This window comes from Aegilops tauschii, chromosome 4, assembly GCF_002575655.3.
Source record: "Aegilops tauschii subsp. strangulata cultivar AL8/78 chromosome 4, Aet v6.0, whole genome shotgun sequence".
In the NCBI taxonomy this organism is placed as follows: domain Eukaryota; kingdom Viridiplantae; phylum Streptophyta; class Magnoliopsida; order Poales; family Poaceae; genus Aegilops; species Aegilops tauschii.
The window spans coordinates 326836915-326909003 of record NC_053038.3 but is presented as its reverse complement, the minus strand read 5'-3'; the positions used below and the strand labels follow the sequence as shown (position 1 = coordinate 326909003).

General features: G+C 42.0%; 1 protein-coding gene and 1 long non-coding RNA gene across 4 annotated transcripts; one reads left to right on the top strand and one right to left on the bottom strand.

Annotated features, from left to right (window-relative positions):
* Positions 1–34321: 34321 nt before the first annotated feature.
* On the top strand, positions 34322–42451 carry LOC109770216 (phytochrome B). Of its 2 annotated transcripts, XR_012182082.1 has the most exons (5): positions 34322–36696; positions 37022–37829; positions 37925–38034; positions 38835–39128; positions 41770–42451. XR_012182082.1 is itself a non-coding variant. In XM_020328926.4 (4 exons), exons 1-4 carry the CDS (start codon positions 34527–34529, stop codon positions 41990–41992), a joined length of 3495 nt encoding a protein of 1164 aa, XP_020184515.1. In that variant the 5' UTR covers positions 34325–34526; the 3' UTR covers positions 41993–42451. The 2 variants fall into 2 exon arrangements, 1 of the variants encoding a protein (XP_020184515.1); XM_020328926.4 differs by lacking the exon at positions 37925–38034 and having other exon boundaries at positions 34325–36696.
* Positions 42452–42830: 379 nt separating this feature from the next.
* LOC109770218 (uncharacterized) lies at positions 42831–49593 on the bottom strand. Of its 2 annotated transcripts, none has more exons than XR_002234511.3 (9): positions 49176–49593; positions 48977–49074; positions 48826–48892; positions 47351–47505; positions 47113–47192; positions 45271–45411; positions 45103–45158; positions 44483–44741; positions 42831–42993 (listed from the first exon to the last, which is right to left on the bottom strand). It is a non-coding gene; the product is annotated as an uncharacterized lncRNA (long non-coding RNA). The 2 variants fall into 2 exon arrangements; XR_012182083.1 differs by having other exon boundaries at positions 49058–49074; positions 49176–49298.
* Positions 49594–72089: the final 22496 nt, after the last annotated feature.

Below are 72089 nucleotides of genomic sequence, written 5' to 3'. Positions count from 1 at the left end.
ATTTGAGTCCTACTCGGCACATGCCGGGATACATACTTGATCCTTCTTCCTTCTGGGGTGGTGAGCAAAATCGACTTATTGGCGCAATCGATGTTTCCTCCATACATCGATAGCCAATCCATACTCAGAATCACATCCAAACCTTGCGACTCCAAAATTATTAGATATGAGGGGAAAACATGCCTACATATGGTCAATGGCATCTGAAAACATCCTTGGCTTGCCATATACTCTACTCCTGGCGAGCTCACTAACATCGGTGTACTAAGAACTTTGGTGGGCAGTTTATACTTATCCACAAATCCCCTTTATATGTATGAATGAGATGCACCAGTATCGAAAAGTACGAATGCAGTAAATGACTTAACCAAAAACTTACCTATTACTGCATCTGGCTGGGCTTCAACCTCCTCCACGTTAACGTGGTTCACTTGTCCCCTGTTGAAAGGGTTGGGCTTCTTCCCAGAGCTTCCATTGCCGTTTCCATTCTTAGCTTCAGGACATTCATTGGCATAGTGTCCAGTCTTCTGGCACTTGTAGAAAGTAACGTGGCTTAGATCTTTCTTGGCAGGCGTTGCCGAGTTGGAACGGTTCTGTCCGTTGCTTCCTCCATTACCATTCCCGTTCTTGGAGCCACTATGGTTGTGCGAACTCCCTCCAGTGTGATTGTGACCTCCATGGTTATGCTGAAGGGGTCCTCCCGAGTTTGGGGTAAAACGGGGTCTCTGCTGAGCTCCAGAATTATACTTCCCTTGTCCATACTTCCTCTTGCGATTGTCAATCTGCTGCTGCTTCCCTTCAATCAAGTGAGCTCTATCTACCAACTCCTGGTAGTTACTGAAATTTGCCACCATCAACTGCATGCTCAGCTCATCATTCAGTCCTTCTAGAAACTTCTCCTGCTTAGCTGCATCTGTAGCGACGTCATCTGGGGCATAACGTGCTAGCTTACTAAAATCATCAACATACTGGCCAACTGTGCGTCCTCCTTGGCGTAAGTTGCAAAACTCGCGCTTCTTCATGGCCATAGCTCCTGTTGATACATGGGCAGTACGAAAAGTCTGCTGGAACTGGTCCCATGTAACAGTGTCGATGGGGTAAGTGACTGTGAAATTCTCCCACCATGATGCTGCGGGTCCATCAAGCTGATGTGCGAAAAAACGCACTCTCTCCACATCTGTGCATCCTGCAGTGGTCAACTCCCTTCCAATCTTGCGGAGCCAATCATCTGCAACTATCGGCTCGGTGCTACTGGAGAACACCGGCGGATTCAGCCTTAGAAAATGGGCTAAGTGATCAACAGGTGGTGGTGGTGGCGGGTTGTTGTTGTTGTTGTTCCCCTGATTCTGGTTCTGGACTAGTATCTGCATCAATGCATTCTGCTGCTGGATCAACTGAGTGAGCTCCGGTGGGAAAGCAAATCCATTATCGCGTCTCGGAGGCATCTGCTGGGTTTAGAAAAGGTGAGAAAACAGAGTAGAATGAGGTCTAGGGGAAAACACTACCCATATGCACATGATACAAACACAAACATATCACTCAATTAATCAAGCAAGGGCATACAATCGGTTTAGAACTATCGTTACAAAAGTGCTCGGACTATACTATATACATGGTGGAATACTACTACTGTTATGGTGGTCGACTAGAAAAATTGATCGGTCGAAGACTCCATGATATCTGCTCCAGCTTCATCAACATAGCCATCATCACTATCATCGGGGTCCGAGTCGGTGTCGTCGATGATGATGTAGTTCTCCAGGAAAGTGGAATCGTCATCTTCTCCTCCTGGCGCGGGGTCTCCCATGAATACTCCGATCTTCTTTATTAGGTCGTCATTCTTCTCCACTAGTATGATGATTTCCTCCTCATAATCTTCTCGAGTAGCCTTGATTTCTTCCTACAGCTCCGCGATCCTTGTCATCGCCTTCTTCAAATCTGTCATGCCTGCGCACATCTGGTTCTCCTGGCGTCGAATGTGCTGGTTTAACTCTTGGATGAAAGCTGCAATCGATCTATCCTTCCTGGTGTTGATCATCTCCCATTGCTCATCTCGGCGCCCACAAATCTGGTAGATAGTATCCTTGAGATCATTGTGGTAAACTTCTCCGATGCGTCCCATGGTAATGTGGGCTGCCATACTCTTTCCTAGACTCCAGGTTGGTGCATCAAAAGAAAACTCTATGGGTTCAGTGACTGGCGTAAATGTCCTTCCTGGAACTTGAACTTGAATCATCCAGCGCTCCTCTTCTGGTAAAGTGGCGTTGTAAGTCCCGGTGAAGCTTGGTATTCCGATGTTCGGGTATCTAGTGACTTCCTTCAAGTGTCGTGCAAAGGGGGTGTCTTCATCCGGTTGTGCAAACTTGTTCCTTGCATCCTCCATCCTAAAGAGTAGAAAAATGGAGAGGAGTCGGAAATGAGAAGAGAGTAGTGATCTAGGTCTTTAGCTTAGTGGTCGTGTCCTACAGTCAGCATGTGCTCTGATACCATCTTGTAGTGACCAGACCTCAAACAGTCTGATCTCTGTGCATCAGTGTCATCCCTGGATCGGTAATGCTGACATGCACAGTACTTGAAGGATTTATAACAGAGTAGCAATCACACACTTATTACATCGAATGTCTCAAAAGAGAACTTATTACAATAAATATGGCTTAAGGCCATCTAATACGATAACAGCGGAAGGCTTGGAACATAAAGTGAGTCCATCAACTCCAACGACATCACTGAGTGAAAGACCACGACCTAAAGCTCCTTACTTGTCATCTGAAAAGTCTGCAACATGATACGTTGTAGCCCGAATACGGGTCAGCACATGGAATATGCTGGCAAAGCAACACAAAAGAGTAATGCACAGAATAAAGTTATCACTACATGCATATATGGCTGGTGGAGGCTGTATGGTTAATATGTTTTGCGGAAAGCCAAATTTTCCCTACTGCAGAGGAATATATTTTATTTAACTACAAAGTTTGTTCAACAACATTGAGAATGGTAAACCCCATCTCAATCCCAATTAAAAGTAATTAATAACCCAACCAACATTATATTAAGAGTGATGAGATCCACATGATAATCCAAGAACTAGATACTGAAGATGTCCATAACCGGGGACACGGCTAACCATGATTAGTTTGTATACTCTGCAGAGGTTTGTGCACTTTTCCCCACAAGACCCGATCTTCTCCGTTGGATTTCTTGCACTACATAATGTTTGAGAAACGGATGAGCGAGACACAGTCTTTCCGAAGAGGTCCCCTTAACCGATAGATAGGCCTGTACACCTACAATCCCCTACATCTGCTAGCCCATCATGGAAAGGTTTCCCACAACTTACTCAACTATGCCAGAGCCCATAATGGCATGTGGCTGCACACGGAAGTTTCTAGCATGAATAATCTTATGATCCCTTTGAGCCTGGGTGGCAGTCCATAGGAGAATCGCACAGAACCCTGGGATTTCCAAAAAAATACAGGCAACACTGGGTTCCCCAGGTGCCTTAATCCACCCAGATGTGTATTAAAGTTGCCACCTTAAGTTAACCATTAAATATCAATTCTCACATCTGTCATGGATACACTCACCCAATCCACGTCTACAAACATAGCATAGCAATATAAGCAACGTAGAAGTAACTCCCATAGGTTTGATAATAAGCAGGTGAATAGGTACTACCTCATCTACTTCCCAAACCCACAACTTAATCTGATTCTAACCATGCAATTGTTTGAGCATTGATCTAATGCAATAAAATTGGGTAGTAAAGAGGTATGATCAAAGTGTTACTTGCCTTGCTGATGATCCGCGAAACCTAGAGACTCGTAGTAGCACGCTTCGCACTCCGGGTACTCTATCGCAAACAAACAAGCATACAATAAGCAATCAAGCAAGATGCATGGGTAAAACTCAAATAAGAAGACCTAACCAGAAAGTTCAACTTGAGAACTCCGGTTTGCAAAAAGAATCAATTCAAACGAAGCAACGAAACTCAAACTGCGAAAGAAACAAGCTTCGTTTACTAATCTGGACTAAAGTCAATTTTTACAGTAGCAAAAACTTGTTTAAGTTGATTAAACAGAAAGAGGGCTTCGAGACGAAACTCTAGGCGCTTGAATCGCCTGATTCCGATAAACGAGTAAAAAGTTAAACTAAAACGAAAATCGGATCAGAAATCGCGATCGAAAATAATCGCGAAAAATCCGAGAAAAAGAAAAATTGATGAACAGACTAACGAACGAACGTTCGCCATCTGCGGTTAACGGGCAAAAACCATTCGTTAAAACGAACATACGGATGAACGTCCGCTATATAACTAAACCGAAAAAACCGATCTAATAAAAAAACGCATCTAGGTTTTTACCGAAAAACCGAACCGGTCAAAGAAAACCGGCGGCGGCGGTGAACTCCGGCGGCTCCGGCGAACTCCGGCGACGGCGGCGGGGTGGCGAGGCAGCGGCGCGGCTCCGGTGGGTCGGCGGCGGGGCGGCGTCGGCGGCGCGCGGCGGGCTGGCGCGGCTAGGGTTTCGGCGGGCCGGCGGCCTCGGCGGTTTATAAAGCCCCCCCCCCCGGCGGAGTCCCGGGCGGGTACGACCCAAAGTTGGTTTCTTTTAAAAAAAATATTCTGACGTGCAAAAAAAGAAATAAAAGAAATACTAAACGGACTCCAAAAATCCCGAAATAAATTTTTCCCGTCCTCTAAAAATATGCCGGACAAGGTGAACATTTATTTGGGCCTCTAATGCAATTTTGAAAAAGGAATATTTTTCCTAATTCAAATAAAATAGCGATAAAAATCCGAATAAAACTCTTATTTGATTTTAACATTAAATCTCCAATATTACTTTATTTTGAGGAAGTCATTTTATCCTCTCTCTCTCTTAATTTTATAAAAGAAATATTCGAAGAGAAAATAATTAAAATCAAACGATCCTCTTTTCAAAATTCGAGAAAAACTCAAATATGAAAATAACGAAATTCCCAACTCTCTCTGTGGGTCCTTGAGTTGCGTAGAATCTCTAGGATCAAACCAAAATGCAATAAAATATGATATGCAATGATGATCTAATGTATAACATTTCAAATTGAAAATTTGGGATGTTACACGCTAGCACCTATATCACATAAAAACCATTATAACAGTGATCTCCTATTTTAACTGAGACAATAGGCATGCCAACAACGGGTCTATGTTTATCCTCTTTATCAGGTTTAGCAACTCTAGTAGCTTCATTATAGAACTAAATAACATGCCCATCTATCTTCTTCCAAGAGATCTTTAACCATAGCAACGCTAGGTTCTACTTTAATTTGTTCATCAGGTTTAGTTGTTCTAATATAGCTTTTGTTAACCACAGTTGAAACTTTAGCATGTTCAAGATCAAAGGGGTATTAAATAGCATATTGGATTTGAACATATAATCTTCCACCAAGTAAACCATATAGTAATCAACTACAAGATGTAATCAACACTACTAGTCACCCACAAGCACCAATCTATAGTTCCGGCAATAAGATTGAACACAATAGATGAACTAGGGTTTGAGATGACATGGTGCTGTTCAAGATGTTGATAGAGATTGACCTCCCCAAGATGGGAGAGTTGTTGGTGATGATGATGACGACGATTTCCCCCTCCGAGAGGGAAGTTCCCCTGGCGGAATCGCTCCGCCGGAGGGCAAAAGTGCTCCTGCCCAAGTTCCGCCTCGAGATGGTGATGTCTACTACACAACCTTCTTCTTGTAGACGTTGTTGGGACTCCAAGTGCAGAGGTTTGTAGGACAGTAGCAAATTTCCCTGACGTGGATGACCTAAGGTTTATCAATCCGTGGGAGGCGTAGGATAAAGATGGTCTCTCTCAAACAACCCTGCAACCAAATAACAAAGAGTCTCTTGTGTCCCCAACACACCCAATACAATGGTAAATTGTACAGTTGCAGTAGTACGGCGAAGAGATGGTGATACAAGTGCAATATGGATGGTAGATATAGGTTTTTGTAATCTGAAATTATAAAAACAGCAAGGTAACAAGCGATAAAAGTGAGCGTAAACGGTATTGCAATGCTAGGAAACAAGGCCTAGGGTTCATACTTTCACTATTGCAAGTTCTTTTAACAAGAATAACATAATTGGATCATATAAATATCCCTCAACATGCAACAAAGATTCACTCCAAAGTCACTAATAGCAGAGAACAAACGAAGAGATTATGGTAGGGTACGAAACCACCTCAAAGTTATCCTTTCTGATCGATCTATTCAAGAGTCCATAGTAAAATAACACGAAGCTATTCTTTCCGTTCGATCTATCATAGAGTTCGTACTAGAATAACACCTTAAGACACAAATCAACCAAAACCCTAATGTCACCTAGATACTCCAATGTCACCTCAAGTATCCGTGGGTATGATTATACGATATGCATCACACATTCTCAGATTCATCTATTCAACCAACACAAAGTACTTCAAAGAGTTCCCCAAAGTTTCTACCGGAGAGTCAAGACGAAAATGTGTGCCAACCCCTATGCATAAGTTCACAAGGTCACTGAACCCGCAAGTTGATCACCAAAACATACATCAAGTGAATCAATAGAATACCCCATTGTCACCACGGGTATCCCATGCAAGACATACATCAAGTGTTCTCAAATCCTTAAAGACTCAATCCGATAAGATAACTTCAAAGGGAAAACTCAACCCATTACAAAAGAGTAGAGGGGGAGAAACATCATAAGATCTAACTATAATAGCAAAGCTCACGATACATCAAGATCGTGCCAAATCAAGAACACGAGAGAGAGAGAGAGAGAGATCAAACACATAGCTACTGGTACATACCCTCAGCCCCGAGGGTGAACTACTCCCTTCTCGTCATGGAGAGCGCTGGGATGATGAAGATGGCCACCGGTGAGGGATCCCCCCTCCGACAGGGTGCCGGAACAGGGTCCCGATTGGTTTTTGGTGGCTACAGAGGCTTGCAGTGGCGGAACTCCCGATCTAGGTTTCTTTCTGGAAGTTTGGGTATATATAAGAGGTGTTGGAGTTGGGAACAAGTCAGGGGGGTCTCCGAGGTGGCCACGAGGTAGGGGGCGCGCCCAGGGGGTAGGGCGCGCCCCCACCCTCATGGGTGCCTCGGGACTCTTCTGGCCCATCTCTGATACTCCATGGGCTTCTTCTGGTCCAAAAATAATCTCCATCAATTTTCAGGTCAATTGGACTCCGTTTGGTTTTCCTTTTCTGCGATACTCAAAAACAAGGAAAAAATAGAAACTGGCACTGGGCTCTAGGTTAATAGGTTAGTCCCAAAAATCATGTAAAATAGCATATAAATGCATATAAAACATCCTAGATGGATAATATAATAGCATGGAACAATAAAAAATTATAGATACGTTGGAGACGTATCAAGCATCCCAAGCTTAATTCATGCCCATCCTCGAGTAGGTAAATGATAAAAACAGAATTTTTGATGTGGAATGGTACCTAACATATTTATCAATGTAATCTTCTTTATTGTGTCAAGAATATTCAGATCCATAAGATTCAAAACAAAAGTTTAATATTGACATGAAAACAATAATACTTCAAGCATACTAACAAAGCAATCATGTCTTCTCAAAATAACATGGCCAAAGCAAGCTATCCCTACAAAATCATATAGTCTGGCTATGCTCCATCTTCATCACACAAAATATTTAAATCATGCACTACCCCGATGACAAGCCAAGCAATTGTTTCATACTTTTGATGTTCTCAAACTTTTTCAATCTTCGCGCAATACATGAGCGTGAGCCATGGACATAGCACTATAGGTGGAATAGAATGGTGGTTGTGGAGAAGACAAAAAGGAGAAGATAGTCTCACATCAACTAGGCGTATCAATGGGCTATGAAGTTGCCCATCAATAGATATCAATGTGAGTGAGTAGGGATTGCCATGCAACGGATGCACTAGAGCTATAAGTGTATGAAAGCTCAAAAAGAAACTAAGTGGGTGTGCATCCAACTCGCTTGCTCACGAAGACCTAGGGCATTTTGAGGAAGCCCATCATTGGAATATACAAGCCAAGTTCTATAATGAAAGATTCCCACTAGTATATGAAAGTGGCAACATAGGAGACTCTCTATCATGAAGATCATGGTGCTACTTTGAAGCACAAGTGTGGTAAAAGGATAGTAGCATTGCCCCTTCTCTCTTTTTCTCTCATTTTTTTGTTTTTTGGGCCTTCTCTTTTTTATGGCCTCTTTTTTTCCTCCCTTTTTATTATTTTTTGTCCGGAGTCTCTTCTCGACTTATGGGGGAATCATAGTCTCCATCATCCTTTCCTCACTGGGACAATGCTCTAATAATGATGATCATCACACTTTTATTTACTTACAACTCAATACTTAGAACAAAATATGACTCTATGTGAATGCCTCCGGCGGTGTACCGGGAGGTGCAATGAATCAAGAGTGACATGTATGAAAGAATTATGAAGGTGGCTTTGCCACAAATACGATGTCAACTACATGATCATGCAAAGCAATATGACAACGATGGAGCGTGTCATAATAAACGGACGGTGGAAAGTTGCATGGCAATATATCTTGGAATGGCTATGGAAATGCCATAATAGGTAGGTATGGTGGCTTTTTTTAGGAAGGTATATGGTAGGTGTATGATACCAGTGAAAGGTGCGCGGTATTAGAGAGGCTAGCAATGGTGGAAGGGTGAGAGTGTGTATAATCCATGGACTCAACATTAGTCATAAAGAACTCACATACTTATTGCAAAAATCTATTAGTTATTGAAACGAAGTACTACGCGCATGCTCCTAGGGGGATATATTGGTAGGAAAAGACCATCGCTCGTCCCCGACCGCCACTCGTAAGGAAGACAATCAAAAAATAAATCATGCTCCGACTTCATCACATAACGGCTCACCATACGTGCATGCTACGGGAATCACAAACTTTAACACAAGTATCTCTCAAATTCGCAACTACTCCACTAGCATGACTCTAATACCACCATCTTCATATCTCAAAACAATCATAAAGAATCAAACTTCTCATAGTATTCAATGCACTTTATATGAAAGTTTTTATTATATCCCTCTTGGATGTCTATCATATTAGGACTAAATTTATAACCAAAGCAAATTACCATGCTGTTCTAAAAGACTCTCAAAATAATATAAGTTAAGCATGAGAGTTCATTAATTTCTTCAAAATAAAACCACCGCCGTGCTCTAAAAGGATATAAGTGAAGCACTAGAGCAAATGACAAACTACTCCGAAAGATATAAGTGAAGATCAATGAGTAGTCGAATAATTATGCAACTATGTGAAGACTCTCTAACATTAATAATTTCAGATCTTGGGATTTTATTCAAACAGCAAGCAAAACAAAAGAAAATAAAATGACGCTCCAAGCAAAACACATATCATGTGGTGAGTAAAAATATAGCTCCAAGTAAAGTTACCGATGAACGAAGACGAAAGAGAGGATGCCATCCGGGGCATCCCCAAGCTTAGGCTCTTGGTTGTCCCTGAATATTACCTTGGGGTGCCTTGGGCATCCCCAAGCTTAGGCTCTTGCCACTCCTTATTCCATAGTCCATCGAATCTTTACCCAAAACTTGAAAACTTCACAACACAAAACTTAACAGAAAACTCATAAGCTCCGTTAGTATAAGAAAATAAATCACCACTTAGGTACTGTTGTGAACTCATTCTAAATTTATAGGTGTAATATCTACTGTATTCCAACTTCTCTATGGTTAATACCCTCCGATACTACTCATAGATTCATGAAAATAAGCAAACAACACAATGAAAACAGAATCTGTCAAAAACAGAACAGTCTGTAGTAATCTGTATCATTAGAATAATTATGTAACTCCAAAAATTCTGAAATAAATTGGTGGACCTGAGGAATTTGTCTATTAATAATCTTCAAAAAGAATCAACCTAAAAGCACTCTCCAGTAAAAAATGGCAGCTAATCTTGTGAGCGTAGAAGTTTCTGTTTTTTTACAGCAAGATCGCATAGAATTCGCCCAAGTCTTCCCAAAGGTTCTACATGGCACAAACAGTAATTAAAACATAAAACCATATCTAAATAGAGGCTAGATGAATTATTTATTACTAAACAGGAGCAAAAACAAAGAACAAAAATAAAATTGGGTTGCCTCCCAACAAGCGCTAACGTTTAACGCCCCTAGCTAGGCATGATGATTTCAATGATGCTCACATAAAAGATAAGAATTGAAACATAAAGAGAGTATCATGAAGAATATGACTAGCACATTTAAGTATAACCCACTTACTATGAATAGGGATTTTGTGGGCAAACAACTTATGGGAACAATTAGCAACTAGCATAGGAAGGCAAAACAAGCATAACTTTAAAACTTTAAGCACATAGAGAGGGAACTTGATATTATTGCAATTCCTACAAGCATATGTTCCTCCCTCATAATAATTTTCAGTAGCATCATGAATGAATTCAACAATAGAACCATCACATGAAGCATTCTTTTCATGATCTACAAGCATAGAATTTTTATTACTCTCCACATAAGCAAAATTCTTCTCATTCGGAATAGTGGGAGTATCATAAGAAACTCGAATACTATAAATTGTTTCCACATTAAAAGAGTAATGTTTAGAAAAGGGGTAATAATAATCATGACAATTTTTGATATAATCATCACTACTTTTTATAGCATAAGTGTCATCACAATAATCATCATAAGTAGCAACTTTGTTCTCATCATAATCAATTGAAACCTCTTCCAAGATAGTGGAATCATTACTAAATAAAGTCATGACCTCTCCAAATCCACTTTCATAATTGTCACGATAAGATTCAACACCCTCAAAAATAGTGGGATCATTACTTCCTAAAGTTGACACTCTTCCAAACCCACTTTCATCAATATAACCATCATAATAGGAGGCATGCTATCATCATAATAAATTTGCATATCAAAACTTGGGAGGTTAAACATATCATCTTCATAAAACATAGCATCGCCAAGCTTGGGACAATCATTAATTGCAGCAAATAAATTCTCAAACTTGTCATTCTCATCAAACATGGCATCCCCAAGCTTGGGCCTTTTCATATCATAAGCATAATCACTCTCATCATTAATAGTATGGATAGCACCAATAGTATAGCAATTATCATCATCACAATGTGTAGCGACCAGACCTCAAATGGTCTGTGCTGCTGTGCACCAGTGTCATCCCTGGATCAGTAATGCTGACACGCACAGTACAAATGGAGGATTTATAACAGAGTAGCAATCACACACTTATTACATCGAATATCTCCAAAGAGAATAAGCATGATAAACATGGCTTAAGGCCATCTAAAAACGATAACAGCGGAAGACTTGGAAGATAAGTGAGTCCATCAACTCCAGCGGCATCACTGAGTATAAGACCACGACCTAAGGCACCTTACTCGTCGTCTGAAAAGTCTGCAACATGAAACGTTGCAGCCCGAAAACGGGTCAGCACATGGAATATGCTGGCAAAGTAGCACATAGAGAATATTGAACAATAATAATACTATGCTACATGCATATATGGCTGGTGGAAAGCTCTATGGTTACAGTTTTTGCGAAAAGCCAATTTTTCCCTACTGCAAAGGAATAAATTTATTTAACTATCATGGTGGTTGTTAAACATTGAGATGGTTGACATCATCTCAATCCCAATTAAGTGTCATCAATAACCCAACAAAATTAATTAAAAGTAACATGGTGATGAGATTCACATGATAATCCAAGTACTAGATACTCAAGTTGTCCATAACCGGGGACACGGCTAACCATGATTAGTTTGTACACTCTGCAGAGGTTTGTGCACTTTTCCCCACAAGACTCGATCGCCTCCGCTTGATTCTCGCACTACATGATGTTTGAGAAACGGATGACCGAGACACAGTCTTTCAGAAGTGTTTGCACCTTACGTATGGGTAGACAGTTACATCTACTTTCCCCTACATCTGCTAGTCTACCACTGTAAGAGTTCACACAACTTAGTCAACTATGCTAGAGCCCATAATAGCTTGCGGCTGCACACGGAAGTTTCTAGCATGAATAATCTCATGATCCCTTTGAGCCTGGGTGGCGGTCCAAAAGAAAAACAGGCAATCCTGGAATACCCAGGTACCTCAATCCACCCAGATGTGAGTTTTAGTTGCCACCTTAAGTAAACCATTATTAACAATCTCACATCTGTCATGAATATCACTCAAACCCAATCCACGTCTACGAGCATAGCATGGCAATATAATAGCAACGTAGAAGTAACTCCCAAGGTTTGAATGCAGGGCAATAGGTTCCTACCTCATCAACTACTTCCCAATACCCACATGTTATCAATCCTACTCATGCAATGTTTGAGGATTGAAATCTAATGCATAAAAACTGGGTATAAAAGGGATATGATCAAAGTGTTACTTGCCTTGCTGATGATCCGCGAAACCTAGCGATTCGAAGTAACAAGCGACACACTCCGGGTACTCTATCGCAAACAAACAAGCAAACAATAAGTACTCATCTAATGCACAGGTAAAACTCGAATGAAAGATCTAACCAGAAAGTTCAACTTAAGAACTCCGGTTTGCAAAAAGAATCAACTCGAACGAAGCAACGAAAGTCAAACTGCGAAAGAAACAAGCTTCGTTTACTAATCTAGATCTAGGTCAAATTTTACAGTAGCAAAAACTTGTTTGAGTAGGTTAAACGGAAAGAGAATTTCGAGACGAAACTCTAGGCGCTTGAATCGCCTGATTTCGATAAACGAGCGAAAAGTTAAACAGAAACGAAGATTCGATCAGAAATCGAATCTGAGATAATCGCGGAAAAATCCGACGAAAAAGAAAAAACGGACGAATGGTTAAAGAACGGACGTTCGTTAACAGAGAAAAACCGACGAACGCGTTCGTTAAAACGAACGAGTCGGTGAACGCTCACAAAATAACAAAACCGAAAAAAAACCGATCTAGGTTTTTTTTAAACGAACGGTTTTTTTAAACAAAAACCGGCAACGAACGGCGGCGAGGTACCTCGTCGGGGGCGGGGCTCCGGCGGGCTCCGGCTGCTCCGGCGAGGGCGGCGGGGTGCGGCGGGGGTGCGGGGTGCTCGGGGGTGGCGAGGGGGCGGCGTGCGGCGACGAACGGCGGCGGCCTTCGGGCGTCGGGGCTCCGGCTCCGGCGGCTCGGGGCGGGGCAAGTGCGGGCGGCGGCGGGGTGAGAAGAGGGGGGGGCGGCGGTATATATATGGGAGGGGGCGGTGGCTTGGAGGAGGGGCAGAGGCGGCGGGGTCCCGTGCGGGTGCCGGACTCGGCGTGGCGGCGGCGTCGTGCTGGGGAAGGAGACGGGGCGCGGTGTGGGCCGGCGCTCGGCTGGGCCTCGGCCCGGTCGGGCGGCGCGCAGTTTTTTTTAAATACGTTCCGCGAAAAAAATCGCAGAAAAATAAATAAAAGTCCAAAAAAGATAAAATAAATTTTCCCCGTCTAGTTAGAAAATCTAGAATAGGGTGAACATTTTTTTTGACTCAAAAATAATTTTTTGAAAACATGCAATATTTTTAATGCAATTAAAATTGCAAATAAATTCCAAATAAATTCCAATAAATGATTTTAGCAATTTTCCTCCAATATTTCAATTGTTTTGGAGAAGTCACATTTTCTCCTCTCGTTTATTTTTAAAATGAAATATTTTTCCGAAGAGAAAATAATTAAAACCAAAATCCTCGTTTTATTATTTGATGGAAATCAAATATGAAAATTCAAGAAAATCCCCAACTCTCTCCGAGGGTCCTTGAGTTGCTTAGGATTTATCGAGGATTTGACAAAATGCAATAAAATATGATATGCAATGATGATCTATGTATAACATACCAAATTGAAAATTTGGGATGTTACACAATGAGTAATAGGAGCAACATCATTTGGGAGGGATACCTTTTTACCTTTGCTTCTCCGTCTTTTCTTTTTCTTCTTCACATCATGTGTGGGTTTAATCCTCTTTTTGGAGTTCCTTATTAATGAGATTGGTTGAATAGAAGGCTCCTCCTCGTTACCTGATTCATCATAAGAAAGAATAGGAGGATATTGGGAAATCTCTTCCCTTTCATTAGTATTCTCTTCATCTTCTATTTGTTTTCTTGTCTTTATGTAATTGGCAATATCAGGATTTTCAATGCAATTCACCGCACAATACATATAAATTTCCTCTAGATCAAAATCAAGAACTTTATCAAGGACAAATTCTGGCATATCCTTATTTATACGTTTCATTTCTTCATAACCCACAAGCAAACTAAGTTAATTATGATGCGCAAGGGAAATGAAGTCATCACAATTTTTGGACACGATACGATCATGAAACAATTTGCATTGGATATTTAAATGACCACGTTCATTGCAAAGTTCACAAGGATGACTAAGAAAATTTAAATTTTCAACACAAACATCTAGCCTTTCTTGCAACCATTTGGTTTCTAAATACTTATGCCTCTTGCAAAATCTATCTTCCCTATTTGGTGTGTACTTGCAAACTCTATGCACTCCACAAAAATTGACATGCTTATAAGAGACATTTTCATCATGGCTAGTGAAATCATCATTAGTACTATGGATATTCAAACAGTTCGTACTAACAACATTGCAATCATGCTCATCATTCAAAGATTTAGTGCCAAACATTTTAATGCATTCTTCTTCTAATATTTTGGCACAATTATCGGAATCCTTATTTTCACGAAACATATTAAAAAGATGAAGCATATGAGGCACCCTCAATTCCATTTTTTTGTAGTTTTCTTTTATAGAGTAAACTAGTGATAAAACAAGAAACAAAAAGATTTGATTGCAAGATCTGAAGATATACCTTCAAGAACTCACCTCCCAGCAACGGCGCCAGAAACTGCTTGATGTCTACTACACAACCTTCTTCTTATAGACGTTGTTGGGCCTCCAAGTGCAGAGGTTTGTAGGACAGTAGCAAATTTCCCTCAAGTGGATGACCTAAGGTTTATCATTCCGTGGGAGGCGTAGGATGAAGATGGTCTCTCTCAAACAACCCTGCAACCAAATAACAAAGAGTCTCTTGTGTCCGCAACACACCCAATACAATGGTAAATTGTATAGGTGCACTAGTTCGGCGAAGAGATGGTGATACAAGTGCAATATGGTGGTAGATATAGGTTTTTGTAATCTGAAATTATAAAAACAGCAAGGTAACAAGCGATAAAAGTGAGCGTAAACGGTATTGCAATGCTAGGAAACAAGGCCTAGGGTTCATACTTTCACTAGTGCAAGTTCTCTCAGCAATAATAACATAATTGGATCATATAAATATCCCTCAACATGCAACAAAGATTCACTCCAAAGTCAGTAATAGCAGAGAACAAACGAAGAGATTATGGTAGGGTATGAAACCACCTCAAAGTTATCCTTTCTGATCGATCTATTCAAGAGTCCGTAGTAAAATAACACGAAGCTATTCTTTCCGTTCGATCTATCATAGAGTTCGTACTAGAATAACACCTTAAGACACAAATCAACCAAAACCCTAATGTCACCTAGATACTCCAATGTCACCTCAAGTATCCGTGGGTATGATTATACGATATGCATCACACATTCTCAGATTCATCTATTCAACCAACACAAAGTACTTCAAAGAGTTCCCCAAAGTTTCTACCGAAGAGTCAAGACGAAAATGTGTGTCAACCCCTATGCATAAGTTCACAAGGTCAATGAACCCGCAAGTTGATCACCAAAACATACATCAAGTGAATCAATAGAATACCCCATTGTCACCATGGGTATCCCACGCAAGACATACATCAAGTGTTCTCAAATCCTTAAAGACTCAATCCGATAAGATAACTTCAAGGGGAAAACTCAATCCATTACAAGAGAGTAGAGGGGGAGAAAAATCATAAGATCCAACTATAATAGAAAAGCTCGCGATACATCAAGATCGTGCCAAATCAAGAACACGAGAGAGAGAGATCAAACACATAGCTACTGGTACATACCCTCAGCCCCGAGGGTGAACTACTCCCTCCTCGTCATGGAGAGCGCCGGGATGATGAAGATGGCCACCGGTGAGGGATCCTCCCTCCGGCAGGGTGCCAGAACAGGGTCCCGATTGGTTTTTGGTGGCTACAGAGGCTTGCGGCGGCGGAACTCCCGATCTAGGTTTCTTTCTAGAAGTTTGGGTATATATAAAAGGTGTTGGAGTCGGGAACAAGTCAGGGGGGTCTCCGAGGCGGCCACGAGGTAGGGGGCGCGCCTAGGGGGGTAGGGCGCGCCCCCACCCTCGTGGGTGCCTCGGGACTCTTCTGGCCCATCATCGATACTCCGTGTGCTTCTTCTGGTCCAAAAATAATCTCCGTCAATTTTCAGGTCAATTGGACTCCGTTTGGTTTTCCTTTTCTGCGATACTCATAAACAAGGAAAAAACAGAAACTGGCAGTGGGCTCTAGGTTAATAGATTAGTCCCAAATCATATAAAATAGCATATAAATGCATATAAAACATCCTAGATGGATAGTATAATAGCATGGAACAATAAAAAATTATAGATACGTTGGAGACGTATCAGACGGCGGCGCTCCGTCCCGAAAGTCCTCTCCTTATTTTTCTAGGTCAAAATGACCTATATACCAGAAGATGGGCACCGGAGGTGGGCCTGGGTGAGCACAACCCACCAGGGCGCGCCTGGGCTCCCTGGCTCGCCCAAGTGGGTTGTGCCCACCTGGTGGGCCCCCTCTGGTACTTATTTGCTCCAATATTCACCATATATTCCATAAAAATTCTCTGTGAAGTTTCAGCTTGTTTGGAGTTGTGTAGAATAGGTAGCCTGATGTAGCTTTTTCACGTCCATATTTCCAGGTGCCGGAATTCTCCCTCTTTGTGTGTACCTTGCATATTATGAGAGAAAAGGCATTAGAATTACTCCAAAAAGCATTATTATGGATAAAAACATCATAAATAATAGTGGGAAAACATGATGCAAAATGGACGTATCAGCGGTTCCCAAACAGAAAATAAAGTTTATTCCTTTTCCCACTAAAATTTCACTTTCCATGGCTAACCGTATCCACGGGTGCCTTCCATACCAACACTTTCTGAGGAATTTATTATTTGACAACATAAAGTAAATTCATTTTTCATTTCAGGACTGGGCATCCCTAATACCTTTGTCTTACTCTCGTGCAATGACAAGTGAATAAACACTCATCGTGAGAATAACACATCTAGCATGGAAAATATCGGCCACCCCTCACCTCCTCATGAGAGGTACGAGCACACAAAAGAGAAATTTATTTTGAAAATTAGAGATGGCACATACAAATTTGCTTAGAACGGCAAAAGAATACCGCATATAGGCAGATATAGTGGACTCATGTGGCAAAACTGGTTTAAAGGTTTTTGGATGCACAAGTAGTGATCATACTTAGTGCAAAATGAAGGCTAGCAAAAGATTGAGAAGCGACCAACCAAGAAACGTATAGTCTCATAAGCGAGCATTAAGCATAATTAACATCGAATAATGCACCGCAAGTAGGATATAATTTCATTGCATGACTATTGACTTTCATGCTTGCATAGGGAATCACAAACCTTAACACCAATATTCTTACTAAAGCATAATTACTCATCAACATGACTGACATATCACATCATCATATCTCAAAACTATTACAATGAATCAAGTTTATTTTGTCCAATGATCTTCATGGAAGTTTTTATTATATCCTTCTTGGATATCTATCACTTTGGAACTAATTTTCATATGTTGCTTTTGATAAGCTCAAACTAATATAAGTGAAGATCATGAGCATAATATTTCTTTCCCTCAGATTTATTTAAGTGAAGCAAGAGAGAATTTCTTGAAAATTTTACTAACTCTCAAACAAATCTAAGTGAAGCAAGAGAGCATTTCTTCAAAAATACTAAAGCACACCGTGCTCAAAAAATATAAGTGAAGCACTAGAGCAATTCCATAGCTCATAAAAATTTAAGTGAAGCGTAGAGAGCAATTCTAACAAGTAATGGCATAATTTTGGCTCTCTCAAATAGGTGTGTCCAGCAATAATTCAAGACTTAAAATGAAAAGCAAAACAAGCAAAGACTCATATCATACAAGACGCTCCAAGCAAAACTCATGATATGTAACGAATAAAAATATAGCTCCAAGTAAAATAGCGATGGTCATTAGAAGAAAGAGGGGATGCCACTCGGGGCATCCCCAAGCTTAGTGATAACCCACAAGTATAGGGGATCAATTGTAGCCTCTTTCGATAAGTAAGAGTGTCAAACCCAACGAGGAGCTAAAGGTAGAACAAATATTCCCTCAAGTTCTATCGACCACCGATACAACTCTACGCACGCTTAACGTTCGCTTTACCTAGAACAAGTATGAAACTAGAAGTACTTTGTAGGTGTTTTTGGATAGGTTTGCAAGAATATAAAGAGTACATAAATAAAAACTAGGGGCTGTTTAGATAAATACACAATAAAGTTAGTATAGCGAGTGAAAAGTGATGGTAGGCGTTGCGAAATTGTCCCTAAGCAATTGACTACTTTACTAGACCGACAGCAAGTTTTATGTGGGAGAGGCCACTGCTAGCATGTCATCCCTGGCTTGGAAGTCTATGCACTTATGATTGGAACTATTAGCAAGCATCTGCAACTACTAACGTTCATTAAGGTAAAACCCAACCATAGCATTAAGATATATTGGTCCCCCTTCAATCCCGTATGCATCAATTTCTATGCTAGGTTGAAGCTTCTGTCACTCTTGCCCTCCAATACATAGTCCTATCAACATACAACTAACCCTATGGTGTGATCCACGCGCGCGCTCATATGATGGGCACCAAAGGACAACAACATAACCACAAGCAAATTAAACCAATCATAGCAATTCACCAATTACCGATAGGACAACGAAAATCTACTCAAACATCATAGGATGGAAACACATCATTGGATAATAATATGAAGCATAAAGCACCATGTTCAAGTAGAGGGTACAGCGGGTTGCGGGAGAGTGGACCGCTGTAGATAGATGGGGGAAGGTGATGAAGATGTTGGTGAAGATGATGGAGGTGTTGCTGTAGATTGCGGTGATGATGATGGCCCCGGCGGCGTTCCGGCGCCACCGGAAGCGAGGGGGAGAGAGCCCCCCTCCTTCTTCTTCTTCCTTGGCCTTCTCCCTAGGTGGGAGAAGGGTTTCCCCTCTGGTCCATGGTCTCCATGGCGTGAGCCCCTCCGAGATTGGATCTGTCTCTCTGTCTCTCTCTGTTTTTGTGCTCTGGATTCTACCCTTTCACCATTTCTTTTATAATCGGAGATCCGTACTCCGATTGGGCTGAATTTTGGACACGATCTCTATCCGGAAATTAGCTTCCTTGCGGCGAAAGAAGGGCTCCAACCGCCTTACGGGGTGGCCACGAGAGTCCAGGGCGCGCCCCCTGCCTCGTGGCCCCCTCGGGCATCGTATCGCGTTGATTCTTCTTCCCAAAAATCACAAATATTCCAAAAAAAATCTCCGTCAGTTTTTATTCCGTTTGGACTCCGTTTGATATGAGTTTTCTGCGAAACAAAAAACATGCAACAAACAGGAACTGGCACTGGGCACTGGATCAATATGTTAGTCCCAAAAGTAGTATAAAAAGTTGCCAAAAGTATGTAAAAGTTGTAGAATATTGGCATGGAACAATAAAAAATTATAGATACGACGGAGACGTATCACTTAGTTGCTTGCTTCTCCTTGGATAATAGCTTGGTATGCCATGGGCATCCCCAAGCTTAGGCTCTTCTTACTCCTTATTCCTTCATCCATCATAACATCACCCAAAACTTGAAAACTTCAATCACACAAAACTCAACAAAACCTTCGTGAGATCCGTTAGTATAAGAAAGCAAATCACTACTATAAGTACTTTAGCAAACCAATTCATATTTTATTCTTGCATTATATCTACTGTATTCCAACTTTTCTATGGCAAAAACTCATCAAAGAAAACCATAGAATCATCAAAACAAGCACACAACGCAAAGAACGCAGAATCTGTCAAAAACAGAACAGTCTATAGCAATCTGAATATTTCGAATAGTTCTGTAGCTCCAAAAATTCTGAAACATTAGGAAATCCTGAGAAATTTGTATATCAATTTACTGTAAACAAATCAGAATTTTTCATTGCTTCTGTGATTTTTAACAATTGTAACTCTGGACGCAAAAGTTTCTGTTTTTCAGCAAGATCAAACAACTATCACCCAAGAAGATCCTAAAGGCTTTACTTGGAATAAACACTAATTAAAACACAAACAACACAATCATAATAGTAGCTTAATTGTGCAAACACTTAAGAACAGAAATCAAAAGGCAAAAAAAAATTTATTCATTGGGTTGCCTCCCAACAAGCGCTATCGTTTTATGCCCCTAGCTAGGCATAAGATTTCAATGATGCTCACATGAAAGATAGTAATTGAAACACGAAGAGAGCATCATGTAGCATGTGAAAACACATTTAAGTCTAACATACTTACTATGCATAGGCATTTTATAAGAAAACAAGTTATCAAAACAAGCAAAGACTAGCATATGCAAGGAAGAAGAATAACACATAGACAATCTCAACATGAAGAGAGGTAATTTAGTAGCATGAAAATATCTACAACCGTATTTCCCTCTCTCATAATAATTATATGTGTGATCATATTCAAATTCAACCATATAGCTATCACATAACATATTCTCTATATGATCCACATGCATGCAACGTTGACACTCTTCCAAAATAGTGGGATTATCATCAAATAAAGTCATGACCTCTCCAAGTCCACTTTCATAAAAATATTCATAAGATTGAACACTCTCCAAATATGTGGGATTATTTTTACCTAAATTTGACTCTCTTCCAAACCCACTTTTAATATTATCGCAAGCATATTCATCATAAGGTTTAAATAAATTTTTAAGATCATAAGAATCATTATCACCCCAATCATGATCATTGCAATAAGTAGCGGACATAGCAATATTAGCACCCCAAGCTTGGGGTTTTGCATATTATTAGCACAACTGTATTAATGGAATTTGTAATAACATCATTGCAATCATGCTTTTCATCTAAGGAGCTATCATGAATCACTTTATAAATTCCTTCTTTTAACACTTCATCACAATTTTCAGATTCATGAATCTCAAGCAAAACTTCATAAAGATAATCTAGTGAACTCAATTCACTTGCAATGGGTTCATCACAATTGGATCTCTTAACAAGATTAGCAAGTGGATGCGGATCCATATCAATTGATTTTTAGCAAGCGAAGATGCAAGCAAATAGAACACACATAGCAACACAAGCAAACATGAGATCTGACAAGAAAATGGCGAAAGAATAGGAGGGCGAATAAAACGGCAATTTTTTGTGAAGTGGGGGAGATGAAAACGAGAGGCAAATGGCAAATCATGTAAATTGCAAGGGTAGATTTTGGTGATGTCTTCCCAGCAACGGCGCCAGAAATTCCTTTTGATGTTGGCTTGAACTACGTCGGCATTTCCCCAAAGAGGAAGGGATGATGCAGCACAACAACGGTAGGTATTTCCCTCAGTGATGAGACCAAGGTTATCAAACCAGTAGGAGAATCACGGAACACTACATGAACAACACCTGCACACAAATAACAAATACTCGCAACCCGATGTGTTAAAGGGGTTGTCAATCCCTTTCGGGGAACGGCACCAGTAATTGGCAAACGGACGTGAGAGAGTTGTAAATATTGATAGATCGAACGCCAAATAAAATAAAGTGCAGCAAGGTATTTTTGTATTTTTGGTTTAATAGATATGAAAATAAAAGCAAAGGAAAATAGATCGCAAAGGCAAATATAATAAAGAAGAGACCCGGGGGCCGTAGATTTCACTAGTGGCTTCTCTCGAGAAAAATAGCAAACGGTGGGCGAACAAATTACTGTTGAGCAATTGATAGAACTTCAAATAATCATGATGATATCCAAGCAATGATCATTATATAGGCATCACGTCCAAGATTAGTAGACCGACTCCTGCCTGCATCTACTACTATTACTCCACACATCGACCGCTATCCAACATGCATCTAGTGTATTAAGTTCATGGAGAAACGCAGTAATGCAATGAGAACGATGACATGATGTAGACAAGATCTATTTATGTAGAAATAGACCCCATCTTGTTACCCCTAATAGCAATGATACATACGTGTCGGTTCCCCTTCTGTCACTGGGATCAAGCACCGTAAGATCGAACCCATCACAAAGCACCTCTTCCCATTGCAAGATAAATAGATCAAGTTGGCCAAACAAAACCCAAATATCGGAGAAGAAATATGAGGCTATAAGCAATCATGCATATAAGAGATCAAAGAAGATTCAAATAACTTTCATGGTTAAAAAGATAGATCTGATCATAAACTCAAAGTTCATCGGATCCCAACAAACACACCGCAAAAATATTTACATCATATGGATCTCTAAGAGACCGTTGCATTGAGAATAAAATGAGAGAGAGGAAGCCATCTAGCTACTAACTACGGACCCGTATGTCTACAAAGAACTACTCACGCATCATCGAAGAGGCACCAATGGACATGATGCACCCCTCCGTGATGGTGTCTAGATTGGATCTGGTGTTTCTGGAACTTGCGGCGCCTGGAATTGATTTTTCGTCGACTCCCCTAGGGTTTCTAGAATATTAGGGTATTTATAGAGCAAAGAGGCGGTTCAGGGGGCACCCGAGGTGGGCACAACCCACCATTGCGCGCCTGGCCCACTAGATGTCTTCTGGTCAAAAAAATCCACAAACAGTTTCGTTGCGTTTGGACTCCGTTTGGTATTGACTTCCTACGATGTAAAAACATGCAAAAAATAGCAACTGGCACTCGGCACTATGTCAATAGGTTAGTACCAAAAAATGATATAAAATGATTATAAAACATTCAAGAATGATAATATAACAGCATGGAACAATAAAAAATTATAGATACGCTGGAGACATATCACTTTTCGCTCCAGTATTTTTTGTATTTTCCAACAATATTCTCCGTAAATTTTCAACCCATTCTGAGAACTTCTATTTCTGCACAAAAAATGACACCACAGTAGTTCTGCTGAAAACAGCGTCAGTCCGAGTTAGTTCTAATCAAATCATACCAAAACCATATAAAATTGTTATAAACATGGCATGAACACTCCATAAATTGTAGATACGTCGGAGACGTATCACACATCGACCGCTATCCAGCATGCATCTAGTTTCATGGAGAAACGGAGTAATGCAATAAGAACGATGACATGATGTAGACAAGATCTATTTATGTAGAAATAGACCTCATCTTGTTTTCCTTAATAGCAATGATACATACATGTCGGTTCCGCTTCTGTCACTGGGATCAAGCACCATAAGATCGAACCCATCACAAAGCACCTCTTCCAACGACAAGAAAAACCGATCTAGTTGGCCTAACTAAACCAAAGATTCGAAGAAGAAATACGAGGCTATAAGTAATCATGAATATAAGAGATCAAAAGACTCATATAACTTTCATGGATAAAAACATAGATCTGATCATAAACTCAAAGTTCATCGGATCCCAACAAACACACCGCAAAAAGAGTTACATCAAATAGATCTCCAAGGGACCATTGTATTGAGAATCAAAAGAGAGAGAGGAAGCCATCAAGCTACTAACTACGGACCCGTAGGTCTACAATGAACTACTCACGCATCATCGAAGAGGCACCAATGAGGATGATGAGCCCTCCGTGATGGTGTCTAGATTGGATCTGGTGGTTCTGGAACTTGCGGCGGCTGGAATTGATTTTCGTCGACTCCCCTAGGGTTTCTGGAATATTGGGTATTTATAGAGCAAAGAGGCGGTGCGGGGGACCACCGAGGTGGGCACAACCCACCAGGGCGTGCCTGGGCCGCCAGGCGCGCCCAGGTGGGTTGTGCCCCCTCGGGGCACCCCTCTGGTACTTCTTCGGCCCATCTTGTGTCTTCTGGTCTAGAAAAATTCTCCAAAAAGTTTCACTGCGTTTGGACTCCATTTGGTATTGATTTTCTGCGAAGTAAAAAACAAGCAAAAAGAACAACTGGCAGTGGGCACTATGTCAATATGTTAGTCCCAAAAAATGATATAAAGTTGCTATAAAATGATTGTAAAACATCCAAGAATGATAACATACAGCATGGAACAATAAAAAATTATAGATATGTTGGAGACATATCAGCAACCCCAAGCTTAATTCATGCTCGTCCTCGAGTAGGTAAATGATAAAAACAGAATTTTTGATGTGGAATGCTGCCTAACATGTTCATCACATATTCTTTTCTTTGTAGCATGGACATTTGACTTTTATATGATTCAAAGCAATAGTCTAGTTTTGACATGAAGATTTCAATACTCAGGCATATCAACAAGCAACAAAGTCTTTCAAAATATCAATACTAAAGCAAGTTATCCCTAGCCCATTATGCTCAATCATTGATCCATTCATGAAACACACTCGCGTATTAGCTACACCCAATGCTCAAGTACGATCATAGTGCCCCTTAGTTGGTGATTTATAAGAGAAGATGGATACTTAAAATAAAAACTGCATAAAGTAAATAGAAAGGCCCTTGGCGGAGGGAAGTAGGGATTTGTAGAGGTGCCAGAGCCCAAAGCGAAAAAGGTAGAGATAAAAACATTTTGGGTGGCATGCTCTTCCTGTCAAGGAAAACGATCGATTAGTTCCCAATACTTTCCATGCTAGATACATCATAGGCGTTTCCCAAACAGAAAATAAAGTTTATTCCTTTTTCAACCATACTTTCACTTTCCATGCTAGCCGTATTCATGGGTGTCTTCCATACCAACACTTTCCAAGGAATTTATTATTTGACAACATAAAGTAAATTCATTTTTCATTTCGGGACTAGGCATCCCTAATACCTTTGTCATACTCTCGTGCAATGACAAGTGAATAAACACTCATCTTGAGAATAACACATCTAGCATGGAAAAATATCAGCCACCCCCTACCATTTCATGGGCGGTACGAGCACACAAAAGAGAAATTTATTTTGAAAATTAGAGATGGCACATACAAATTTGCTTAGAACAGCAAAAGAATACCACATATAGGTAGGTATAGTGGACTCATATGGCAAAACTGGTTTAAGGATTTTGGATGCACAAGTCGTGATCATACTTAGTGCAAATGAAGGCTAGCAAAAGATTGAGAAGCATCCAACCAAGAAACAAAAAACCTCATAAGCGAGCATTAAGCATAAATAACGCTGAATAATGCACCACAAGTAGGATGTAATTTCATTGCATAACTATTGACTTCCGTGCTTGCATAGGGAATCACAAACCTTAACACCAATATTCTTACTAAAGCATAATTACTCATCAACATGACTCACATACTATATCATCATATCGCAAAACTATTACAAGGAATCAAGTTTATTTTGTCCAATGATCTTCATGAAAGTTTTTATTATATCCCTCTTGAATATCTGTCACTTTGGGACTAGTTTCATATGTTGCTTTTGATAGCTCAAACAAATCTAAGTGAAGAACATGAGCATAAAAAATTTCTTCTCTCAAAATAATATAAGTGAAGCATGAGAGAATTTCTTAAAAAATTTAATAACTCTCAAAAAAATCTTAGTGAAGCAAGAGAGCATTTCTTCAAAAATACTAAAGAACATCATGCGCAAAAAGATATAAGTTAAGCACTAGAGCAATTCCATAGCTCAAAAAGATTTAAGTGAAGCATAGAGAGCAATTCTAACAAGTCATAGCATAATTTTGGCTCTCTCAAATAGGTGTGTCCAGCAAGGATACATGACACAAAATAAAAAGCAAAACAAGCAAAGACTTATATCATACAACACGCTCCAATCAAAACTCATGATATGTGATGAATAAAAATATAGCTCCAAGTAAAATAGCGATGGTCGTTAGAAGAAAGAGGGGATGCCACTCGGGCATCCCCAAGCTTAGTTGCTTGCCTCTCTTTTAGATAATAGCTTGGGATGCCATGGGCATCCCCAAGCTTAGGCTCTTATTACTCCTTATTCCTTCATCCATCGTGATCTCACGCAAAACTTGAAAACTTCAATCACACAAAACGTAACAAAACCTTCGTGAGATCCGTTAGTATAAGAAAGCAAATCACTACTATAAGTACTGTTGCAAACCCATTCATATTTTATTTTTGCATTATATGTACTGTATTCCAACCGTGGTATGGCTCAAACCCCCCGAAAGAGTCCATAGATCAATCAAAATAAGCACACAACGCAAAGAAAACAGAATCTGTCAAAATCAGAACAATATGTAGCAATATGAAAACTTTCAATACTTCTGTAACTCCAATTTTTTTTGAAAAATTAGGACAATGTGGGAAATTGTTATATCAATCTTTTGTAAAAAAATCATAATTTTTCATTGCTTCTGTGATTTTTAAAAATTATTTTACTGGACGCAAAAGTTTCTGTTTTCCAACAAGATCAAAGCAACTATCACCCAACATGATCCCAAAGGCTTTGCTTGGCACAAACACTAACTAAAACACAAAAAACACAATCATAACAGTAGCATAATTGTGCAAACACTCAAGAACAAAAATAAAAACACAAAAACAATTTATTCATTGGGTTGCCTCCCAACAAGCGCTATTGTTTTATGCCCCGAGCTAGGCATAACGCAAAGATCTAAGTGTTGTCATATTTATTTCTAGATCCATAAGATGCCCTCATGATTGATTCATATGGTGGCCTAATTCTTGTTCTAGGGAAGTGTTCCATACCCTTACTTAGTGGAAATTGAAACTTAATATTGCCTTCTTTCATATCAATCACGACACCAATAGTACGTAAAAACGGTCTACCAAGAATAGTTGGACAAGACGGATTGCAATTAATATCAAGAACAATAAAATCTGTGGGCACATAATTCCTATTTGCAAGAATAAGGACATCATTACTTCTTCCCATAGGCTTTTTAATAGTGGAATCCTCCAAGTGCAAATATAAAGAACATTCTTCAATATCGGTAAGACCAAGCACATCACATAAAGATTTCGGAATTGTAGAAACACTAGCACCCAAGTCACATAAAGCAAAACACTTATAATTTTTAATCTTGACTTTGATAGTAGGTTCCCATTCATCATGTAATTTTCTAGGAATTGAAATCTCTAATTCCAACTTTTCTTATAAAGCTTTCATCATAGCATCAACAATATGTTTAGTAAAAGCTTTATTTTGTTCATAAGGATGGGGTGAATTTATCATGGATTGCGACAAAGAAATACAATCAATCAAAGAGCAATTATCATAATTAAAGTCTTTGTAATCCAAAAGAGTGGGCACATCACTAGTTAAAAGTTTTGACCTCTCCAAACCCACTTTTATTATTTTTCTCAACAAGATTTTGACCTTCCAAATTATCGGGACACCTTCTAACTAAAGTTGACTCTTCTTCGACCCCTTTTTTATCAATCTTAATTTTACTAAACAAGGAATCAATAGAAGAAACACCAATCATTTTTAGATCTTCATCGTTTTTATCTTCCAACGAGATTGGTTTAGCGGCCATCGGGCCATTTGATTTACTCGGGTAGCTTGTGCATCGGATATTTTGCCTAGCAAACTTTCAGCAAAAGCATACTTAGATTGGAGATTACAAACTTCTCTACTAATATCATCAAGTTGCTTTGTTATAGCATCAAGCACAACAGAGTGCTCCTTAAGTTCTTCGATAAAATATTTATTGTGCCCAAATTGTGTAGTCATATATTCCTTAGTACTTTTCTCAATTTCAAACAAAAAATTGGGGTAAGGAACACCATAATATTTTCTTTGAGGCATCATGACTATGCAAACAAGATTGCACTCAAAAACATATATGACGGGAAAAGCGATGAACGGAAAAGAGGGGGAATGAAACGACAAATTTTTGTGAAGGGGGAAATGAAAACGAGAGGCAAATGGTAAAGTAATGTAAATTGCAAGGAGATGAGATTTGTGATTAGGAACCTGGTAGATGCTGATGATGTCTCCCCAGCAATGGCGCCAGAAATTCCTTTTGATGCGGCTTGAACTACGTCGGTATTTCCTCAAAGAGGAAGGGATAATGCAGCACAGCTACGGTAGGTATTTCTCTTAGTGATGAGACCAAGGTTATCGAACCAGTAGGAGAACCACGCAACACCATGTGAATGGCACCTGCACACAAAGAACAAATACTTGCAACCCAACGTAAGAGAGGGGTTGTCAATCCCTCACGGGTAAAAAGATAGGTAAAATTGTAGTAGATTGGATAAATAGATCTCGCGGGAATGCGAGATAAAATAAATAACAATGAATTGCACCAAGGAATTTTTGTGTTTTTGGACTAATAGATCTAAAAATAAAAGCAAATAAAAATAGATCTCAAAGGCAAATATGATAAAGAGGAGACCCCGGGGCCGTAGATTTCACTATTGGCTTCTCTCGAGAAAGATAGCATACGGCGGGTAAACAAATTACTATTGGGGAATTGATAGAACTTCAAATAATCATGATGATATCCAGGCAATGATCATTATATAGGCATCACGTCCAAGATTAGTAGACCGACTCCTGCCTGCATCTACTACTATTACTCCACACATCGACCGCTATCCAGCATGCATCTAGTGTATTAAGTTCATGGAGAAATGGAGTAATGCAATAAGAACGATGACATGATGTAGACAAGATCTATTTATGTAGAAATATACCTCATCTTGTTATCCTTAATAGCAAAGATACATACGTGTCGGTTCCCCTTCTATCACTGGGATCAAGCACCGTAAGATCGAACCCATAACAAAGCACCTCTTCCCATGGCAAGAAAAATCGATCTAGTTGGCCTAACTAAAGCACAAATTCGAAGAAGAAATACGAGGCTATAAGTCATCATGCATATAAGAGATCAAAAGGCTCAAATAACTTTCATGGATAAAAACATAGATCTGATCATAAACTCAAAGTTCATTGGATCCCAACAAACACACCGCAAAAAGAGTTACATCAAATAGATCTCCAAGAGACCATTGTATTGAGAATCAAAAGAGAGAGAGGAAGCCATCTAGCTACTAACTACGAACCCGTAGGTCTACAATGAACTACTCACGCATCGTCGGAGAGGCACCGATGAGGATGATGAACCCCTCCGTGATGGTGTCTACATTGGATATGGTGGTTCTGGAACTTGCGGCGGCTCGAATTGATTTTGGTCGACTCCCATAGGGTTTCTGGAATGTTGGGGTATTTATAGAACAAAGAGGCGGTGCGGGAGGCCACCGAGGTGGGCACAACCGACCAGGGCGCGCTTGGGCCCTTAGGCGCGACCAGCTGGGTTGTGCCCCCCTCGGGGCACCCCTATGGTACTTATTCGGCCCATCTTGTGTCTTCTGGTCCAGAAAAATTCTCCAAAAAGTTTTGCTACGTTTGGACTCCATTTGGTATTGATTTTCTGCAAAGTAAAAAACAAGCAAAAAATAGCAATTGGCACTGGGCACTATGTCAATAGGTTAGTCCCAAAAAATGATATAAAGTTGCTATAAAATGATTGTAAAACATCCAAGAATGATAATATAACAGCATAGAACAATAAAAAATTATAGATACGTTGGAGACGTATCAATCCTCTTGAGTCATCACTGTGCTCACTATACCGAAACCCTCATTACCGGTTTTGTTCTTCTTTCTCGTTATTGTGTTCCGGCATCCTCGAGATGAAGTCATGTGTGTCTGGCCAGACAATGATTGATATTGTCACACCGAGAGGGCCCTAAGAATATCTCTCCATCGTCGGAGGAGCAAATGCCACTCTCGAGCTATCCGGTCACTTGTCAAACTTTTCGATGAACCCGTAAGTTGTCGTTATGATCATTGTGTTACAAGTGACATTTGAGCAACCCCAAAGCCCATCATACAATAAGAAGTGACCATGATACACTCATGGTCTAAGGAGCAGTATCACACGTTAACACTCTGTGTTATTACAATTGAATGCAGACGATATTAACTCAATTCATGACAAACAAGATTTGGTCGATTCAATGTGATCGTTCTTCTAATGTCATAATGATACGTACCCAACGTATCTATAATTTATGAAGTATTCATGCCATGTTTACAACAATTTTATATGGCTTTGGTATGATTTGAATGGAACTAACCCGGATTGACGATGTTTTCAGTGGAACTACCGTGATGTAGTTTTTTGTGCAGAAATCAAAGTTCTCCAAATGCAGTGAAACTTTTTGGCAATTTTTGTTGGAATAAAAGATGCACTAGAAGCTTTGTAGGAGGGCCAGAAGAGCCACGAGGGCCCCACAAGACACCAGGGCGCGCCAGGGGGCCTGGCTAGTCCTGGTGGGTTGTGGTCATCTCGAGGCCCATCTTAGCGTGAGACACACGCCAAAAAATCTGATAAATACAGAAACCCCCAGAAATAACACTAAATCAGAAGTTCTGCCACCGCAAGCCTCTGTAGCCATGGAAAACCAATCTGGACCCTGTTTTGGCACTCTGTCAGAGGGGGAAATCATCACCGGAGGCCATCTTCATCATCCCGGTGGCCACCATGATGAGGAGGGAGTAGTCCACCCTCAGGGCTGAGGGTTTCTACCAGTAGCTATGTGTTTAATCTCTCTCTCTCTCTCGTGTTCTTGATTTGGCACAACCTTAATGTATCACGAGCTTTGTTAATATAGTTGGACCATATGGTGTTTTCCCCTCTCTATCTTGTTGTGATGAATTGAGTTTTCCCTTTGAGATTTCGTTCTTATAGGATTGTATACTTTTATGTATTTGAGAACACTTCATGTATGTCTTGCTATGTATACCCGTTGTGACAATGGGGTATCATATTGATTTACTTGATGTGTGTTTTGGCACTCAACTCACGGATTCCCGAGGTGACATTGGGGTAATCTATGCATAGGGGTTTATGCACGTTTTCGTCCTTATTTCTCCGGTAGAAATCTTGGGGCACTCTTTGAGGTTCTTTGTGTTGGATTGAGTATTATGAATCTGAAATTGTTTGATGCATATCGTATAATCAACTCACGAATACTCGCGGTGACATTGGAGTATCTAGGTGACATTAGAGTTGGTTGATGTGTATCATATGGTGTTATTTTAGTACTAACTCATAGATAGATCGATCGGAAAGGATAACGTGGTGTTATTTTAGTATGAACTCTTGGGTAGATCGATTGGAAAGGATAACTTTGAGGTGGTTTTTTTACCCTACAAACAATTTCTTCTTATGTTCTCCGCTAGATAAGAACTTTGGAGTGATTCTTCATCGCGCGTTGAGGGATGGTTATATGATCCAATTATATTAGCATTCTTGAGATATTGTACTAGCAAAAGTACGGACCCAAGGCCTCATTTTCAAGCATTGCAATACCATTTGTGCTCACTTTTGTTACTTGCTACCTTGCTGTTTTTTATTGTTCCTACTATCAAAATCAATATCTACTATCATTACTACACTTGTATCACCATCTCTTCGCCGAACTAGTGCACCTATACAATTTACCATTGTATTTGGTGTGTTGGGGACACAATAGACTCTTTGTTATTTGGTTGCAGGGTTGTTTGAGAGAGACCATCTTCATCCTACGCCTCCCACGGATTGATAAACCTTAGGTCATCCACTTGAGAGAAAATTGCTACTGTCCTACAAAACTCTGCGCCTGGAGGTCCAACACGAGTCTACAAGAATAAAGTTGCGTAGTAGACATCACATAGTCTCAATGTTGTTTTAGGATCATCGTTACACTTGACGATATCCTAAGATCCGGAAACGTGATCACCAACAACACTTGAGATAGTCTTAGAGGTGAGACTAGGAACCTTTTATTTACCATTTATCGTTCCACACGTGCATACGAGTTTTCCACTGAATCACATATTCCAGGATCATAGCAGTTATAGCACAGATTATAAACTCTTAATTATGAATATGGAAATATAATAGTACAAATATTATTGCCTCCAGGGCATATTTCCAACACTTTGCTAGTGAAGCCGAACCTGGATTCGAGCCATTTTTAGTGCAACTGCGTGCAGCACCTAGAAGTGTACTTCAGTGGCGAAGCAACTTTGGCAATGAAGGAAATCCACACGTGATTTAAATGAGTAAATAGCATAAAACTACGACATTTGGGGCTAGGGTTCCAAAAAACTACGACTTTCTTTAATTTCTCAAAAAGCTACCATAGAATTGGTTGTCTGTTCCAAAAAACACTAATGACTAGATGATTAAGATTTAATCCGAATTATGACAGATAGGACCCGCTCCTATACAAACCATTTGTTGATTGTTTGTTTGACCATTATATGACTTGTGGGTCATGTGTCAGCTCTCTCTTCCTTCCTCTCCTCTTTCTTCTCTCCTTGACCTTTCCTTATCTCTCCCTCTCGTGGGCGACCTGCAGCCAGCGGCGCCTCCGCCGTAGGCCGCTGCCCGAGGCCTCCTCCTCTCTGTCGACCCTTCTTCGTCTCTCCCGCAACCAGTGCCACCGTCCGGCGTGGCGCATTTGCAGCCTGACCGCCAACGCCGTGGGCCACTGCTGCCTGAGGCCTCCTATCTTCGCCGACCCGTGGCAGCATGCAACAGGAGCAGCAGCAGTAGAACATCGGGAGCGGCGACGACAGAACAACGGGAGCAGCAGCTCCAGGCGCGTGCAACGGCCGGCACGAGTAGCTCCCTCTGGCTGCTCCCCGTGGCGATGTTCAGCAGGAGCAGGAGCTCCGGCCGCGTGTAGGAGCCGGTACGACGGGCTCCCTCCGGCCACTCTCCGTGCCCGGAGCCCAAGAGTGGAGATGGTCGTGAGGTGGAGCTGCATCGATGGCTACCTACCGCGGGAGAGGTTGCATTGCAGTGGCGCCAGAGAGCAGGAAATAACTTCGATGGGAAGGGGTGCAAGGCACTGGGGCTCATAGCGGGCATCAGGGAGGTCGGGCGATGGGTGGGGCAACTGTGCTCGGATGAGGACATGGGCTACATCGGCGACGTTGAGCAGCTAGGGCGGCAATGGAGGCGGGATGTCAAGAGCATGCCCGACCACCTTCAGCCGCTCCATAGCCATGGCCGGCCACCCCCAATAGGGAACCGATTGCTTTTTATTTTTTTCGCCCGATTACTTTTATAAAGAAGTACATGGACCCAATTGCTTTTAGTTTTTTTGTAGGGACTAGATTGCCTTTTAAAAATATGTGGGCCCACCTGTCATAACCTGTCAACGATCAACTTAACGGTCAAAGCTAACTGACTAAGGGCTAACCTGAAGAGTGAACCCGAGCTGTCATAATCACAGTTAAAGTTAACCAACATAGTTATCATTGAGTCATTAGTGTTTTTTGGAACAACGAACCAATTTTGTGGTAGCTTTTTAGAAAATTAGAGAAAGTGGTAGTTTTCCGGAACCCTAGCATCAAATATGATAGTTTTATGTTGTTTACTCGATTTAAATCCATTCAAAGCTAAAACGGCTGGAAAATTAGATTTTCTAGAAAACGCGAATCCATAAATAATCCGAATCCAATCAAAATAGAGCTCCTTATCCTGATGCATATGTTTATTTTGTTGATCGAGTATGAGCGCACATGTTTTTTTTAACACAATACATGCACATGTCACCTTTAAATTTTACGAAGTTATTGTAAACGCCTTGTTATCAACTGGAACGTCTCCTTTCACTGAGCGTGTAACGTCGGAAATCCTAAAATAAATTCAGGATAAACGCGAGCATCAGGATTTAAATCCTGATGGGTTGGGGATACCACTGTCCTCCTAAACATCCAACTACATGTTGGTTCGCTAAGCGCACATGTGTTGATGGTAGTATCTCATCTGTACTTCTCGCAAAAAAAAGTTCTCACATGTACTTGATGTTTTAAATAAATAATATACAAGGACAGTGCAGTTTCAGAAACAGAGTACAACCAGTGAAGATATATCTAACATCACACCAGTTGGTCGTCATCTTCACCGCGAGAGGAGGACGGGGCGTCGACTCGTTGGCTGGGCAGCTGAGGTTGCTGCCAGCCCACCCGAGTTCGAGTCCCGCACGGACACATGGTGCTCACGGAGTTTCTTCTATAAAGAAAAGCCAACGTGGGTTAGCCCTTGGGTTGGTCTCATTTTTTTCACCGCGAGAGACAGCACACTCTCTTCTATCCCCTGAGTCCCTGACCTTCCCTTTCGAGCCATCGCATCGTCATCGTCTCAGCGCCTCGCTCAAGTATCCTCCTCTGTAAATCGAGCCGCTCCCATCTTTTTATCCTCCCACCCCCAAAGTCGGAAACAATGTCTCCATTAACCCCATAGCCGCGAGGCTAGCTATCGGACGAGCTGCCCAAACGGACGCGGCCGCCTAATCCAGGCCTGTCTCCGACCACCGCGCCGTCGCCATGGCCTCGGGAAGCCGCGCCACGCCCACGCGCTCCCCCTCCTCCGCGCGGCCCGCCGCGCCGCACCAGAATCACACGCAGTCCTCGGGCGGGAGCACCTCCCGCGCGGGAGGGGGAGGCGCGGCCGGGAGCGCGGCCGCCACGGAGTCGGTCTCCAAGGCCGTGGCACAGTACACCCTGGACGCCGGCCTCCACGCGGTGTTCGAGCAGTCGGGCGCGTCGGGGCGCAGCTTCGACTACTCCCAGTCGCTGCTCGCGCCGCCCACTCCCTCCTCCGAGCAGCAGATCGCTGCCTACCTCTCTCGCATCCAGCGCGGCGGCCACATCCAGCCCTTCGGCTGCACGCTCGCCGTCGCCGACGACTCCTCCTTCCGCCTCCTCGCCTTCTCCGAGAACGCCGCCGACCTGCTCGACCTATCGCCTCACCACTCCGTCCCGTCGCTCGACTCCTCCGCGGCGCCTCCCCCCGTTTCTCTCGGCGCCGACGCGCGCCTCCTCTTCTCTCCCTCCTCCGGCGTCCTCCTTGAGCGCGCCTTTGCCGCACGGGAGATCTCGCTGCTCAACCCGCTCTGGATCCACTCCAGGGTCTCATCCAAGCCCTTCTACGCCATCCTCCACCGCATCGACGTCGGCGTCGTCATCGACCTCGAGCCCGCCCGCACCGAGGACCCCGCCCTCTCCATCGCTGGCGCAGTCCAGTCCCAGAAGCTCGCCGTCCGCGCCATCTCCCGTCTCCAGGCGCTCCCTGGCGGGGACGTCAAGCTCCTCTGCGACACCGTCGTGGAGCACGTCCGTGAGCTCACGGGCTATGACCGCGTCATGGTGTACAAATTCCACGATGACGAGCACGGGGAAGTCCTCGCCGAGAGCCGGCGTGGTGACCTCGAGCCCTACCTCGGTTTGCATTATCCTGCCACTGATATCCCGCAGGCATCACGCTTCCTGTTCCGGCAAAACCGTGTGCGGATGATTGCTGATTGCCACGCAGCTGCGGTGAGGGTCATCCAGGACCCTGCAATGCCACAGCCGCTGTGCTTAGTTGGGTCGACTCTTCGCTCCCCACATGGGTGCCATGCGCAGTACATGGCAAACATGGGGTCGATTGCATCTCTCGTCATGGCAGTGATCATCAGTAGCGGTGGGGAGGATGAGCACAACATGACGCGGGGCGTCATCCCGTCGGCGATGAAGTTGTGGGGGTTAGTGGTGTGCCACCACACATCTCCACGGTGCATCCCTTTCCCACTGCGGTATGCATGTGAGTTCCTCATGCAGGCCTTTGGGCTGCAGCTCAACATGGAGCTGCAGCTTGCGCACCAACTATCAGAGAAACATATTCTCAGAACACAGACGTTACTGTGCGACATGCTACTCCGGGATTCACCTACTGGCATTGTCACACAGAGCCCAAGCATAATGGACCTTGTGAAGTGTGATGGTGCTGCACTGTTTTACCACGGGAAGTACTACCCACTTGGTGTCACCCCCACAGAGGCTCAGATTAAGGATATCATCGAGTGGTTGACGGTGTGCCATGGTGACTCCACAGGGCTCAGCACAGATAGCCTGGCTGATGCAGGCTACCCCGGTGCTACTGCATTAGGGGATGCAGTGTGCGGAATGGCAGTAGCTTATATCACGCCGAGTGATTATTTGTTTTGGTTCCGGTCACACACAGCCAAGGAGATAAAATGGGGTGGTGCAAAGCATCATCCGGAGGATAAGGATGATGGGCAACGGATGCACCCACGATCATCATTCAAGGCATTTCTTGAAGTGGTGAAGAGTAGGAGCTTACCTTGGGAGAATGCTGAGATGGATGCAATACATTCCTTGCAGCTCATATTGCGGGACTCCTTCAGAGATGCAGGAGAGGGCACTAGTAACTCAAAAGCCATTGTCAATGGTCAGGTTCAGCTTGGGGAACTAGAGTTGCGGGGAATAGATGAGCTGAGTTCAGTAGCAAGGGAGATGGTTCGGTTGATCGAGACGGCTACAGTACCCATCTTTGCAGTTGATACTTATGGATGTATAAATGGGTGGAATGCAAAGGTTGCTGAGTTGACTGGCCTCACAGTTGAAGAAGCTATGGGCAAATCATTAGTTAAAGATCTTATCTTCAAGGAATCTGAAGAAATAGTTGAGAAGCTACTCTCGCAAGCTTTAAAAGGTATTCCTGACTACAAGTCCTGCTAATTTGGTTGTTCTTTCCTCGATTTATGTTTCTGGACGAATCATTTACACACTATTGCTTACCAGATAATTTCAGGCATTCACATGAAAGTATCTTACAATTAGTATATAAGTATGCTCAAATTGAAAATATGTCAAATTTATCATCAAAGATTGGAGTAGTTAACCCGAAGTAAATGTCATTATTCATACTGTTTATAGTATTATAAATTACCTGGTCTATACACAGTTAAGCTGCCTTATAATTAATGGAAAACGGTGGGATTGGATAGTGATGGTTTATGGACTTGTTTCTCATCCAGGTGAAGAAGGCACAAATGTAGAGATAAAGTTGAAGACATTTGGGTCAGAGCAATCTAAAGGACCAATTTTTGTTATTGTCAACGCCTGCTCTAGTAGGGATTACACCAAAAGTATTGTTGGTGTTTGTTTTGTCGGCCAAGATATCACAGGGCAAAAGGTGGTCATGGATAAATTTGTCAACATACAAGGGGATTACAAGGCTATTGTACACAATCCCAATCCTCTAATACCGCCAATATTTGCTTCAGATGAGAACATATGTTGCTCCGAATGGAATACGGCAATGGAAAAACTCACAGGATGGTCGAGAGGAGAAGTTGTTGGTAAGCTTCTGGTTGGGGAGGTATTTGGAAATTGTTGCCGACTTAAGGGCCCAGATGCACTGACAAAGTTCATGATTGTCCTTCACAATGCTATAGGAGGGCAGGATTCTGAGAAGTCCCCCTTTTCATTCTTTGACAAGAATGGTAAATATGTACAGGCCTTATTGACTGCAAACACAAGGAGCAAAATGGATGGTGAGACCATAGGTGCTTTCTGCTTCTTGCAGATTGCAAGCCCCGAATTACAGCAAGCCTTTGAGATTCAGAGACAACAAGAAAAGAAGTGTTATGCCAGGATGAAGGAGTTGGCTTACATTTGCCAGGAGATAAAAAACCCTCTCAGTGGTATACGGTTTACAAACTCCCTGTTAGAGATGACTGATTTAAAGGATGACCAGAGGCAGTTTCTTGAAACTAGCGCTGCTTGTGAGAAGCAGATGTCCAAGATTGTAAAGGATGCCAGCCTCCAAAGTATTGAGGACGGGTCAGTATTCTGATATTAGCCCATTTTAACTTCACTTGTGCATAATCATAATCATAATCATGGACAACTTGTGCATAATCATTATTATTTACCAGTGTGATGCCTTTTCCTTCCACAACTTGTGCTTGGACTCTGAACAGTTTCAACGTCAGCTGGCACTAATTTTGTTTGATTAAGCATGTAAGAAAGACAAGGGATTAGAGAAGTAAGTACATCAGACACTGATAGTTCCAATCCCTGTCTTGGCACCTCTCTAGAGTGTAATTCTTTCTGTGCACTTCAACCCTTCATGACAGTTGCATTATTTCCATCCTTGCCTCCTTGGCATCTATCTCACTGTACACTCGCTTTGTCTGGGCAACATTCAAAACACGTTGGTGGTACTGCCTGGATTCTCAACATTGCTACATCAAATACCACACTAGGAATCTAGGATCATGTCAAAACTAAAGGAATATCCTTGTGCATTTATCACATCCTACAAAACCTTAAAGTAAACTTCACAGCCCACGTAACTCCAACCTGTGCAAGAAGTTTGTGCCAAGCATATATCCGTGGTAGTATAATACTAGCATCCTAGTATAAACTTGGTAACCATGTTTGCAGATGTTGCAGTTCATCTGCTTGCTTAAAATTTCAGATACTTTTGGTTGCCTTGCACAGCTGGTCAATCATCTCAGCTTTTATTGATGGACAATAAATCTGTACCACTTTTACCCCAAGGACGCTCCGACTCATGTTATGCAAAATCTCCCATATCATTTTGCGAAGTTTAAACATAAAGGAATCTGAATATCCTTTCGAATACGAATTCACAGCTTTGTGCAGACTATCTTTTTTTCATGTGTTATTATGTACTCTGTGATTTCATATGGATTCACTGGTGTGTAGACAGAAACATTATCTCACCTTTTCCATGATCTATGACAGTTTTACCTCTCTGTTAAGTACTTTAGCAATTTATTGTCCAAAAATTTATTTGTTCTGTTTTGGCTTATTTTACAGCTCTTTGGTGCTTGAGAAAGGTGAATTTTCACTTGGAAATGTTATGAACGCTGTTGTCAGCCAAGTGATGATATTGCTAAGAGAAAGAGATTTGCAACTTATTCGAGATATCCCTGATGAAATCAAAGAAGCCTCGGCATATGGTGACCAATATAGAATCCAGCAAGTTCTGTCTGACTTTTTGCTTAGCATGGTGCGGTTTGCTCCAACTGAAAATGGCTGGGTGGAGATACAAGTCAGACCAAACGTAAAACAAAATTCTGATGGAACGGAAACAATGCTCTTCCTCTTCAGGTTAGCTGCTTTCCAGTCTCTTTGCAATATACACGAAGATGATATATTACATTACTTTAGAGGAATGCCTTTGCTTGAACTTGATTGAAAGCAAGATAACGATTGTTTAAATTTTTATTGGTCATGTGTGTGGTATACCCGTGCCTTATTATATGTGGTTATCATGACCTATTCATGATTTATACTAGGAAAGTATGAATACTATCACAATCATTGCAATTGTTGTTTGTTATACAATAATTGCCATGGCATGAATATGCTAGTTTTTAATAGTGCAACCTGGCTGGATGTACACCTGACGCTGATCACATTGCTTCTATTTTTCTCATGAAGACATAAAATACAAATGAAGCTCCCAACTAACACAAAAGTAACAACAGTATTTGGCAGAATGTCTCTAGAGAAGGGGAAAAGGTTAAATGTAAGGAATAAGATGTGGCATCACTGTAGCGTTATGGCCGTCGGTGAACTAGCCAGTAGGAGATAGGCGAAGGTATTGGATAGGTTATGTTAGAGGTAGGAAGTTTAAGAGAAGGAATAAATCAAGTATTAAGTATCCTTGTTGGATACCACTGGGTCTGTTATAAAGAGTCTGGCTAAATTAGGAATAGTCCAGTTGAACTAGGAAGGTAGATTTATGGTCTGGTCTAGAGTTTGAATTGAGATCTGACTTGTAGATCAAGTTAGTCGTTCTATATAATTATAAAGTACCAGTGTCTCTCAATCTGTTATCTCCCGTGTCCGTCATCTCTAACCAGTGTTTTACTCCCCAATCCCCTACGCCGTGCCATCCTGCTATCTTTAAGGGGGAGACAGGGAGTAGTTATCAATCTATTATCTCCCTCGATCATCCTCCCTAACCAGTGTTCTACTCCCCGATCCCCTACGCTGTGCTGTCCAGCCAGCCATCTTCATGGCGGTAGACCGGTACTGAGCCAGCTTATGCCACGTAGACGCAAGCGTATTCAGCTTTTCAGGAGACATACTGTACATAATTTGTAGCCAGTGTGCATGTGAATTCAGGTCACCTGGAAGTCACACAATTTCATGGTGCAGTGGACTCTTATTCAATGACTCAGTAGTGCAAAAGATGGTGTTGAACATTTAATCAGAATCAACCCAGTGCATTTTGTAATAGCAGTCATGGGGATTGGTTTTCCTAACAAATGGATGCAAATACAGTGTGATTTAAGGTTAAGGGTGCAACTGCAAATTTGAGCCTTCTGATTAGAAAGATGAGGGCCAGGGTGTTATGGATCTGTGAAACTCATGTTTTTAGGCATCCATACATCAGCTGTGTGTTTGTTTCTTCACGTATTTGTTGTTTGGTTGCATATGTGATAAAAGAGATGTATCAAGCTGGCATGCGTAAATACCGCTGTTTGCGTCCAGGAGTGTAAAGATTTGGAGAGCTATTTAACAGATTAGAAGGATTCAGATTTGAGTTTCTGTCATTATATATTTTTTAACTTGTTCATGCATTATTTTGTTTCTAGTGACAGCAAAAGAGATAAAGGGAAGGCAAAATGAGTCTTAATACTGCACGATTCACATCCATCCGCAGGTCACATGATGTCAAGCCACATCATATCTTTTTGGCACTTCTGGTGCCTCATGTCACAAATAGCGTCATATTTTAGGAAGACGGCTTCATTATATTATACTCCCTCCATCCCACAATATTAGACGTTTTTGCAAGCTATGTTAGCTTGCAATCCTCCGTCCCACAATGTAAGATGTTTTTGCAAGCTAACTTGCAAAAGCGTCTTACATTGTGGGACGGAGGGATTATTAGGAAGATTACAAAACTATATACGAGCTAACAAATAGCGCCATAGTTTAGAAAGGTAGCTCCATTACATTATATTAGAAAGGTTATTAAGTTATATATACGTGGCCATGGATTTAGCATGGGTCTATGAGTCACGCGATCAATGTTTGTTGATTCCATCCAGTGCCCATGGTTGGTTAATCATAGCAAGGGTTGATCAACGGCTGGGTGTTTTGCTTGTTTATAGGAATTTTTAGCATGTTTTCGTGTTTGTCATTGGATTTATTATGTACTCCCTCCGTAAATAAATATAAGAGCATTTAGATCACTAAAGTAGTGATCTAAATGCTCTTATATTTCTTTACAGAGGGAGTATAATATAAGATGTCATTACAACCAATGGATTCATATATTGGTTATAATAACATCTTATATTACGGGACGGAGGGAGTAGTGCATATATCTCTTAGTTCTCCTGGCATAGCATGCATCTTTGTTGTATTCACTGCCACATGCTGTTCTCGTTTGGTTTTATCAGCTTCAGTGTTGTCTTTGTTGACTCTAGTATGAGCAGTAGGATCAAAGGATCATCTTCTGTAAATCATGTTGTTACAAAATTCTATTTCTGTTGCAATATACTCAGTGTCAAAAAACGTCTTATATTTTGATATAGGGGGAGTAGTTGTGAATAAATAAATGAACAAACATTCTACTTGATGGTTTGGGGGAGATTTTATTGTAAATGGTGGTTATAATGGGCTTGGTGACACAGATAGTGCTTAAAAGTTCAATCTCTTGTGTTGGTACAAATTTCAATAGAGTAACTCCTGCTGAACCTTGATTGCCTTTCATCTATGTATGTTTCTCCAGATTCGCCTGTCCTGGTGAGGGCCTCCCCCCTGACATTGTCCAAGATATGTTCAGTAACGCCCGTTGGACGACCCAAGAAGGCATTGGACTAAGCGTATGCAGGAAAATCCTCAAATTGATGGGTGGTGAGGTGCAGTACATCAGAGAGTCAGAGCGGAGTTTCTTCCTCATTGTGCTTGAGCTACCCCAGCCTCTGCGATCAGAAAGTAGGGAACGGAGCTGATATGGCAAGCTCAAAGCTGACCTCGCCTAACTGTTCGGTCAGCCAGGTGACCTGAGATTCCCGGATAGGACGGAGCCTAGTTCGTGAGAAGCCCGCAAAATCAATATGAGCACGCCGGGAGCTGCAAATGTGATTCCCGGCCATTCCTGGCACGCCGACTGTACGCGAAGTGTTATTCGATTAGAGTTTCATGGCGGCGAGCACTGAACATGAACACTGACGGTAATGTAGCTGGTAGCATAGGCCCATGACTACTTGGATAAAGTAAATACGATGTTCTTAGCCGCTATGTATATATACATGAGAATATCTCTTGTATTATGGATAAGGAGAGCTGTACAGCTCCCACGATTGTATTCTGATACGTACACTTTTGTCGCAGTCTCTTGCCATGAACTATTTCTGTTCATCCGAGCCAGGCATATTTCAGTCTGAATCAGGCTTCCTGGTGTTGATTCCTGATGCTTGAGGTGTCTGTCCAACAACTGGATGAAATTACTGCCTTTCTTCATTCAAGGACTAAATAGTGGCCTTACATTATTAACTCTAAAGTGTTAGTCCACACGGATCACCGTGCCTTGCATTATCTTCTTACAACTAAGGACGCCAAGCCTCATTTGATTCGATGGATATTGTTGCTCCAAGAGTTAGATTTGTAGATAGTAGATCGAAGGGGCGAAGACAACCCAGTGGCAGATCACCCTGTTCTAATAAATGAGTATCCATCACGTATGGAGAGGATACCTTATGACCCTGTTCTAATAAACTAGATAAGTGGCGCGCGTTGCCCGCCTCAGGGCGAGCAACTCATATGGAAAAATCATTTGCACCAGAACATAACCAAAACAAAACAATCACAAGGAAACATGTTTGTACACTTGGTTAGGTAGCCCTGTAGTCCTAAGCTATACTACACTACCTCTGATTCTCAGAAACTTCATCATTCTGCTCCACCAAAAAAGCCTACATGGTGAATCACATTGGTTTGGTTCACCTTTTTGCTGCCAAGCAGGTCCATGGTGTAAGTATGCATGCAGAACAACACAGATTAAGCATGACAAACAATATTGAAAAAACAAATTTGAACAGATGAGATAACATTTGAATATATGAATATGAATAGGCATCTTGCCTTTTCGAGACTAACTTCAGAAAACATATGGCAATAAAGAGACTCTGAGCAACTGCTGACCAAAGGAGAAACATGCTTTCAAAGTACAAAAATCACAATTACCTTTCATGGCAATAAAAAACAGTACCATAGGCATCCACACTGGGTCACATTTTTTAGTGCATACCAACAAAAAACCAGAAAATAGATCATACTGAATTTTTTATTTCTGGCTTTGGATGGCCTAAGAACATATATACTAAACACAAATAGTCCAATAGACCATACTTGTTTGGGGAACCTTTACCATGAAACATCCTAATCGGAAAATTTTTATTAGCTCCACACTGATAAACTTTGTAGGAATAGAACTGAAGAATGAAAATGAATCTAGGTCAACACTAAAATATAGGGAAAATAGAACTGAAGAATGTAGCCTGTTCCGGGATCGCGCCTTGGCGCGAGGGTGCCGGTCCCAACGTTAGGTCAGGCAGGTAATGCTAAGTCAGTAGTAATTCAGGTTTAGCATACACATTCATACAACATAACAATAGAGTGAAGAAGAAAATTCAATTGTGATAGGAGCAAGACACAATGGTGATCAACATCGGCATGAGACTATAAGACAGAATCAATTTCAGTGTGTTCGTTAACAGAGGGAATTAAAGTGATTGCTCATAATGGATTAGACCAATACAGTAAGTTTACATAAAGAAAACAGGGCATTGCCAAAGGGCAAGACAACGTATATACCAAAAGTATGACAAACATGACACATTTAGTCATTACAACAATATATCTAAAGGAGTGATCCAATAATCCAGCGTTTGGTATTTATCAAGGGAGGATGTAACCAATACAAATCATCAAAGTGCAGTACAAAGTAGGATATGGTTCAATAAAACCATCAAAGTTCTTGATGGATCAGGATTACAGCAAGTCATTTATATAGAAATGAATGCATCCCACAAGTCGAAATACCATTATTAATAATTAGAGCAAGTTGGTTACATAGCAAGGGACCGAAGACTAAGTAGCACATTACCGGACAGCCGAACATCACAAAATACTACAAGCAAGGTGTTTATCATTGCAAAGGCGGAATTAGGTGTTCCAGCTAGCCACTACAATTTTGCAACCACCAGAGCACAGTTTCCAGGCCAATTAACCAACAGAGGCCATGATAAGACACATGCTAAACCTACAACATCTCCATAACCAACAACAAACCAGTAGCCTGGTGACCACCACCACAAAAACTATCCACACTCAGTCATCCACAAGATGATCAGCTAGGAATCAAGCATGGCATAGCCAGGGCTCGACGGTCACGACTCAGAGCAACCAGAGGCGTAATCCAGAGGTGAAGATGAGCTCACCATAGCGGGTTTGTAGTCGATGCCAAACTCAGCAAAGCGTCGGGTTGTGGCGTTTCACCGACCCGCCGGCGAGTTGGGCCACCAGCCTTCGACCGTGCACGCACGGGAGGCCAGTGGAGTTCTCGAGGAGTAGGTGGACGAAGTAGGGGTGAGCACGGCCGACGGCCAACTGTGGCCATTGCCCATGATCACATCGAGTCGCCCGCTTGCTGAGGAAAGAACCGGCAAGCAGCAGTCAAGACACCCCACCCTTGTATTCCTACAGCAACAAGAGCAGGTCAGCAAAAGGCAGATAACTTAGCAAACATGCACAAGAGTTAAAATCGATAACGACTATAATGAGTAGCTTAGATTGTTCTATGTCAGACAGGGAAGAACTTCACAATACAAAACATCACTATGTAACTGTTGAATCCCTTTGGTGACCAGAGAGCACAAACACTGGTCAGCATTTGCATGATGCAACAGGCAAGATTCTGTTAAAGGGGGCAGCAAACTACATATACAATAGTGAAGCCTCTGTTATCTATCGATGTCAAGAAAAGAAAATACTTTCAGAAACATAAGAGCATGTATTTATTTAATTTTTGACATAAATATGGGATCTGAATGAGAGCTACCTCTTTTTGCGGCTTGCCTGTATCATGTAACGGAGGCATCTTTGTAGAAAAGCTGGCTGCAATGCAAAAGAAAGCCAATCATCATTGCATTGTTGTTGTTGTATGAAATGAAATAAAAAGCAAGGCAAGCAGTAAGGATTCAGGGAGGGAGATTACATATATACATACATTATCAATGGCTCGTTTTTGGATAACAATGCAGAGCTCCACTGGCTTGCAGTGCAACTTGAAGGTTTCTTCAGCAGCAAGCTGCTCATTTGGAGACAGCTGAATTGTCGACGGTTGACGACACATGTTGTCTGCCTTGCCCTGCATATTATATTATGTATAAGTAGGAAGGAAACAAAAAGGAAGATACATTTATATACAGAGACATGGTTGTGTATAACAGACTACAATTTACTCAAAAAAGATTCCAGATGCCATATAACAATGATAAGCAAGCAGCCTGAAAAGAGGGAGACATTTTGCTGAATGAATGAATGCCTCAACATTAATTATTGTTTTCTTTTCTTGGAATTATTTATATTTATATTCGTGGTTCCCCTGCCCTACCCTTGATACACACATACAACAAAATAGGTAAGTAACTACTGCAGATCTAATCCAATCTAAAACTCGCCCCTGCCCCAATCCTTGGTTCGATGAAGAAGCAAGCATAGAGTATATTTAGATGCCCCTGCTTTTTTCCATGACCTCGTCATTAACCGCAGTATACAATAATGATAAGAATTAGAATTAGACTGCATTGCATATGTAGGTAAATACATCAGACTGATTCAACTATCTCTAAAACTCCATAGGAACTGCAGCATGAGTAACGACTTGATATACATCGTTGACGATGAAGGTATATATTTGTTAGTCTGTTTATGATGGCTTCTCATGGGGCAGAATGAATTGTTTTTTAGGTAGAATGTATTGGGTTCATACAGAATGTAGATTACCATTGCTTTGTTAATGGACATGTTTCTATAAGTACCTCAAAGCTATACAAGTAATCCTTGCATGCTATGTTCTTTGATGACTCAAAATAACATATTTTTAGTGACTCACTGAAACTGCCATGATCCTAAAAATAAATAATTAGATGCCATGTTGGGCTAGATGCTTGATGTTTCTCTTTAATTGGAAAATAGCATATAAGAAACATTTCTAAGAAATTCTTATCAATGAGAAAGCTAAGGGATATACTAAACCTTGATATCTATTCTGGATAGGGGTGGGCAGAAAAACAGAGAACCGAAGACTGGAGCCCAAAAAAATAGCGTGGTATTTTCAACTCAAAAAAGAAAATAAATAGCATGGTATTCTAACCTGCAGTTCTATAGTGAAAAATATTTTGTGTCACCAGTTCATTCATGTTAAACATTTAAATAGCTTCATCTATGTGCTAGACATTTATTTGTTTGGTGCATTCTTTCCGAGATTTTGCTGTTAATAATAATGATAGAAAGCTTTATCCCATTCTTTTCATTTATATATGCAAGGCTCGCCCTATCTATTAGTTGCTTCTTTCGAATCCCTTCCTATCAAGTGCTTTCTCTGAATAAAAACTACTATAGTGTTCTCTGCATCATATTGTACGGCACTGAACCAAGCAGCTGGAATTAATTAACAATGTAATGAGCCATTACCCTTTTAGTAAGGTAAATGTCATCCCTATGATTATGACCAATAGCAGGCACCAAAGTAAACATCTATGAAGTACTGTACAAACACTAAGAAAGGTACTAACTTCCTAAATAAAAGAAATTGCTAATACAAAAACCAAAATACTGATCTGACCTCGATCTCTAATTACAGTTGCAGCACACATTTGACAATATATTTCTACCGAGCATTATCTTTGTTTTGCATAATAAAGTAATTCTACACTTGGAATGTGTCGATACATCACCATCAATTTTTTATGCCAGTACAACTGTTCTGAATCCATTCGACAACAAACTATACCTAGAATGTATCAGACCTAAGTAAAATAAATGGGGGAGGGGTAAAATCAGGTACCTGAACACTGAGAGAACCTGCAGCAAACCGAACCACTGCCGGCTAGAAAGGTGAGGCAGAATTGACACCCAGATTTGTACCTACAAAAAAAATTAGGAAGCACACAAACAACAAATAAAGTTTTGATCCCCTGTGACATGCTAAAACTTTCTAAGATAGTAGCAACATCTATTTATTGGTGCACCAAATCACTACTAAAAAAAGCAAGAATAACAATGATTCAACCATGTGTGAGTACCTAAGAGTAGGCTGCTTTATCATGTAAGGAGGCATTTCACTGATAGACATGGCAGGAGCAGCCTAATTTCAGCCGGAGAACACGTGATATAGGACACGACAACAACAATAAAAGAGGGAACAAGTTAGCCATAGCGTACTTGTACTTCCACACACCTACAAAAAGAACACATGAGAGTAATAAGGTCCGGGAACTGTACTCTAAATAATTCTATAGCTGCACGAAAACTTCCAGGCGAAATATTTGAACCCAAGCACAATGCAAGCAGCAGGACTACTGTGGGGAGTTTCGGCTGTTTGATGTGCCCTGCCTTCTATCGTGACCGTCTATTTTCATCTATGGGTTTGACCCTAGAAACCTAGTGGGGAGCTAGCAAGACGTGTACACTTTCAGATAAGCCTGGTGCACAGCCTGCAAGGCTACCATCTGCAAAACCTAGAAAACAGAGCAGAAATAAGTACTAACAACACATCGACTGAGATTGGAAAAAAGGCCCATTTCATAGTCGAATACACCATACATACGAAATCTATTTGTTAATAAATATGATTATAGGGCCCATGCAGTGTACAGCCTACCAGACTCCTAAACCTAATAACCAATAAGTTAACTATAGATGATTCGACAATACAAATAAAAAGGAAAAGCATGCATGAGGCAGAAAGAAAATAAAGCAACAGCCTGTAAGGCTCATAGAACTAATAAGGAATCCATAAACCACAAATGACCTGATAGTACAAATAAAAATAAGAAGCAATGCATGAACCAAATAGGAAATAAGGAATCCGTCTAACTGGTCCTTGTCTACAGATGAAAATTTGCTCATGTTCCACATTGGCACCTAATTTGTTAGACACTTCAGCATGAATCTGAGGCTAAAAATGGAGCCAGAGCTTGCAATGACACTAACGCTAAGATCTCTGCAACTATTTTATCCTTAATCATGGACCAGGCCCACTTAGTTTATCCAAAAAACAATCAATACCATACTAACCATCATATCACAGACTCGACATTCATTCCTTACACTCGAAGACAAGGAAAAACGAACACCAACCAAAGAACATAGGTTAGAAAAATCCTTCCTTGACAGAGAACAAAACGAGGCATGGGAGTAAACAAGGAAGACAACAAAAAACTACTTTGGATGAATTTAGCTACATCCAAGGCTCTACTCACCAGTTAGGTATCCAACAAAGCCAGATAGAGAACAAAAAAATCCCTCTGTTGGAATGTAGCTAGACATGAGAATATTCTTGACACGAACAAACAAATAAACCTAGCTAACCGTGACCATTTCCTGAACAATAAGAAGGCTACCAAGCAGTATCAACTAAGGTACACATCACACATACCCACGGGGACAACATACAAAAACCAGTAACATAAGAGAAGAATCTGCAAGAACTTAACCGGCACGTTCGCTGGAATCAGGTGGGGCGTCATAGGTGTTTGGCAGTCTGTGTGCTACTTACCTATAAATCCATGAATGGACAAGCGAGAGGGGCAGATCGAAGGAGGCACTGGTGAAAATGGACGAATCTGCAAGGAAAGGAAGACGAAAATCAGAGACGAGCAACGTCTAGAATAGAGACATACCTAGCAAATCAACTGCGGGAATCCCACAAGCATCTCAACCAGCGCCGATACGCTAGGAAGCCATCGCAGAAGACCTAGGAGGAGCATTAGATCGAGGACGGTTGACACCTTGAGGAGGAGAACTCCTGCAGTTCGGGAGAAGCAACGGCCAGAGAGAGAGAGAGAATCGGGGGAGTGGAGAGGGCGCTCACCGTTGCCTCCGCAAGATGGATCGGAGGCAGCTCACCTTGGGTTGTCTTCTTCCTGGAGGAGCACGAACACAAGGACAACGGTCCGGTGTTCCCGCTGTGTGGTCGAACAGGAGGTGTCGACGGCCGGCGACGGATGGCGGCTCGACCTCCCCTGGTCGTTCTCCTCCTTCCCGCCGTGCTCCTGCTCCTGCTGCGGCCCTCACCGTCGATGGTGGCCGCGCCAGCTTGGAAGACGGGGGGGGGGGGGGGGGGGTTGGGGTCAGCGCGAAGGGGCTCAAGCCGGACCAGACCAGCGAGAGGTTGCCGCGGAGCACCGCGCCACGGCGGAGAAGGAGGAGGGGGTGGACCGCCCGCCGAGGGTAGGCGGCGGCAATGGTGTGGCGGCGGCGGATGGGGAGGATGGGAGAGAGATGTGCGGGAGAGGGAAGTGGAGGAGAGATCGACCGATTGGGGAGGAGGCAGCGAATAGGAGAAGGGCACATGTTGACCTAAGATGTGAAAAGACGAAAATACCCTCTGCGGGGCATGGGAATAATGGCGGTGGCACGAGATCTTTACAGCGGGGGGTGAAACTGTTAATTGTAGCAGTGTCACGAGCTCGATCCGACGACCGATGTCAACCAGTGGCTTGATCCGACGGTGCAAAACGCATCAAAAAATCGATCGAACGGCCAGAATGATCAAAACTCTGAAAACGCTCGGGAGCTCCCAACTAACATATTTCTGGATGAGTCCTTTCCAGGTGAGTGTTTAGCTATGATTAAAAAATCAAACCTTGGTTTGCAGATTATACTAACTGTCTTGTAAGGAAGTATATGCCACCGGATATGAACTATCATCAAAGAAACAAATTATTTAGTGAGTTGAAGTACTACTTCTAGGATGATCCTTTTCTCTACCGGCATGGGCCGGATAACATGATTAGGCAGTGTGTTCTACAACACAAGATGAATGCCATTCTCGAGAAGTGCCACAACAACCTGTATGCAGGACATCATGTTGGGGACCAAATCGCCGCCAAAGTACTCCAATAAGGTTTTTATTGGCCCACACTCTTCAAGGATGCGCACAGATTCGTTCCTACGAATTATAATCTAGTCTGTGAACCTTTTGATGTTTGGGGTTTAGATCATTTGGGACCGTTTTGGACTCAGATGGGCACACTCATATTCTTGTGGTTGTAGATTATGTTACCAAGTGGGTTGAAGCAATCCCTACACACCACGCCTACGCCTCTACCTCACTAAAGATGATAAAGGGCATCATCCTTCCCAGGTTTGGAGTACCTAAAGTGCTTATTACTGATGGTGGATCCCATTTTGTACAAGGAATTTTCAGGAGGGTCCTTCGTAAGTATGGAGTTATTCACAAAATAGCTTCTCCATATCATCCTCAAACAAGTGGACAAGTCAAGCTCTCAAACTGAGAGGTAAAGACAATATTATAGAAGACGGTGTAAAAATCCAGAAGGGATTGGGCAAGGAAGTTAAATGAGACCCTTTGGGCCTATCGCCCAACCTATAAAAATCCTATGGGTATGAGGCCGTACAAGATATGGTCTATGTTAAGGCATTCCAATTACCCTTAGAGTTAGAGCACAAAGCTTATTGGGTGGTCAAGAATATAAACTTTAATCTTAAGGAAGCAGGAGAGAAGAGACTACTAGACATGCATGCCTTAGGGAAGCTCCAGATCAGTGCCGATGAGAGTGCCGTTTGTTTAAAGAAAAGGTTAAGATGTGGCATGATCGAAAGATCTTGAAATGGACTTTTACTGTTGGGGACAAAGTCCTCCTATTTAACTCTCGCCTTATGTTGTTTCCAAGAAAGCTTAGGCCTCGATGGGAAGGGCCATACGCAATCAAAGAGGTTTACAATTCCGGAGTTGTTCGCATGAAAGGAGGAAAAGATGCGCCATGGATCGTAAACGGTCAGTGCTTAAAGCTATACCTCGCTAATGAACAAAAGGAAGGGCGAGAAGTAGAAGAGGTAAGTTCATCACGATTGAGGAAGCTGAAGTTTTCAGAAGAAAAAGAGAAGGTCTAACAGAGTAATAGTGTGTTATAGATGTAAGTATGAGTTTTGGTTATAGGTTTAATTTTTCTTCAGTTAGACCTGTTTAGACTTCACATTGGTTCGCTAAGTTTTCGCTTGGAGTTGGATGTTCTCGTTACTAACTTTTCATGGAAAGAATTTTTCTTAATGAAAAATTTGACGAGGAAGCCAACAGAGCGAAAGACGGCAGATCATACGATCGGACTCAGTCATATGCATGCTCATATGCAGGGAAAACGTGAACAACAACAAAGACACAGCAAAAGACAGCCAATCATATGCCCACGGACGGTCGTATGGGTGCTCATACGCTTGTTCGATGACAGAAGATTCGACAAAAGAGTCAGAGATGGTGTACCATGCGAGCACTTATGTTTGTATGAATGCTCGCATGGATCAATCGGAGCAGTGTGTATTATTAAAAAAAGAGAAAAAGGGCTCAGCAACAAGGTCATACGACCATCCATACGAGCAACCCCGCTCGTAAGGAAGGCCATCAATTGATTTGTCACTGCGATTCTTTCCCGATTTTGTTTTCATCTCTTTCTAACTAACTCTCTGTGCCTAATCTCAAGATTATCAGGGTTCCAAACCTTTATAAAAGGCTGAGGGACACGTCCCTTGGCCAAAAACCAATGTAATCTCAAGCCTCTCTTGCTTGCCATTTCCTCCAAAACTTTTAGCTCCAAGTGAAGAACATAGACGCTGCCATGAGCAACAAGCCTTCTTCACCTCCATCTGCATCATCCCATTTCCTAACTTGGATGAGGTGGTGCCGGCTCGATGGGAGGACTTGAGGAAGATGAGTCTCGAGGACGAACCATGCTTAGAGGAGGAGGAGGCTAATAACAAGGTGAAGGTATTAGAGATCAAAGAGGAGGAACCGGAACAAGATGGGGAAGATGGGCCCACTCTAGATGAGTATCCTCCAAACCCTTACTAGTTCAATATTCAAGGATCTATTTTGTTATTTCCCCTTGGGCCTCCCCAAAAGGAACGGAGAAAGGAACCACCTTCCCCAGAGGAGATAAAGGAAAAGATCAAGAATCTGGAACAAGTTTTGTTGGGGATATAACTCCAAGGTATGACCCACCCAGGAGGGGCCAGGTCACACCATGGGCCTAGCTTTACATCGACGACGCTGGCTGGGGTCTCGAGGCCGACTCAATCGAGTACGGGTACCGGGTCCCCTTCGGAGGGATTCACGTATTCATCGGCAAGATTGGAGAGTCAGGGCCTGAGCCGGACATCTGCACCAACACGATCGAGACGGCTCAGCGCCCATGACCCGCCAAGATCCAACCCGCCAAGAAGCCTGTCTTCGTTGGTTTTGTTCATGGGGCGGATCTCGAAGAAGGTTCTATGTCAGGTGGAGAGACAACCATCTACTCAGGTGATGAGTCCTCAATCGGCGAAACTGAATCGATCTATCAATTGCAAGATGGCGGACTTGGGGGCTGTTCCGATGGCGACAGTATTCCGGACTCCTACGGGCCGCCGAGCAGGGCTGCTATTTTCATGGCAGGTACGCAACAGATGTTGAATTCATCAACTGCCACGGCTATGCCCTCTAGTTCAACAGCGGCCGCGACGGTCGGTGCGAGTGCGCCCGCTGGCTCAGGTCCTATCCGAGCTCTTGGATGCTTTCGCGGCTTTGTTAGCTGTGGAGGTAACCCCGGCGACTCAAGCGTAGCATAAGTTAGAAGTTGCGAAGCTGAGGGATGAGATAGCTCAAGCTAAGGAGGAGCTCAATGCGGAGAATGCTAGGATGGAAAGCGAGCGAGCCGCGTTGGAGGATGAGTCCCAACGGATCCAAGCAGAAACTTTCCGGTTAAATCTCGACTAGAACGCCTCAAACACTGTTATGCGAAGAAGGCACCAAAGCCGGCTACCTCCGGAGTTTGAGGCAAGGAATCTTTTCAATACGCCTGGGGCAGGAACGAGCAACCCACCCGGCGTGGCCCGGGCTGCTGAGGCGCCCGTGGCCAGGGCGGTGGCTCAACCGCGTGTGGCAAACCCGCCTCGTTTGAACTTAAACCCGCCTCAGCAGGTGTTAACACCGCCGGGTCACTTTTCCAACCCCTTGGATAACATGATTGTCGCGGCTTCCCGACTGGCGGCTCTCCCAGTAGAAGGAGAGTCTCCCGCGGCGATCGAACCTCGGAAGGCTATAGAGCTTCTTCAGACAGCGGTGGCTCAGTAGGCGGCTTACTCATACAGTCGTGAGCGGATTCATTCAACCCCTCATCAGAGCCGAAGTTACAGCTGGTGCATTGAGTCGCTGGCAGTTTCCAGCAGCGAGCGGCGCCGTAACCCGGCCCATGGGCATAATCCGCCGCATGATGATAACAATGCTCAGGTCCTAATGGATCAAGCCAGGGCACGTCAAGAGGCCGAGCTGGCGGCTCAATTAGCGGCTCAACAACAGCTCCAGCGTAACCCTTCAGCGTCCGTCGAAGCCGGGATGACTTCTAGGACAGTGGGGGTACCTTGCCTAGCACCGTCTCTTCGCAATGAGCGGTTGCCTAAAGATTTCAAAGGTCCTCGAAAGGTGGCCAATTACACAGCTGATCAACCTCCCGAGGCTTGGATTGAGAGCTATGAGCTGGCTATGGAGATGTTAGATGTCAATGATGCTGTGTGCGCCAAGTACTTCACCATGATGTTAGATTGGCCGGCTCGAACCTGGTTGAAGGGATTGCCCCCCAATTCTGTCAATTCGTGGGCAGAGTTGAAAGCGCGTTTTATTCAGAATTTCAAAGACACGTGCAAACAGCCGCTGTCGATCATCGACCTGGACGCTTGTGTCCAACGCGAGGATGAGTCAACCAACCACCGGGTCCACCGGGTCTCGGCTATTATCCACTCATCAGATAGCATCAATGCTGGTTCTGCTGTCCTAATTTTGGAGAAAAACTGCCGATTCATTCCCCTCAAACAGAAGTTAGGGCGGCTTAAGCGTCACTACAATGACATGGGAGAGCTCATGGCGGCTCTCACCAAATACGCCGACTCTGATAATACTAAAGAACCGGGGTCTGATGAGGAGAAGTCCAACAAGGGAAGAAGAACGACAACGGAAAAGGACAACAGCAAAACATGACGGGGCAGAATCAAGGTAACAATGGTAAGCGCAAGCAAACCGATGTCGGGTTAGATTTTTTGGCCAACACCAATACGCAGGATAGCAATCAACGTCGTATGGGGAGGCCACAACCACGGATTGGAGGGCCAAGGTTTAACCTTGAGGCGATGTTGAACCAGCCTTGCCCAAAGCACAGCCATCCAGATAGGCCGTCAACGCACATGTGGAAGTATTGTTTCATCATGAAGGAATATAAGAGCTCCCGCTTTCAGCAGGACCACAACCGCAATAATGGCCCACACGGGCCCGGCTCTCACGGGCCCACCTCCAAAACATCATGCTTTATTTGGGCGGCCGGCTTACGCCAAATTTATGGCGCGACCTTGTTATGTATATCTGCAACTCAAGATGCCGGGTCATAAGGGTACCATCACAGTCCATGGTAGCAGGAAGATAGCTCTTGAATGTGAAGAAGGTGATGCTGCTTATGCTGAGTCCACCTGTGCTGCAGAGGAACTGAAGTTTTACAAGGATAATGTTGACCCGACAGATATGACCCCCTTGAAGAAACCTACCATAGAGCATGACCCTTTGCTGAAATTCAAGTCGACAGATGACACCAAACAGGTTGACTTTACCCCTGGCGACTCATCTCAGCAGTTTGTTATCAGTGCCAATTTGGATCCAAAATAGGAAAGCACGCTCATCGAGTTCATCCGTGAGAACCGGGACATCTTTGCATGGAAGCCTTGAGACATGCCGTGTGTACCGAGAGAACTCGCTAAGCACACTCTTAATATTGATCCTATGTTTAAGCCGGTCAAGCAATTTCTTCATTGTTTTAATGAGGAGAGGCGCAGGGCCATTGGAGAAGAGGTGGCCCGGCTCTTAGCGGCCAGGTTCATTGTTGAAGTTTTTCATCCTGAGTGGTCGGCTAATCCGGTGCTGGTACTTAAGAAAAATGGCACTTCGCGTATGTGTGTGGATTACACAGACCTTAATAAGGCTTGCCCAACTGATCCTTTTGCTCTTCCCCATATTGATCAGATCATTGATGCTACGGCGGGCTGTGAACGTTTGAGCTTTTTGGATGCTGATACGTCTCCAACGTATCTATAATTTATGAAGTACTCATGCTGTTATTTTATCATTCTTGGTTGTTTTACTATCATTTTATAGCAACTTTATATCAGTTTTTGGGACTACCCTATTGACCCAGTGCCCAGTGCCAGTTGCTGTTTTTTGATTTTTTTTACATCGCAGGAAATCAATACCAAACGGAATCCAAGCGCAACGAATCACCACGGGGATTTTTTATGGACCAGAAGGAACCCAATGGGCCAGAGCTGCACCTGGGGGGTGCCCCGAGGGGGGCACAACCCACCAGGGCGCGCCAGGTCCCCCTAGCGCGCCCAGGTGGGTTGTGCCCACCTCGGTGGCCTCCCGCACCCCTTCTTTGCACTATAGATTCCCAAATATTACGAAACCCTTCGGGGTTACCCTAGATCAGAAGTTCCGTTGCCGCAAGGTCTATGTATCCTTGAAAACCAATCCAGACCCCTGTAGCGACCCGACCTCAGACGGTCAAGTCTCTGTGCTTAAGTGTCATCCCTGGATCGGTATGCCGACACACACAGTACTCGAGGATTTATAACAGAGGTAAATCACATGTATAAAGTAACGTAAATGCTATTACCTCAATCCAAATAGCGGAAGTAACAACAAGGTTGTGGATTCCCATCAACACCAACGGCAAAGTTGAGTGTAGAAATCGTAACCCTAACGTATCACTTACTCGTCGTAAGATATCCTGCAACATGAGACGTTGCAGCCATAAAGGGTCAGTACATTGAATGTACTGGCAAATTCACACCATAGGATAATGATGAATAATAACTATCACTACATGCATATATGGCTGGTGGAAAGGCTTTATGGTTATAAAGTTTTTGCGAAAAGCCAAATTTTCCCTACTACAAAGGAATATATTTTATTTAACTACAAAGTTGGTTGATAAAATATTGAGAAGGTTCCTCCAACTCAATCCCAAAATAATAATCATTAACCCAATCAAGTTAATTAAATAAAGTGTTGAGATCAACATGATAATCCAAGAACCAGATACTCAAGATGTCTATAATCGGGGACACGGCTAATCATGATTAGTCTGTACACTCTGCAGAGGTTTGTGCACTTTTCCCCACAAGACTCGATCGCCTCCGCTTGATTTCTCGCACTACATGGTGTTTGAGAAACGGATGACCGAGACACAGTCTTTCAGAAACACTACTCTTTACTCCGGTTGGACAGTTACACCTATTTTCCCCTACATCTGCTAGCCCACCTCTTCAAGAGGTCATGTAACCTACTCAAATATGCTAGAGCCCATAATAGCTTGTGGCTGCACACGGAAGTTTCTAGCATGAATAATCTCATGATCCCTTTGAGTCTGGGTGGCGGTCCATAGGATGATCACACGGGTACTCCGGGATATCCAAAAATACAGGCAACACTGGTTTCTCCAGGTGCCTCAGTCCACCCAGATGTAAATTAAAGTAGCCACCTTAAGTTGAACCATAAATTAATAATCTCACATCTGTCCTGAAGAATTCACTCAAACCCAATCCACGTCTACGAGCATAGTATAGCAATATAAGCAAACGTAGAAGTAACTCCCAAAGGTTTGATAGTAAACAGGACAATAGGTACTACCTTATCTATTTCCCAAAACCCACATATTAATCAGATTCTAATCATGCAGCTGTTTGAGGATTGATCTAATGCAATAAAACTGGATGATGAAAATTATGATCAAAGTGTTACTTGCCTGATGAAGATGATTCGCACTGAAAACTCTTGATAATTTCTACTCGTCACACTCCAGTCAATCTATCGTAGGCAAGCAATAGTAACCACACATAAGCAATCACTCAAAAGATCGGGAAGAACGAAGAAGACAGTTCGGAAAACATCAAAACCAAGCAAATAACTCTTGCAATATAAAACAATTTCTAACAGTACCAAAATTATGTGAATTTGGCCTTATCAGAAAGTTTAGGTCAAGAGCTTCGATTTGCAAAAAGAATCAACGAAATCGGAGTTACGAAACACAAGTTATGTTCAAAAGAAGTTTGAACATGAATCTGAACAAAATTCGAAATTTGAAAATTTCAAAAAATTGACGTGGCAGGTTAACTGGATAGGTGAAAACAAGACAAAACTATAGGCGCTGGTTTCATCTAATTTGGATCAACGAGTGAAAAGTTATGGTTATTTGAAAAATCAGGGCCATGCTGTTTTACGGAAGAAAATAGCTACGGCTAAGGTCTATGTATAAATAGGTAGACTAATTGATAATCTAATTATTCTATCATATTAGTTTAGAAATAATAAACTACAGAAGTATAAAAGAGAAAAAAAGAAAGTTACCTTTATAAGGCAGAGAAAAGATGACTTCGGAGAGAGGAGACAATTCTCAAAAGTCGCGCTGGAGAGGAGAAAAATATTTTTTGAAGGAATCTAGTCAAACCAAAATATTGATTTAACCCGAATCGGATGATTTTTGGAGGCTCTATGGGTCTATATTTATAGGTGAAAAAGAGGTTTAGGGATCAAAGGCTAGGCAATATGGGACTAAACATATATGTACGTAGATGAAAAGAAAACGAAACAGAGAAGGCGCGTCGCATGGGCCTAAACGCGTAAGGCTGTTCGGCCGGCCGTGCAGCTGCAGTTTTTTTTATAAATAAAATTCGGCCTAAGAAAAATAAAATGAAAAGGATGGCTGGGCCTGGCCCATATAGAAAAAGAAAAAAAAAGATGGGGCGCCCGCTGGTACTACGATGTGCACCTGGGCGGCAGTTAGTGATGGGCCACATGTACAGTTTTTGTTATTTTTTTAAATAGAAACAGACGGAAAACCGAATAAAGAAAAATAAAATAAATTTTTTATATAGGCATATTATATATAAAAATTTCAGAAAAAGATTTGCTACAATATGAACATTTTTCTAGCATCAAACAAAATACAAAAATATTCAAATAAAGCAAAGAGTGCTACTACTGCAATAAAACCTCATAAAAATCATTTTAAAAACACCAAAATGATTTCAAATTTATTTCTCTCCAATTTTCTACTATAGGGAATCATGTTACCCTATTTTCCATATATTTTATTTCTGGAGAAAATTAATTTGAATAAAACCCAAATACTCCAAATTGAAAATAATTTCCAAAATGACTTTAAATTAGATCCTTTTAAACTTCCAACTCATATTTCATATGTTTTGAAGAAGTCATTTTATCTTCTCTCATGAAAATCATTGAGTTGCTTAAAGTTTTTGAATTGGAAAATATTTCCAAATAAAATTCAAATCTTTTCAAAACCCTTTTCATTTAAATAAATGGAAGAAGTCATGTCATCTTCTCTCTAGGGTTTTGTATTTAAAAAGTATTTGAATTCACGGAGATCAAAATGCAAAATGAAAGTTTGGGAAAGCCCTTTTATTCCCTCTCAGTTAACTTTCAAACAGATACGAATTTCACTCAATTTCACTCAAGCAATCATACAACCAAGCAAAACTATCTATTTTATATAACATTCCAAAATTTAGAATTTTGGGATGTTACAAACCTACCACCCTTAAAATGAATGTCGTCCTCGAGATTCGGAGAGGCTAGAAAGAAATAGGTTAGGTTTGGGGTCTTCTCAATTTCCATCGATCGTCTCCGGGGTTTGGGGTGCTACCACCCTTTAGAAACATCGTTACGGTCTCATCAATACTCATATTCTTCATCCTTATTGTTGACAGTGTTGGTCTTCTCAGATCTTCAGGATAATTCCTTCTCTGGGCTCTTCCGATAGTGGCATAACCTTTACCACAATTCTTCCATCCTTTCATCTTGGTAAGGTTCTTCCATGACTAGGTCTGGCGCCAAAACTAAACAACTATCGATATCTCATGGTGGTCAACGATTTATGGTTTCTCCTGCAGGAAATGTGTCTGGTTGATCCTCACAGTATAACCTACGGTTGGCAAAAGCTGCCTTGTACAAGGGAAAAATACTTATACCATTCTAAGGTTCAAACAAGGTTTTGATCGTCGTCTCTCCACTATAGGCAAGTCACTCAGATTTACCATCCCATATAGCAAGGCGAATAATAAGAGTAAGTTGGTATGGTGATCAATCCATCCCGCACCCAAATCATTACCTCATATATGGTTTAGCGAACCTCGCAGTCTAACACTCGGTCATCCTCACAAGCATTGCAGAAGTTTCTCTTGTCGACAAACCAAGTTCGGAAAAATCCATTGATTCTGCAAGCCAAACAAACATCTATCGTTTCTTCACAACTCTCAGGTTTTGTGTTACTCCTATAAAATCGTAACTTCTTCCAGGGTTCAAGTGTTCTCATAGGGTACACCACCCTTAAAATGCTCCAATTCCTCCATAGACCATATTTCTCATATCCTCAAAAATGGTCAAAATCTTTCTTCATAGAGTAACAACTTATAAAATCCATATCGGTACCAACGATGCTAACTTTATTGATTCTCCAATTATTACAATCTCCTGCATTTCCATTACATGCCTCAACTCAACACTTCAATACAAAAGAGTTGTTCCTACTACTTCTACTACTACTACCATACTTCTCAAAGACACAACTAATTATCACAAGTCTCCTTCTCCTTGGGACAATCTCTGGCAAAGTGCCCTGCTTCATTACAACGAAAACATATTACTTCTGACATGTCTCGAGGTTTCCTTTTTGGGCAACTGTTGAAGTAGTGCCCTGACTCCTTGCACCTGAAACAGGTGATATGACTCAGGTCCTTCCTGGAATCCAATCTACTTCTCTTCATGGACTTTTCCGTTCCAATCAGGGCTTCTATTTCCTGTGGGTCATACTCTACTTCCTCCGTCGGGAATTCTACTAGATCCCCATTCATACAATTCTGGGAGATGTGTCCTTCTTCTCCACATGAATAGCATGACTTGGTGCAGGGTTTAATTGGTTCTTCTTTGGGTGTGTCCTCCACCTCTTCCTTCATCACTGGTTCTTCTAGAATTTCCATGAGGGCTCCTTTCATTGCTTCTTTCTTCTGCTGGATGGTTCTTTGTACCATGGGGTAAATGTGACACTGAGCAGGGTAGTGGGTAGTCCCTTCACATAAGAACAAGTAATCTGCCTAGTTGGGCATTCTTCAGCTGGGTGACTTCCTTCACAATGAGGGCATTCATCCTTGTGTTCTTTATGGTTGTGTCCTATTTCTCCACAAAGCTTGCATGCACAAGTTTTCTTCATATCCTTTCCATAAGGCTTCAATTTTTGGGACACACACCGAAATTTTAGCAGAGTCAACTTAAATTCCTTCCAAGTGGTTACTCCTTGCCATCCCTTCATGGTTTGGTACATCCTCCACCAAGTAGCAGCACCTCTTTCAAAGCACTTAAGAGCATGCTAGGTCATATCCTTTCCAGCTATAGTGTTATTCTTCATATGATCTTCCATGTTTTGAATCCATCGGTCTGTCTCCAATTGACTCATCGGTCCAGAAAATACAAGCTCATCTCCATTCATCCTCTATTGGTTCTAAGGGCTCTGGGGTGGGATAAGAGAGATAGAGAGGGATGCACACAATACAACCAAAAGTTTTGAAAAGACATATTTTTATTGTGGCTGTCGGAAAAACATCAAACAAATGACAGCTCACAATCGTCGCATCTACGTAGGTATATAACAGGGGTTTGGTCTTCTAAAGGTCAATAAATCTTCAAAGTCATCAAACTCTTCGATTCTTGTTCATGTCTCCGATGGCTTCTTCCGATCATGCTTGTCCTACTCAAGTTCTTTTGCCAGATCATCTCTGTTGTCGCAAAGTCTATCATGACGTCCTTTAATATTTCTGGAGTTGCGTTCCAAACTTCTGGGTTTCAACATCCTTGGCATGAACCATGGTTCTACTGTCCTTCAGTTCCTGACGAATCTCCGGTATGTCGAGGTTTTGCTCCTCCAGCTTGGCTACTTTCAGTTTCTGGTCCCGAGTTATTCACGAAATGCTTCTTTGTCAAAATACGGCTTCCTGCAGGTCCATCTTAAAACTCCTGATGTGATTCTCCAGATCCCGGTGATACACCAGCTAAGGTTAAACTTCATCTTTTGCTGATAGGTGCTCCATCAGCATTCTCCCATCCAATCCTTCCAAAAAAATGCATGCTTAACTCGGCACGGTGCCAATAGCATAAGCGGGCGATAATACCATGGATAGCCATGTTTCTGCCCTTGTCATTGCCATGAGCTATCATTCCATAATTGATATCTCCTGCCTTAGGGTTTTCTTGACAAAAACTTTGAGTTCTAATGCTCCATGTTCCGGTCTTTCTCCGATACATCTTGATCTCGGGTATTGACAACTTCCATAGTCTGCCAAGTTCCATAAGGGTAGCCTTCCTAGGTCATACAAATCTGGGAATTCTTTAGAGCCTTCAAATCCTCCTAGTCTTCGGAGTCTTCAACCGTTCTAGTTTCCATTATCATAATGCACGGTAAAATCCTCTTCATTCTGAAGTGGTCTTGGTTGTCCGATGTCTTGTACTTCTTGGAGTGGTCGCATTAGTTGAATCTTCGTGTGGTCAAAAGGGGAAAGGGGGTATAGTCTAACTAAAAGGGAATATTTGAATAAGCTCAGAAGAGAAGAGAGGTAAAAGATCTTTTGAAAAGAAAGTTGTAGAGAAAATCTTTCCTATGGGCTTGCCAGTTTCTAGGGCCACGTCCCACAGTCAACATGTGCTCTGATACCATCTTGTAGCGACCCAACCTCAGACGGTCAAGTCTTTGTGCTTAAGTGTCATCCCTGGATCGGTATGCTGACACACACAGTACTCGAGGATTTATAACAGAGGTAAATCACATGTATAAAGTAACGTAAATGCTATTACCTCAATCCAAATAGCGGAAGTAACAACAAGGTTGTGGATTCCCATCAACACCAACGACAAAGTTGAGTGTAGAAATCGTAACCCTAACATATCACTTACTCGTCGTAAGATATCCTGCAACATGAGACGTTGCAGCCACAAAGGGTCAGTACATTGAATGTACTGGCAAATTCACATCATAGGATAATGATGAATAATAACTATCACTACATGCATATATGGCTGGTGGAAAGGCTCTATGGTTATAAAGTTTTTGCGAAAAGCCAAATTTTCCCTACTACAAAGGAATATATTTTATTTAACTACAAAGTTGGTTGATAAAATATTGAGAAGGTTCCTCCAACTCAATCCCAAAATAATAATCATTAACCCAATCAAGTTAATTAAATAAAGTGTTGAGATCAACATGATAATCCAAGAACCAGATACTCAAGATGTCCATAACCGGGGACAGGGCTAATCATGATTAGTTTGTACACTCTGCAGAGGTTTGTGCACTTTTCCCCACAAGACTCGATCGCCTCCGCTTGATTTCTCGCACTACATGGTGTTTGAGAAACGGATGACCGAGACACAGTCTTTCAGAAACACTACTCTTTACTCCGGGTGGACAGTTACACCTACTTTCCCCTACATCTGCTAGCCCACCACTTCAAGAGGTCATGTAACCTACTCAACTATGCTAGAGCCCATAATAGCTTGTGGCTGCACACGGAAGTTTCTAGCATGAATAATCTCATGATCCCTTTGAGTCTGGGTGGAGGTCCATAGGATGATCACACGGGTACTCCGGGATATCCAAAAATACAGGCAACAATGGTTTCTCTAGGTGCCTCAATCCACCCAGATGTAAATTAAAGTAGCCACCTTAAGTTGAACCATAAATTAATAATCTCACATCTGTCATGAAGAATTCACTCAAACCCAATCCACGTCTACGAGCATAGTATAGCAATATAAGCAAACGTAGAAGTAACTTCCAAAGGTTTGATAGTAAACAGGACAATAGGTACTACCTTATCTATTTCCCAAAACCCACATATTAATCAGATCCTAATCATGCAGCTGTTTGAGGATTGATCTAATGCAATAAAACTGGATGATGAAAAGTATGATCAAAGTGTTACTTGCCTGATGAAGATGATTCGCACTGAAAACTCTTGATAATTTCTACTCGTCACACTCCAGTCAATCTATCGTAGGCAAGCAATAGTAACCACACATAAGCAATCACTCAAAAGATCGGGAAGAACGAAGAAGACAGTTCGGAAAACATCAAAACCAAGCAAATAACTCTTGCAACATAAAACAATTTCTAACAGTACCAAAATTATGTGAATTTGGCCTTATCAGAAAGTTTAGGTCAAGAGCTTCGATTTGCAAAAAGAATCAACGAAATCGGAGTTACGAAACTCAAGTTATGTTCAAAAGAAGTTTGAATATGAATCTGAACAAAATTTGAAATTTGAAAATTTCAAAAAATTGACGTGGCAGGTTAACTGGATAGGTGAAAACAAGACAAAACTATAGGCGCTGGTTTCATCTAATTTGGATCAACGAGTGAAAAGTTATGGTTATTTGAAAAATCAGGGCCATGCTGTTTTACGGAAGAAAAATAGCTACGGCTAAGGTCTATGTATAAATACGTAGACTAATTGATAATCTAATTATTATATCATATTAGTTTAGAAATAATAAACTACGGAAGTATAAAAAGAGATAAAAAAGAAAGTTACCTTTATAAGGCAGAGAAAAGATGACTTCGGAGAGAGGAGACAATTCTCAAAAGTCGCGCTGGAGAGGAGAAAAATATTTTTTTAAGGAATCTAGTCAAACCAAAATATTGATTTAACCCGAATCGGATGATTTTTGGAGGCTCTATGGGTCTATATTTATAGGTGGAAAAGAGGTGTAGGGATCAAAGGCTAGGCAATATGGGACTAAACATATATGTACGTAGATGAAAAGAAAACGAAACAGAGAAGGCGCGTCGCATGGGCCTAAACGCGTAAGGCTGTTCGGCCGGCCGTGCAGCTGCAGTTTTTTTTATAAATAAAATTCGGCCTAAGAAAAATAAAATGAAAAGGCTGGCTGGGCCTGGCCCATATAGAAAAAGAAAAAAAAGATGGGGCGCCCGCTGATACTACGATGTGCACCTGGGCGGCAGTTAGTGATGGGCCACATGTACAGTTTTTGTTATTTTTTTAAATAGAAACAGACGGAAAACCGAATAAAGAAAATAAAATAAATTTTTTATATAGGCATATTATATATAAAAATTTCAGAAAAAGATTTGCTACAATATGAACATTTTTCTAGCATCAAACAAAATACAAAAATATTCAAATAAAGCAAAGAGTGCTACTACTGCAATAAAACCTCATAAAAATCATTTTAAAAACACCAAAATGATTTCAAATTTATTTCTCTCCAATTTTCTACTGTAGGGAATCATGTTACCCTATTTTCCATATATTTTATTTTTGGAGAAAATTAATTTGAATAAAACCCAAATACTCCAAATTGAAAATAATTTCCAAAATGACTTTAAATTAGATCCTTTTAAACTTCCAACTCATATTTCATATGTTTTGAAGAAGTCATTTTATCTTCTCTCATGAAAATCATTGAGTTGCTTAAAGTTTTTGAATTGGAAAATATTTCCAAATAAAATTCAAATCTTTTCAAAACCATTTTCATTTAAATAAATGGAAGAAGTCATGTCATCTTCTCTCTAGGGTTTTGTATTTGAAAAGTATTTGAATTCACGGAGATCAAAATGGAAAATGAAAGTTTGGGAAAGTCCTTTTATTCCCTCTCATTTAACTTTCAAACAGATACGAATTTCACTCAATTTCACTCAAGCAATCATTCAACCAAGCAAAACTATCTATTTTATATAACATTCCAAAATTTAGAATTTTGGGATGTTACAACCCCGTTCCGGCACCTGCCGGAGGGGAGGAATCATCTCCGGTGGCCATCTTCATCATCCCGGCGGCCACCACGATGAGGAGGGAGTAGTCCACCCTCGGGGCTGAGGGTTTGTACCAGTAGCTATGTGTTTAATGTCTCTCTCTCGTGATCTATATCACGGGCTTTGTTAATATAGTCGGATCATATGATGTTTCTACCCTCTATACTCTTGTTATGACGAATTGAATCTTTACCCTTTGAAGTTTTGTCTTGTCGGATTGAATATTCAGAGATGAGAACACATGATATATGTCTTGCGATATGAATACTTGAGGTGACAATTGGGGTATCTTATTGATTCACTTGACATATGTTATGGCATTCAACTCGCGGATTCCCGCGGTGATATTGGGGTAATCTATGCATAGGGGTTGATGCACGTTTTTCTCCGGTAGAAACTTCGGGGTCTCTTTGTAGTTCTTTGTTTGGATTGAGTATTATGAATATGAATTTGCTTTGGTGTTATCTTAGTACGAATTCTAGGATAGATCGAACGGAAAAATAGCTTTGTGTTATTCTAGTACGAACTCTTGAATAGATCGAACGGAAAGAATATCTTTGAGGTAGTCTCATAACCTACAAGCAATATCTATCTTTTGTTCTCCGCTAATAGGAACTCATGAGTGATTCTTTATTACACTTTGAGGGATAATCATATGATCCAACCATGTTAGCACTGTTGAGAGATTGCACTAGCGAAAGTACGGACCCTAGGCCTTGTTTTCAAGCATTGCAATACCGTTTTTGTGCCCGTTTACTAATTGCTACCTTGCTGTTTTTATTTATTCAGATTATAAAAATATATTTCTACCATCAATATTACACTTTTATCACCATCTCTTCGCTGAACTAGTGCACCTATACAATTTGCCATTTATTGGGTGTGTTGGGGACACAAGAGATTTCTTGTATTTGGTTGCAGGGTCGTTTGAGAGAGACCATCTTCATCCTACACCTCCCACGGATTGATAAACCTTAGGTCATCCACTTGAGGGAAAATTGCTACTGTCCTACAAAACTCTGCGCTTGGAGGCCCAACACGAGTCTACAAGAATAAAGTTGCGTAGTAGACATTAGATGCTTATTCTGGTTATCATAAGATCAAGATGGCAGTTAAAGATCAGGAGAAAACATCTTTCTTCACACCTTTTGGAGCTTTCTGTTATGTATCTATGCCTTTTGGGCTCCAGAGTGCCCAGGCGACTTATCAGCGTTGTGTTCAGAATTGTGTTCACAACCAGATAGGACGCAATGTTCATGCTTATGTGGATGATATTGTCGTGAAGTCCAGAAAGAAGGAGACCTTGCTAGATGATTTGAAGGAGACCTTTGATAACCTCCGGGTCAACAAGATGATGCTTAACCCGGCCAAATGTGTTTCTGGTGTACCTGCAGCAAGCTCTTGGGTTTTCTGAGGTATTGAAGCTAACCCGGAGAAAATCAAGGCTATTACTTCGTTGGCTAAGCCGGCATGCATTAATGATGTCCAGCGTCTGGCGGGTCGTATTGCAGCTTTAAGCTGGTTTATAAGCCGCCTGGGCGAAAAGGCTATTCCTCTGTACCATATGATGAAGAAAACATATCATTTTGTCTGGAGTGATGCTGCTAATGAGGCATTTGAGGCCCATAAGAAACAATTGGCTGAGCCGCCGGTCCTTGCAGCTCCTATTGAGAAGGAGCCTGATACGTCCATTTTGCATCATGCTTTTATATCGATATTATTGCATTATGGGCTGTTATTACACATTATGTCACAATACTTATGCCTATTCTCTCTTATTTACAAGGTTTATATAAGGAGGGAGAATGCCGGCAGCTGGAATTCTGGGCTGGAAAAGGAGCAAATATTAGAGACCTATTCTGCACAACTCCAAAAGTCCTGAAACTCCACGAAAGTTATTTTTGGAAATAATAAAAAATATTGAGCGGAAGAAATACGTCAGGGGGGCCACCACCTGTCCACGAGGGTGGGGGGCCCGCCCTACCCCCCTGGGCGTGCCCCCTGCCTCGTGGGCCCCCTGTTGGTCCTTCGGCAGCCATCTTCTGCTATATGAAGTCTTTCGTCCGAAGAAAAATAATAAGCAAGCTTTCGGGACGAGACTCCGCCGCCACAAGGCGGAACCTTGTCGGAACCAATCTAGGGCTCCGGCAGAGCTGTTCTGCCGGGGACACTTCCCTCCGGGAGGGGGAAATCATCGCCATTGTCATCACCAACGCTCCTCTCATCGGGAGAGGGCAATCTCCATCAACATCTTCACCAGCACCATCTCCTCTCAAACCCTAGTTCATCTCTTGTATCCAATTCTTGTCTCCAAGCCCGGGATTGGTACTTGTAGGTTGCTAGTAGTGTTGATTACTCGTAGTTGATGCTAGTTGGTTTATTTGGTGGAAGATCATATGTTCAGATCCTATATGCATATTAATACCCCTCTGATTATGAACATGAATATGCTTTGTGAGTAGTTACGTTTGTTCCTGAGGAAATGGGAGAAGTCTTGCTATTAGTAGTCATGTGAATTTGGTATTCGTTCGATATTTTGATGAGATGTATGTTGTCTATCCTCTAGTGGTGTTATGTGAACATCGACTACATAACACTTCACCATTATTTGGGCCTAGAGGAAGGCATTGGGAAGTAATAAGTAGATGATGGGTTGCTAGAGTGACAGAAGCTTAAACCCTAGTTTATGCGTTGCTTCGTAAGGGGTTGATTTGGATCCATATGTTTCGTGCTATGGTTAGCTTTACCTTAATACTTTTGTTGTAGGTGCGGATGCTTGCAATAGAGGTTCATCATAAGTGGGATGGTTGTCCAAGTAAGGGCAGCACCCAAGCACCGGTCCACCCACATATCAAATTATCAAAGTACCGAACGCGAATCATATGAACGTGATGAAAACTAGCTTGACGATAATTACCATGTGTCCTCAGGAGCGCTTTTCTCTATATAGGATTTGTCCAGGCTTGTCCTTTGCTATGAAAAGAATTGGGCCACCTTGCTGCACTTTATTTACTTTTGTTACTTGTTGCTCGTTACAAATTATCCTATCACAAAACTATCTGTTACCTATTATTTCAGTGCTTGCGGAGAATACCTTGCTGAAAACCTCTTATCATTTCCTTCTACTCCTCGTTGGGTTCGACACTCTTACTTATCGAAAGGACTACGATAGATCCCCTATACTTGTGGGTCATCAGAGCCCTTGCTCTTATATGTGGCTGCTAACAGCAGAGCCGTTAGTGTGGCGGTTGTAGTGGAAAGGAAGGAAACGGGTAAGGAATATCCGGTTCAAAGGCCGGCTTATTATGTCAGTGAGGTTTTAATTGAGTCTAACCAGAGGTACCCACATTGGCAGAAGCTGGTCTATGGGGTGTTCATGGCCAGTCGCAAATTGAAGCATTATTTCCTTGGTCATCCCATTACTGTGGTCAGTGCTGCTCCTCTAGGGGATATTATTCAAAACAGAGAAGCCACAGGCCGAGTGGCCAAGTGGGCTATTGAGCTTGGACCTCATGGTTTGAAATATATGCCTCGGACAGCTATCAAGTCTCAAGCTCTTATGGATTTCATCAATGACTGGATAGAGTTGCAGATGCCTGAGGAGAAGCATGATAATACATATTGGACTATTCATTTTGATGGGTCCAGGCAGTTGGAAGGCTCGGGGGCTGGAGTTATTTTAACTTCCCCTCGAGGTGACAAATTTTGCTATGTTTTAAGGCTGATGTTTCCTTGTACTAATAATGCAGCTGAGTATGAGGCCCTGCTCCATGGTCTTCAGATGGCCAAAGAGATGAACCTAAGCCGGTCAGGTTCTTTGGTGATTCAGATTTGGTGGCTCAGCAAGTCTCAGGAACTTGGGATTCTAAGGACCCACTCATGGCGGCTTATCGCCGGGTGGTTGACAGTATTGCTGGTCATTTTAAAGGTTATCAAGTGGAACATGTTGATCGCAGAAAGAATGAGGCGGATGATGCTTTAAGCCGGTGCCACCAAATGTTTTTCTTGATATATTACATAACCCTTCAGTCAAGCTACCATCAGAGGAGGATCTTGCGATTCCTGACCAAGAGGCACAGTTGGTGGCAGCTCTTCATGCTATTCCTGATTGGACAATTCCTTATTTGGCTTATATGACCCGGGCAGAGTTACCTGAGGATGAAACTTTGGCCAGGCAAATAACCCGGTGGTCTAAGTCAATGACCATTGTCAATGGCGAGTTACACCGATGTAGTTTCACAGGGGTGTTCCAGCGCTGTGTTTCTCCTGAAGAGGGCCGTGAGATTCTAAGGGAGATTCATGAAGGAGATTGTGGTCATCATGCCGACTCTAAATCTCTTGTGGCTAAAGCTTTTCATCATGGGTTTTATTGGTTGATGACTCATGTTGATGCAGAAGATCTGGTTAGCAAGTGTGATGGTTGTCAGAGGTTTTCTAGATGAGCTCATGTGCCGGCTCAACAATTGAGGATGATTCCAATTACTTGGTTGTTTGCCGTTTGGGGGCTGGATATGGTTGGAACTTTCAAGAGGTCTAAGGACAAAAAGACCCACCTCTTGGTGGTGGTTGACAAGTTTACCAAGTGGGTTGAGGTAGAGCCGGTCAACAAGTGTGATGCGGCAATGACGGTTCAATTTATTAAGAAGGTGATCTTCCATTTTGGCTACCCCCACAGTAACATAACTGATAATGGCACTAATCTGTCTAAGGGTGCTATGAAAGAATTCTGTCAATGAGAACATATCCGTCTTGACGTTTCTTCGCTGGCCCACCCCCAATCCAAGGGTCAAGCTGAAAGGGCTAATCAAGAAATCTTGAGATAGATAAAGCCCCGGCTTATGGTCCCTTTGCAGAGGACGCCGGGTTGTTGGGTTGAGGAATTACCCTCAGTGCTTTGGAGTATAAATACCACCCCCAACAGATCAACAGTTTACACGCCCTTCTTCATGGTCTACGGGGCGGAGGCGGTTCTTCCAAGTGATATCCGTCATGACTCGCCCCGGGTGGCGGCTTATGTTGAAGCTGTCAATGAAAAGGCACGTCAGGATAGTCTTGATATGTTGGATGAAGAGTGTGACCTTGCGGCGGCTCGTTCGGCGATATACCAGCAAGATCTGTGTCATTATCATAGCCACCGGGTTAAGACCCGGGCCTTTCAAGAAGGCGACTTGGTACTCCGGCTCATCCAAGATCAGACAGATATGCACAAGTTATCCCGCCTTGGGAAGGACCTTTTGTGGCCAGCAAAAACCTGAACAACGGGTCATACTACCTCATTGATATCCGAGACCACAAGGACTCACGCACATCGGAGGAGGAGACCCGCCGGCCTTGGAACATTGCTCATCTTCGGCCTTATTACACTTGAGCCACCGACTCTTGTGTTGTACATACGTTCATCAATGTATATATTATGATCAATACAATAAAGCCGGCATCCCTAATAATTCAGGGCCTCTGTCGTTTCATTTCTAAATATATGAGTCTTTATTATTTGTTCATAAGATCACTTGGGGGCTTCCTGTTCAATGAACATAGCTATGCTTACCCTCTTGATCGGCTTCCTAGCCACTCTTATTGGTCACTTGGGGGCTTCTTGTTCAATGAACATAGCTATGCTTACCCTCTTGATCGGCTTCCTAGCCAGTTATATTGGTCACTTGGGGGCTTCCTGATCAATGAGCATAGCTATCCTTACCCTCTTGATCGGCTTCCTAGCCAGGTGTAAACACAAAATTACGGGTTAACCGACCTGTATGCCATTGTTACTCCATCCAGGTAATCCTGGAATGACCCGCCGTACTCTTAGCAGTCAATCTTTTAAATAAGACCCTGAACTTGTTCAAGTTCAAATGACGGCTTGTCATGTGAGAACCGGCTTACATGTATGCTGGAATTTAACTTAGTGGTTGTGCGACCCATGAAAGCACTTGAAGTTTTAGGCTTGGCGGCCTATGAAAGCCTTGTTTTCTGGATTTGTTTTTCTGAAAATTTTGGATTCATATCCTTCTTCCATATTAATATATGGCTTTTTTGCGATTCAGGCCATGTAGCCTTGATTTTATGTGTCATATTTGAGCATATTGGGTTAATAACTCGCCCTGACAAGCAGACTTTAAGTCGCCAGGATGTTTTTCCCAAAATAAATTCAAGTCATGATTTTTCATATTTACGGGTTAATACCTATGCTGGATTACAATCATTACAGCCTCATTATGACATCAGTCTGCACGTATGACTTTTCATATTTGAATAAATACTTCGGGTTTTCTGTAACCCGCCCTAGTTATAGACTTTCAGTCGCCAGAACATGTTGTATTGGAAGTTATGACCCGCCCTGGCGTAAATAGCAAGGGTGTATGTTGTTTACCATGTGTGCAGGAACATTGTAAAACAATATGATATTCCCTACAAGCTCATCAGTGGCACATAAGATATTTCAATAGCAGTTTTACGGCTCAACATGAACGATGGCATGAAAAATCATTGTTTTAACTGCCCTATTACAAAGGCTTTCCAAAGCCCAAAGGATTAAGAGTTTTTTCAAAAAGAAACGCCGCGCTGCAGTCTGAGAGCCGCCCCTTGGATCAGTTGTTCTGGTTTTGGCGAGTTGAAGCTTCCGGGTTATCCTGCGCCGGTTCTTCTTCTTCTCCCTCCATCGTCTGGAAGTCAGATGATGTCCAGTCGATGCCAGTTAAAGCTTTGAATTCGGCTTCATCGTCTATAAGGTTGGACGGATCAACATCAGGAGCAAAAGTGTGCTTACGTATTGGAGGAATGAGTTCTACAATCTCATAAGCCGGCGCTTTCACTTTTGCGTTCTCCTTTGTGTAAGCTGCCTGGTATTTGGACAAATCAGTTTCTTCAGCCAATTTGGTTGCCAGAGGGC

Coding starts and splice junctions, on each gene's coding strand:
- LOC109770216 (XM_020328926.4), top strand. CDS start 34,527: ATGGCCTCGGGAAGCCGCGCCACGCCCACGCGCTCCCCCTCCTCCGCG. Junction 36,697..37,021: donor ACTCTCGCAAGCTTTAAAAG/GTATTCCTGACT, acceptor TTTCTCATCCAG/GTGAAGAAGGCACAAATGTA. Junction 39,129..41,769: donor ACAATGCTCTTCCTCTTCAG/GTTAGCTGCTTT, acceptor ATGTTTCTCCAG/ATTCGCCTGTCCTGGTGAGG.